Here is a 72,089-nt window from a genome sequence, read left to right as displayed (position 1 = left end):
GATATCCACTACATGCCTCAGCACTCATTGGACTGCACACATCAAAAATGTATTACTTCCAACTAGTTGCTTTCTAGTTCCATTTTACTAAAACTGAGGCTTTTAGTCATCTTGCCCATGTGGTATGATTTGCATGTCTCAAGTGATTCAAAATCAAGTGAGTCAAACGGTCCATTTGCATGGAGTTTCTTCATGCATATCTACCAACAAACGGTTCGCATGTCTCAATCCTTTCAAAAATGAGTGAGCCCAAAGATCTATCAACATGGAGCTTCTTCATGCGTTTTATACCGATATGACTTAAGTGACAGTGCCACAAGTAGGTGGTACTATCATTACTATCTTTTGGCATGAACATGTGTATCACTACGATCGAGATTCAACAAACAATTCATTTTAGGTGTAAGACCATTGAAGGTATTATTCAAATAAACAGAGTAACCATTATTCTCCTTAAATGAATAACCGTATTGCGATAGACATAATTCAATCATGTCTATGCTCAACGCAAATACCAATCTCGATGGTAGAGGGAGCGTACGATATTTGATCATATCCACATTGGAAACATTTCCAACACATATCGTCACCTCACCTTTAGCTAGTCTCCGTTTATTCCGTAGGTTTTATTTCGAGTTACTAACACTTAGCAACCGAACCGGTATCTAATACCCTGGTGCTACTAGGAGTACTAGTAAAGTACACATTAACATAATGTATATCCAATATACTTCTATCGACCTTGCCAGCCTTCTAATCTACCAAGTATCTAGGGTAATTCTGCTCCAGTGGCTGTTCCCCTTATTACAGAAGCACTTAGTCTCGGGTTTGGGTTCAACCTTGGGTTTCTTCACTAGAGCAGCAGCTGAATTGCCGTTTCATGAAGTATCCCTTCTTGCCCTTGCCCTTCTTGAAACTAGTGGTTTCACCAACCATCAACAATTGATGCTCCTTCTTGATTTCTACTTTCGCGGTGTCAAACATCGCGAATATCTCAAGGATCATCATATATGTCCCTGATATATTATAGTTCATCACGAAGCTCTAGCAGCTTGGTGGTAATGACTTCGGAGAACCATCACTATTTCATCTGGAAGATCAACCCCCACTCGATTCAAGCGATTGTTGTACTCTGACAATCTGAGCACAAGTTCAAAAATTGAGCTTTTCTCCCTTAGTTTGCAGGCTAAGAAAATCGTCAGAGGTCTTATACCTCTTGACGTGGGCACGAGCCTGAAATCCCAATTTCAGCCCTCGAAACATCTCATATGTTTCGCGACGTTTCAAAACGTCTTTGGTGCCTCAACTCTAAACCGTTTAACTGAACTATCACGTAGTTATCAAAATGTGTATGTCAGATGTTCGCAACATCCACAGACAACGTTCGAGGTTCAGCACACTGAGCGGTGCATTAAGGACATAAGCCTTCTATGAAGCAATGAGGACAATCCTCAGTTTACGGACCTAGTCCGCATAATTGCTACTATCAACTTTCAACTAATTTTTCTCTAGGAACATAACTAAACAGTAGAACTGAAGCGTGAGCTACGACATAATTTGCAAAGATCTTTTGACTATGTTCAGGATAATTAAGTTCATCTTATGAACTCCCACTCAGATAGACATCCCTCTAGTCATCTAAGTGATTACATGATCCGAGTCAACTAGGCCGTGTCCGATCATCACGTGAGACGGACTAGTCAACGTCGGTGAACATCTTCATGTTGATCGTATCTACTATACGACTCATGCTCGACCTTTCGGTCTTCTGTGTTCCGAGGCCATGTCTGTACATGCTAGGCTCGTCAAGTTAACCCTAAGTGTTTTTGCATGTGTAAAACTGTCTTACACCCGTTGTATGTGAACGTAAGGATCCATCACACCCGATCATCACGGCGTGCTTAGAAACGACTAACTGTAGCAATGGTGCACAGTTAGGGGAGAACACTTCTTGAAATTTTAATGAGGGATCATCTTATTTACTACCGTCGTTCTAAGAAAATAAGATATATAAATATGATAAACATCATATGCAATCAAATAATAGTGACATGATATGGCCAATATCACATAGCTCCTTTGATCTCCATCTTGGGGCTCCATGATCATCTTGTCACCGGTATGACACCATGATCTCCATCATCATGATCTCCATCATCGTGTCTTCTTGAAGTTGTCTCGTCATCGACATGCAAGTCGTGATTCCCTTTACAAGAACATGATCAATCTCATACATCACATATATCATTCATCACATCCTTTTGGCCATATCACATCACATAGCATACCCTGCAAAAACAAGTTAGACGTCCTCTAATTGTTGTTTGCATGTTTTACGTGGCTTCTATGGGTTTCTAGCAAGAACGTTTCTTACCTACGCAAAACCACAACGTGATATGCCAATTGCTATTTACCCTTCATAAGGACCCTGTTCATCGAATCCGATCCGACTAAAGTGGGAGAGACAGACACCCGCCAGCCACCTTATGCAACTAGTGCATATTTGTCGGTGGAACCAGTCTCACGTAAGCATACGTGTAAGGTTGGTCCGGGCCGCTTCATCCCACAATACCGCCGAATCAAGATAAGACTAGTAACGGCAAACATATTGAAGAAAATCAATGCCCACAACTACTTTGTGTTCTACTCGTGCATAGAATCTACGCAATAGACCTAGCTCATGATGCCACTGTTGGGGAACGTAGCAGAAATTCAAAATTTTCCTACGTGTCACCAAGATCTATCTATGGAGAAACCAGCAACGAGGGAAGGAGAGTGCATCTACATACCCTTGTAGATCGGTAAGCGGAAGCGTTCAAGTGAACGGGGTTGATGGAGTCGTACTCGTCGTGATTCAAATCACCGATGATCCTAGTGCCGAAAGGACAGCACCTCCGCGTTCAACACACGTACAGCCCGGTGACGTCTCCCATGCCTTGATCCAGCAAGGAGAGAGGGAGAGGTTGAGGAAGACTCCATCCAGCAGCAGCACAACGGCATGGTGGTGGTGGAGGAGCGTGGCAATCCTGCAGGGCTTCGCCAAGCACCGCAGAAGAGGAGAAGAACTTGGGAGAGAGGGAGGGGCTGCACCAAAACCAAAAGGTGTGTTTGAGAGGCCCTCCTACCCTCACTATATATAGGGATCCCAAGGGGGGGTGCGCCAGCCCCTAGGAGATCCAATCTCCAAGGGGGCGGCGGCCAGGGGAGGAGTCCTCCCCCCCCCAAGGCACCTAGGAGGTGCCTTCCCTCCTTGGGATTCTTCCTTAGGGTCCCCCCTTCACCCTAGGCGCATGGGCCATAAGGGAAGTGGCGCCCCAGCCCACTTTGGGCTGGATCCCTTCCCACTTCAGCCCATGGGACCCTCCGGTGGTCCCGGTACAATACCGATGACCCCGAAACTTGTCCCGATAGCCGAAATAGGACTTCCTATATATAATTCTTTACCTCCGGACCATTCTGGAACTCCTCACGACGTCCGGGATCTCATCCGGGACTCTGAACAACATTCGGTAACCACATACAAGCTTCCTTTATAACCCTAGCATCATCGAACCTTAAGTGTGTAGACCCTACGGGTTCGGGAGACATGCAGACATGACCGAGACGTTCTCCGGTCAATAACCAACAGCGGGATCTGGATACCCATGATGGCTCCCACATGTTCCACGATGATCTCATCGGATGAACCACGATGTCAAGGACTTAATCAATCCCGTATACAATTCCCTTTGTCGAGCGGTATTGTACTTGCCCGAGATTCGATCGTCGGAATCCAATACCTAGTTCAATCTCGTTACCGGCAAGTCTCTTTACTCGTTCCGTAACACATCATCCCGTGATCAACTCTTTGGTCACATTGCGCATATGATGATGTCCTACCGAGTGGGCCTAGAGATACCTCTCCGCTTACACGGAGTGACAAATCCCAGTCTCGATTCGTGCTAACCCAACAAACACTTTCGGAGATACCTGTAGTGCACCTTTATAGTCACCCAGTTACGTTATGACGTTTGGTACACCCAAAGCATTCCTACGGTATCCGGGAGTTGCATAATCTCATGGTCTAAGGAAATGATACTTGACATTAGAAAAGCTTTAGCATACGAACTACACGATCTTTGTGCTAGGCTTAGGATTGGGTCTTGTCCATCACATCATTCTCCTAATGATGTGATCCCGTTATCAATGACATCCAATGTCCATGGTCAGGAAACCGTAGCCATCTATTGATCAACGAGCTAGTCAACTAGAGGCTTACGAGGGACATGGTGTTGTCTATGTATCCACACATGTATCTGAGTTTCCTATCAATAAAATTATAGCATGGATAATAAACAATTATCATGAACAAGGAAATATAATAATAACTAATTTATTATTGCCTCTAGGGCATATTTCCAACACAGCGGTCTCGGTTACGGTCATGAAGGGGCTGCTCAAGGCAGCAGGAGAAGATGGCCGGGGCGGGTGCTCGTCAGCAGGCAGCGAAACAAACTGCTGCTGCTCGAAGAAGGAGGCGGTGCGCTTGTGGCTGAACGGAGGGAGGAAGAGGCGCGGGCGCAAAGCAACGAAGCAGCAGCTGCAAGGGCAGAGCGAGGTCGGCGTTGCAGCGCAGTTCAACGGCGGCAAGGCGGCAGGGGGAACCGGGCAGGAGGAAGGAGAGGCTGGCGGTTGCAGTACAAGAAGCAACCGAGGCGCGGCTTCGGGCCATGACGACAACGAGGCGGAGGCGAACTTGGAGGCGGGGCGGCGTCGGGCGCGCAGGTGGCTGTGGCCGTACGGCATCGCCATGGGAACGGAGGAGGCGCGAGCGAGGAGACAAGGACGGCGCTCCTACTCGGGGTCCTGGGCGTGCGAGGCTGTAGCAGAGGATGGAGGAAGAGCGAGGGAGAGATGGAGGATCGAGGGCGCAGCCCTATGCGTGTGGAACTCTCCCTCCTTCTCTAATTGCAGGGCGGCGCAGGAGGAGGACGAAGGCTCCTGCGTGGAGGGGAAGGGTTGATGGGGAGAGATGGGATCGGGCTCGGTCCTCCCTGGCGACGCAAGGGGAAAGCGAGGGGGAGAGACCAGGGAGATGGGATCGAAGGAAACGGGCAAGAGGGAGATGGCGGCGCGAGGGGAAGGTATCAAGGGAGAAGGGAGTCAGGCTCCCTGGGTCTAGGGTTGCGGCACTAGTGAGCTGCATGCAAGGGTTAGGTGGGCCTAAAGGGCCGGCCTAGCATAGGTTGTAGCTGGGCTGGGCTCTCTCTCTCTCACTCTAAAGAATAAAAAAAACAGAGAAGAAAAACAAGCAAGAAAGAAACAAAAGAGAGAAAAGAAGATGGTAGGAGAAAGAATATATTCTCAAACTCATAAAAATGAGTCTAATCCAAGAAAATAGGTGTGGGCATGGATGCAAGGTTTAGATTCAAACACATTTGAATTAAATTCAAATGGGTGAATAGGAAGTGGAGGTTTGGAAGGTCCAAAATGTTCGGGTTTTAGAGGAACCTCGATAAAAGAGATACAGAATTGTGGACAAGATTTGAAGGTCAAACTCGAAGTGGAAATAGGCATGAGGATTATTTTTGCAGGTGTGTTATGGTGAATATCAAATTAAAGAAATATTGAATATAGCTCCCTACTATCGGGAGGATAGGTTATAAAGAGAAACCACCATGTGAGTTCCCTCGGTTTAAATGGATCAAAGATCCATGCCATTTATTTAGTTGAGTTAAGAAAAAGAAATGACATGATGGCATGATGACATGATGCAATGCACACGATGCAAAGATGAATGCAACAGATGAAACAAAACACACAACAAAACCCGAAAACCCTGAAAGGCATCTGAAGCTCCGGTCTTGGGGCGTTACAGTAGCGAAGGTGCAGTCGGCGCTGCCGATGAAACGGGCGAATGCTCCAGAACCTGGTGCAGCCATAGGACTGAGGTGAGGCAGAGCTTCACCGAGTCCGTATCGTTGGTGTACATCACATTCAACTTGGTGCAGCCATAGGACTGAACGGCGAACTCAAAGGGGAACTCCTTGCTGAAGTCCATATCCAGCAGGCTCACCCCTCGGATTGCCATTGGAGTCTCTTCGAGTGAACGAGTCTGTAGGCGGCGGCAGCAGCTCGTTTTTCAGCTCTTGGGGAACTGGATTCAACAGTAAGCTGAGTGTGTACAGGCGACAACAGTTACTACCCCTCCCTCGTCCGCTGCACGCCTGGCAGAAGATGCACCCTCGGCCACACGTCGGTTCATGAGCGGGTCTGTATTGGTACTGTAATAACAAGAGTTAGTGGTCACTTTACTTAAATTTAATTAGCTTTAATAGAAATTTGTACTTAAAACAAGCAATGCATTCGCTCGTTCTATCAGTGCCACTGGATCAACATGCACAACAATTAGAATTATTATTCTCAGGACGCACACGATCATCACATTTGTCGCACTTTCACAAAAGATAATACTACCGAGTTTGAACTGTTTGTTATGGTTGTTGTCCTCTGCATCATCATGTCGTGTTTCCCAGCTTGCAAGATTCAGAACCAACAAATAAGATCCAAATAATAAGTACAACAAAGATTCCTACACATCTCATTGATTCCCAGCTTGCAAGATTCAGAACCAACAAATAAGATCCAAATAATAAGTACAACAAAGATGCCTACACATCTCACTGATTCCCAGCTTGCAAGATTCAGAACCAACCCATTAGAGCCTTTTGATAAAGTGAATATCGGGATTAAATCCATCTTGGCTAGCCATGTCATACAATCAAAGAACTTGGCGAATGCTCTTGACCGTCACAACATCTGTAGTTGAGTATTCCTGTTTGCACAGCATGTTTGCACAACACAAACAAGGAGACATGAGAGCATGATTTCTCTTTAATAGTGGCCTCCTTGTACTCAACCTCCAGCTCTACTTGGATGAGGTCTGCCTGGAGCTCCATGATTCAATTCATGCGCCTTTTTCTGTAGTTCACCTGAAATGAAGCAAAGATTGCATCATTCAGCTAGCAAGAAGTACTTGCTATTGTGAGCTAGCAGGTTCTTCTTTAGTAGTTGCACTACAATTGAGGAACATTAAGGTTGGCTATCCGGCTCATGTAAGGTGCAACTATAATTTTCTTATCCTTTTGTCCAGTTCCACTAAAATAAAGTGCCATTGTGGTGACAGTGACGGCTCCATCTTGCAAAGGCTAATAAAATGTTGCACGAGATTACCAGCAGAACTTGACGGAGATTTTGGAAACTCCAATCACCATTTTGTGCAGTTCCACCAAAATTGAGAGATGTTGCCCACGTGACATTTTAGTTTAACTGCACAAGACACTCATTCCAAAAAAAAGTGTTTTCTGTAGTTCACCAAAAGGTCACAATAGCAACAAGGTGAAATGGATATCCCTATCTGCAAAAAAGGATAGAAAGTAAACAGTTGCTAGTCAATAAGAATATACGAAACATATACAAAATGAAAAGAAGCAGCTTAATTATGTTCATGGCAATCACGCAAGGACAATAGAAATTTTAAAACGTCAGCGATGCTTCATGTTACCAGAAGCATTACGATCAACAATGAGATTCCTCAAATATGGGATTACTTTAATGGTGGCATTGCTTGTTTACTAGACACAGTAAATCAACAGCAGCTAACGAGTTGGTTTAAGGGCATGGGACCGTGGGGACACCAGGACACTCAGCAGCGTAAAGGAGCAACTTACTTATCATACCGGGGAAAATAGCAGGAGTGCCATTGTACTATGTGAGGGCAGCAAATCTAATCCTGGAGAGCTTTTACTATGTGAGGGCAGCAAATCTAATCCTGGAGACCTTTTACTATGTGAAGGAAGCAAATCTAATCCTGAGACCTTTTACTATGTGAGGACAGCTAATCTAATCCTGGAGACCTTTTACTATGTGATGGCAGCAAATCTAATCCTGGACATACTCTGTTGACTTGTCCACCAGCCGCCACTTTCTATGATTTTTTCAACCAATAATAGATCTGTTCCTTATCCAGTTTGTACTGCGTTTTCCCATTATTTCCCTTTTCAACCAAGAGACCGGTTGGGTATCCGGTCTCTACTACTTTCACCATATTATTTCCTCTTTGAATCAAGTCCTAGATTCATGCTACAACTTTCCCCCTTACTTCATTGTTTGAACAAAGCCCTAGATTCGAATGCATGAAGTAGTTTTACCTCTAATAATACTAAAAATTTAGGTGGCTTTGGAAGAGCTGATGGGAGTAGAAAAAGATGCACATGCAGACACGTGGGGAGCTGGGGCAGTAGAGCAAGGCCGCTTTCGAAGAACTTATACATGAGGGTTGCCGGGATGTCGGCGGCGGCAGGTCGAATCTGCGGACAATACGACAGGTTGGAAGAAGGGTCGGAGGACCTCCCGAGCCGCCCATGTGTCGGAGAGAACGGCACGGGCAGAGGATCGGGCCCCTCCGGCAGCTATGGGTTTCCTCCCTCGGCGGCGATGACCGCGTGAACGATGCACCTTTTAGTCCTCTACACACACCGCCCGAAGGGATCCGACCGGATCTGTGACCAGCGGTGAGCAAAGAGAAAATGTTGCTACCGCTGTCTTGTTTATATCTGGAGAGGATGAGAGAATGAAGAGATCAACCCTAGTAAAGCAAGCGCTCAGGCCCATGCGTCCATATATAGTGGAGTGATTATCTTTTTTCTCTCCACAACAAGCGTTTCAATTTGTGTACGTGGCATTAAAGAAAAGAAACTCTCTATTTAAGGTGACTACTGTACGACTCCTACTTACTACTAGTAGTACTACAGTATTGTTCACTTGAGCTCCCCGCCCCTCCATTCATTGAACAACCCCACAGGTGAATAAACATACAGTAAGTACTGTATTTATATAGAACAAACAAGCTCGAACTGTTTTCGCGTAGTTAAAAGTTGAGGGCGGGGCTTTTCCCGGGCAGTACGCGCGGCACTTTTCGGGTAGGGCCAGAAGACTATTTTAATTTTTTTTTAAAACTTCGAGACGGCCACATAGCATGGAGCCGACCCCAACGATTTCAAGCTTACAGGCACGGTACACACTATCCTAGACTACTATACACATGAAACTGCCACACGAGCGTCCGGGCTGCGCTTGGCTCTGCGCCTCTTCGGGTAGTCGAACAATGATGGAATGCTACTGCACTGGAGGAGTACTACAGTACGCTTCTGGCCATCTGACACCGATTGAACTGCTGCATGTCCACCGCATGCGGGAGGGAGAGCGTGTAGCAAAAGCTTCTCCTAGTCTTGCCAGCCACAACGCTCATGGGCGAGGGAGGGACGCTCCTACCTTTGCGTGTATGACAGGTGGGCCCTACAGGTGTGTGGCCAACCTGTCATACAGCCAAAGGCATGTGTAGTTAAGTCCGCGAGGGAGATGATAATCAAACTTCTCGTTGATGTACGAGTTGACGCGACACATCAAAGCACTACACTCAATATGTTTCAATAATTTGCGTGTGTGACTCCCAGATGCAGAGGCCGAGGGTCATCATCCTCCTTTTCGAGAAAAAATAGACGCGTGTGTGACAGGATGAGTGCGTGCGTGCACCTCTTCTCTTCCTGTATAACGTACTACTAAACTCAGAGTACAAGTTTTTGTGGGTGGCACGATGGTGCGTGCGAGAAGTCCCGAGAGATAGGTTTAATGCATTAATTGCAATGCATGCATAAAGTACATGCATTGGTCAATTTTCTCTTAATACTTGCATGTAATGATTTAATGCACCTTGGAATCTGAACATGTGTTGGGGACAACCAAATTAAGCCTTATAAAATGGAAAAACTAAAATTTTGAGATAAGCCCTATAAAACCGGAAAGGAGGGAGTAGAAAAAGAAGTACTCCATCCGGGAATAGTGCCGCACTTCGAAACTAGAATCGTCAATAAATTTTTAGCTTGCGTCTCGTCACATTCCAAATTACTCCATGCTATATTGAATTGCAAACCTGTTCACACCGATCACAACCTAAACGGTTTCCCACTTAGGAGCGTATTAGTACCCGGTTATAAATACTAGTATGCCAAGATGACTGCACATTCCTCCTCAACTCCTCATCCACAAAAACAAACAAGTCATTCAGCATCCTTCCCTTGCGTCTGCCATGGCCAGCGTGAGTTCTGGGTCGAGAGATTGCCACCAGGGAGAGGCGAGCATGGAAGCGGAAGCACGAGAGATGTCCCGCCTTGCTGTGAGAGCAGCCGACATGTCCCGCCGCGCGGAAGTAGTAGCACAGAGGTCCCGCCGTGCCGCTGAAGCAGCACGGAGGTCCCGCCGCGTCGTCCATGCAGCAGACTGGTCCGGCTACGCCGCGGAAGCAGCAGAGATGTCCCGCCGCGCCGCGGCGGCCTGCGAAAATTTCTCGCGGGCATGCGACGACTGTTACAGGCACATGCATGCGATCGTCCATAGCCAGACGGATCAGATCTCCCGCTCGGCGAGGTTGCAGGACGACATGGTAGCCTCGTTTGAACAGGCTACCGGCGTCATTCGGCAACTAAGGGAGGGCAATGAGAGGCTCCGGGCCGAGCACGACTTGCCGAGGGAGAAGATCGTCCAAAGTGCAGACCCACAGGAGGAGACTAGTGCCTTGTTGAAGAAACTTATGGACGAGAATGACATGCTCCGCAACGAGCGCCAAAGGATGGTGGAGGAATTCGTGGATGTTCTCAAGTAGCGTCTTGAGGACACGAAAGAGCTCATTGCCGCTCGCGGCGGAGACTAGTTTCCTGGTTTCTTTTGATGTAATAATCGGTTTAGGATGTGGATTGTGTCGTCAGTTGTCAAATGTTGGGTTCTAGCGCGGATGTTTGGCCTTTGTTGGCCTCTTGGGATGTTGCGATTTCAATCTGGTAGCTTTTAGTCCTTCGTGTTAGGCTGGAGTTGTGCTGAATTTCTTGTGAATTGTGGTGGTTTTCAGTAATGAAAATCGGAAGGGGCAAGCCCTTCTTTGATCAAAAAAATTTAATTGTCCTTATATATTCATCAGTCTTGCTATAAGTCGCAGTAGATGCTATATAGGTCCGTCGGATCTTACATCAAGATCCGTGCTTTCAGATTTTCTTTTCTCTCTCTTAAATCTCAGTCGAGTGAGACATAGCCATGCCATTAAACAGAGGCTCGGGCGCCATTAATGGAGACCTTGGGAGAGAGGTGGACGGCAGATGGAGGTCAAAGGGCTCTCCTCCCGATAAGCACGCGCAGGGGTCTGATCGCATGCCTCTCGTACTCAAATAGCTACCCTGCACGTCTCCTCCTAGCTAATAAAAAAGGTGACGCGTGGCGGCACGTAAATGGTACTAGTAAGTAGAACGCCCACGGTTTCAATAATACTTGTGTTTCCGATTGTAACATGACAGCACTTCTTCCAAAATGACTTTGTTGATTGCTAATGTGTGCGCCTTCGCAAATCGGACTACAAATTTACCACAGCATGTTGGTGCCATGTCATGGCACCAAGCCAAGTTTCATTATTTTCATGCATGTTTTGGATTTATAGGAATTCAAAAACTAAGTTTCTCAATGTTTCCAACCCAGCCACGACGCCCAGAATTTTGAATTTCATTCCCATTTCTTGCATGGAACCTAGAAATTTACAAGAGGACACACATGTGATTTTTCAACCAACTTTGGTGCACTGGAACATGTGCTTGTATTTCAAATTTGAATTATGCACACAAAGGTGACACGTTCCCTCCCAGAACCACGAGCCTTCTTGAGAGAAGCTTCGATTTGCAAGAAGCTTATACAAAAATTTGTTCCTATTCGGCCAATTTTTTTACCACGGCATGGTACTACCATGACATGACACCATGCCAAGTTTCATGATTTTAAAACCAAGTTTCTCAATGTTATTTGACCGAGCCACGATGCCTAGATGTTTGAATTTTATTCTCATTTTTTGCATGGGACCTACTCCCTCCTTCCATCTATATAGGGCCTAATGTGTTTTTCAAGACAGCCTATGACTATTGACAAGATTAATAGCACATGAGATGTATACTATGCAAATTATATTATTGGAAGCTCCTTTGACATACAAAATTGAAGGTATGCTTTGTGTAAGTTGCATGTCATATATTATTGCTCTAACGTTTGGTCAAAGTTAGCCTTGAAAAATGCATTAGGACCTATATGCATGAGAGGAGTCGACTTCGAGAGAACGTGTTTGTTCGAGAGACACCGAGGAAGACTACTATATATCGATGGTGCATGTAGGCGGGAATTAAACTAAGGGATGGTCTTGTTGGTTTCGGGGATATAGGGGAAGAGTGAGAGGGGGGGGGGGGGGGTAGCTAGAAGGAGATTGTTAAGTGTGAGTGTGTGTTTTACCCATCCAGGCGGAAGTTATGTGCACAAAAGAGGAGAACGATTCGATGTGGTGTTAGGATTAAGGGTAATTAACTACGTATGGAGACATAGAGACCTTGAACGTGCATGTGTGAGAGGTATACATGTATACATGGGATGTGTGTGTGTGTGTGCGCGCGCGCATGATCGAGATAAAAGAAAGAAGACATAAGTCATAAGATCAAAGACATGGGAGAGACAGATCGGTATGACAATACGAATGCATGTGAGAATGCATGGAAGAAGTCCCGACAATTGAGCATGTGTTTTTGTCTTTAAGACATAGTGGTGTGGGCTGGAGCATGCATCTATGGCGAGCAGAGGGAGTGAGGCGCAACGATTGTGCAAAAGAGACCAACCTATAAATGCATATGTATGGAGAGACATATATAGTGTGGGTGATAGGAAGCAAGACTCCGTGCGAGAAAGAAATGTTGACGGAGAAACTACAGATAGATACAGAGATGGAGATGCTAGCTAGAGGGACGTCCGCTAGTTTGGGTGTTGGAGATGACCGTCGGGTGGTTCAAAGGGTGAAGTTATATATGTGTGTGAGAGGGCACTTGACTACATGTAGAGAGAAACATATGTAGTGTGCGTGATAGGAATCAAGAGTGAGGGCGAGAAAGAAGGTTGATGGAGAAATAGATAAATAGAAAGATAAAGATGCTAGCTAGTGTGCGTTAGAGATAGGAGTCGAGTGGATCAGAAGGCTGGGTTATGTGTGTGGGTGTGAGAGAGATAGAGAGATGGTGCGGATGAGTCACATACAAACAGATATCAGAGAGAAATGAGATCCAGAGAGACGGAGTTTTGTGTCTGCGAGAGAGAAAGATATTTGACAACGAGAGTGATAGCTAGAGAGACATACGAGGGAATGCAAGATATCTCTAGGGAGAGAGGGCGTGTGTGAGCGACATACAAGAGAACAATGGAGAAATATGAGACCCTGGGAGACAGAGTTTGTGTTTGTGTGTGAGAAAGAGATATTGAAGAGGAAGAGTCATAGGTTCTCATATCTAAGGAGCGAAAGACATCTCTGTATGAGGGGTGTGCGAGTGGCACACATGGGAATAGTAGAGAGAAATGAGACCCCGGGAGACAAAGTTTTGTGTTTGTGTGAGAGAAAGAGATTCCACATGGAGAATCATAGTTAGAGACACATAGCAGGGAGCGAGATATACTTAGAGAGAGATAGAGTGATGAAGGTCGAGGGAGAGAGTACCGTCAGTGTGTTATGAAGATAAAAGATCATTGTCGACATACAGGTAGCACGAGAGATACCTGAGAGACGATGAACGCGTATAGGTCCAGAGAGATAGTCCTATATAAGCATGAGTGATAGCTATATGAGACGAATATCTAGATTAAAGGGGATTCAAATATTTAAACTGGAGATCACGACATCGATAATATCATAATGCAAATTGGTGTATCAAACATGCATATTCAATTGAATTTGGGCACACATGTAATGTTATATAGTTTATCAATATTGGTGATCCATAGATTCTTCAATTACAAACAATGCATGGTTTATATGCAATTAATGCCTAAACGAGATTACACTATATGTTGCGTGTGTGAAACACATTATACATGTTTGAGAAGTAAAAAAACCAGCATGAAACACACATTAATTGGAGATAGTTAGCGAGGAATGCATACATTGGATTTCAACATAAAGTGGTTTCAAATATTTGAAAATCCAAATTAATGGATACAACCTTATGAATCTGAGATCATGCCATTTGTAAACCATATTTATGTATAAATGGTGTTGTGCTTTTGAAAGTATATATAAAAAATGATGTATATCGAATGTAATTCCAATTGAAAATGGATCCCGCCCGAAAAAAATAGAATACAAACGGGATTCGAATTGAGTTGGCACGGTAAACGTGCACTCTGCAAAATTTGAACGAAGCGGGGAAAGTCGCAGTAACCATCCGAAACCAAAATCTGCGAGATGGAAATCACTGCTGCTTATCCCTGCCACGCAAAGCCTATATGCTGGATTTCTATAGGTTTCGATAGGGGTAGGTTTGTAATTTCACCCAAACGTGACGTAACAGCCTCTCACCCGGATTCATACATGGTGGGCGCCAAAACACAGTGTGTCCTCGGCCGAAATCGACTCCCTCCCCGATTCATATTCATACACGGTGGGCGCCGAAAACAAACTCTCGTCGGAAAATATTCGGTGTATGTGAGATTACCGTCCTATCCCCAACCGACTAGTGTTGCTGTGATGTAGTAGAAATTTGAAACGGGGGCTAAGTTTGTAAATCTCCTCGCATTTGAGATAAGCGCGCCCAGAATACATGGTTCCCCCCTTCCTCTCTACCTCCCTTTTCCCCATTCGTACTCCGTGGGCGCCAAAACACCCTCTCCACCCCACCCTCCTCCGTCTGCCGCCGTCCGCCACCCCATCCACCGCCGTCCTCCTCCACCACGCCGGAGCTGATACCCCGACGCCGCCGTCCATTACAAGAGATCGACCTCTCTCATCCACGGCTTCGGACCGGGATCCTTACATCCCGTCCTCTCGCTTCATCCCCGCCGTCGTCCACCTTGCCGGCGCCGCTCCTACGACCGTCTCGTCCACCGCGCCCCGCTGCCACCGTCTACCCTCCTAGATCTTTTTCCACGCTGCCGACATCCATCGCTATCGCAGCACCGTCAAATTCTCAGTAGATGCGTACACGGCGCCACACCAGAGGCGGTACTCTTTCGTATCTGCTCAACTTATTTATCGTAGCAAGAAAATAGATCGCCACTGCTTTACTCTGATTTCTTGTCTTGGTTGTGAAGTTGCCTTTGTCTGGTTTGCACCTTCAGATCCGCCATGGCATGCTCAACACCATACTCACAATGCTTATGGTTTTCCCCATTTATATTCCACACTAGTTAAATCACAGTAGACTAAATTTCAAAATTGGGTCAGTCGGTTTTTCAGAGCTCGCCGGAGTTCGCCGGTGCGATCGAAGGGGCTCGGGTGCTTGTGGGGCCTTGCCGAACGAAGAAAACTCGATGCGGATGGGGATTGGGGTGGGGGGTGGGGGTGGAGGAGGAACATAGGCGGTGGGGGCCGGTGGTCCGGCCGGCGGCCCGTGCGGTGTTCTGTATGGGAAGAATCAGAGACGGGGAAGAAGAAGGGTTAGGAGACATAGGATCTTCATCCAACCATCTGAAATGGTCGAGAGACAGCTAGGAGTTGCATTCTTAATGCGCTCTGGTTCATCATGTGTGGGCACCGCGCAACCAACATTTTATTATCCAAAATCTGCTTGCTCTTCTTTACCATGTTCCTCTTCCGTTCTTCTTTAATATGTACTCTCTCCGTTCCTAAATACAAGTCTTCGTATAGATTCCACCATGGACTACATATGGAGCAAAATGAGTGAATCTACACTCTAAAATGTACCTGGATACATCTGTATGTGATCCATAGTGGAAATCTCTACCAAGACTTATATTTTGGAACGGAGGGAGTATGATAGTAGTACAGTATGTTCCTTGTACTGAAGATGAGCAGGGACATTTGTAGTGTAGAAGTCTATACGGTCGGTTGTGATGGACACTTTGAGCCTCTTTGATTCGTAGGATCTTGTAAACATAGGAATAGGATTTATAGTGACCTGCCCACTTGAATCCTATAAGAATAGCAAGGAAATGCGGGGAGCTGTGTCGCCTTTGAGAGTTACATTGATATTAACAGTACTGCACCTTCACTTGAAGAGAGCTGGTATCCGAAGCCTTTCTAGCCGTACTGGCAATACTAGCACACATATTCCAGCAAGTTCCACTTTGCTGATTTTACTATGATGCTTAAGGTTTTCCCGTTATATCTACACTATGATCTGTGTAGCTGCTTTGTGTCGCACTAGCAGCAGTCCACTCTTGAAGCTAAACACTTCAATGACTTACAAAATTGGCACCAAGGCATTGAGTGCCATTCTGGATGCAATGAAACTCATACGCTCCCCACCTATTGATTCTTGTTCAGAATATGATCCTAATGACTATTCTAACCTCGAGGAGTCAAAGGAAGATGGCCTGTCCTATTCACCCATCAAGGTGCATGTTCTAATTTGGCAATGTTTTATTGATTGCGGGTATCTTGCATATGTTGTCTTGCATTTCTTCTACTTTGTTGCACCACCATCTGCTTAGTTTACTCATCATATATGTCGAGATGCCATGCCCATCCATTATCAATACATATTCCATCTGTCATCATACCATGTTTTTTCACTCAAATGCTGTTCTTGTGCATCGGACATCAAAAAGGAAGAGGGTGATTGCCGAACCTGAAGGAGCACCAGCAAAGTCCTTGAAAAACGTGGTGGTGCCAGAGAAATCAGACAACACCCCACTTATATTGGCTGTACAACCAATGACACAAAATGTAGGACCGACTCCAACAGACTGTACCCATACTTCACTGGCCACACCACTTGCCCCACCACACAGGACCTGCACTCCAGAAAAAGTTATACCGATTTCATTTGCCATAGCACTAACTGTACCATAGAAAAATCCCACTCCAGCAAAAAGTACAACAAGTCCACTGGTCGAAGACCTATCCCAACTGCAGAGATGGCCAATTCCTACAGATTGGAACCCCATTCCATTTATTCCCAGTTTAAAAGACAATGCTTTCAATGTTGTTAGGGACTACGTGCATATATTCCCATCATGGGAAGATTATTGTGAAGACAAACACCATTTTCACATCTTCCTGTCCAACTTACGTGTAAGTGCTATTATTCATGGTTATTATTTTCCTGTTTTCTACTGATTGAACACATGAATGATTTACATTACATTGTTGTAACTAGGCGAGGGTCAATCTGGATAGTCATGACGAGCAAAGCTTGCTTGTGCTTTTCAAGGAAGCATTGCAGCAGTATCGGTGTTACCTGAGGAAATCACACTTTGATGGCAAGTCTATAAACAAATTTCCGGTGAAGTCTCCTGTGCTAAATTTAGAAGACATTGAATGGAAAAACCTTTTTATGCACTGGTCTCATTCCTAGGATGAGGTACTGTCTATGAAATCACAGGACAATTTGAACTTCTACTTTTACGCATGTGGCTTACGGATCTTTTTTGCAGGAAATCTGCTCGAAGAAGAATTCCGGTTTGACAAGAATGACAGGATATCGCAAATATGCTGCCCGCTGCTTTGCTCTTGTTAGTACCTGTTGTCCTGTATCACTGTACTTGCATACATACCTGGTTCATTATGTGACAGCAGTATGTATGATAGCTTGCTTATCAATTGTTCGCTCCAAATTATCTGATCTGTATGAATGGTTACATTAGTGTAGAATATATCCAATGCCAATGTTTTTTAGCTCTGCATTGTTCTTGTAAGTACATGCTGTCCTTTATCAGTGTACTTATAATGACAGGTAGTTGTTCATGTACCATCACTCCGCAACTTATTTTCCTTTGCCCTCCATTTTCTACACATCATATCTATATTTACTCTTACCATAAGGTTGGTACTGAAGAAGTTTAGCTGTGCATTGCTCTTGGCTGTACCTTTTGCCCGTATCGCTGCACTTACATTTATAGCTACTTGGTTATGTAGCAACACTCTTCATCTTATCTTAAATATTCTTCATTTTTTCGTATATTATCACATCTATATTTACTCTTAACAAAATGTAGAATAAAGGAAATGCTTATGAAGAAGATTATGTGGTAAACTTCTTGAATTACCCCCCCCCCATCAGCATGGACAAGGCCTTTATAGAGCATGTCTTCACCAATAATGTAAGTATGTCCATCTCAAGCCTTCAAACTTTGTTGTATATATTTGGTTAGGCATGACTGCAATAGCTATTTATTTTTGGTGTTTGCATCAAATTGCTTGTTTAAAGTTTATTATGTAGTTCATAAACAAAAGTTTGTCCTTTCTCAATTTAAGTTTTCAGTTGTACAACCAACTTCCTTCTTCATACCATGTAAATTAAACTATATAGAGCAAGTGATCTTCTTTTGCACTGCATGTATGCTTTTGTTCTTCATCCGTAATCCAGTGGTGTGGTGAACCTACCCACTATAGCACAATGTCATATTCTGCAATGTCTTAACTATGAACAATGTCATATCATTCTACTATTATTTAAACCGTCTCTTTATTTGCCAATCTGAAATGGTATAAGTTGACAGCACACTAACCGTTGATACTTATGAGTTCTTGATCTGTAATCTAGTCGTCTCGTGAAGCTGCCAACTCCTTCACAATGTCATTTCCTGCCATATCTTGACCTGAACAATACCATATTGTGTTAATGCAAATTTAAACTGTGTCACTTTATTCGTCAGCCAGAAATGTGATGAATTGTCAACATTGATACTTTTATGTGCAAAACCTGTCATCTGTCTGCTTGTTTATCTTTCAGATTGAAGACGATATAAGTGTTGAGCAAGCGCAGTCTCATCATCTTGCTCAGCTACTTGCGTTGCAGCTCCCCAGCAGGGCTAACCTTTATTGAACTCTATTGAAGTGCTATTGGTTTTGTATATTATTTTGTCGGCGTGTTTATTTGCACTGGTGGCGATCTTTGATGCCTAGTGTATGTAATCTGCTGTCTGCATGTGCTTTATTATCATAGTGGCGAACTTTGATGCCCAGTGGATGTAATATGCCGTAATTTCTTTATTTTATAGTATAGGTTTTTTCTTATTCACGATGCTGCAGTTATTTTACTGTATATATATCCTGTCTTCGCAGTAAATCGGCCAAACCGTAAAATTACGGTACATAATCGGGCCGTCATGCAATCACGATGTAGGTTGGGCCTGAAACGTGTCGATCAGCTCACGGGCAGGCAGCAGCCCGAAATGAACCCCAACCCATGATTGTGCGAATCAAATCATGGGCTTTTAACAGGCCGAAAAATTGTCTCGGTCCTTGTTTGGCCCAATCAGATATCGGCTTCGAGCAGGCCGGATGCAAACCGGGTCGTAGTTAGGCCCAACTATATGACGGGCTTTTAACAAGCTGAAATTAATACAGGGCCGAAATGTTAAACGGGCCCTTAATAGGCCAAAACTAATATCAGGCCGAATTACTAAGTGGGCCTTTAGAAAGTGGGCCCAAAAGCATAGTGTCCAGTTGACGGGCCGAATCTGATATGGGCCATAATTAGGCCCAAAACCTCTTAAAGGGCCGGACCTGATCTGGGCCGTAATTTGGCCCAGAACGTGGTAGGCTTTTTATGGGGCGGATCTCAGATGGGCCACTATTAGGCCCGGAGCGTGGCAGGCCATTAATACACCTGATCGAATATTGGCCGGCATTTGGCCCAAAACATGGCAGCCAGTTAATGGGCTGGCCTACTAGGGTCCTCAAAATCTTGTGGGCCTATAGCTGGGCCGGCCCATTAATGTCGGCGAAATCTCGTGGGCCTTTAGCTGGGCCGGCCCATTATGATTTGCAAGAATTTTGTGGGCCTTTACCTGGGCCGGCCTATTATGGCACACGAAAATCTTGTGGGCCTTTATCTGGGCCAGCCCATTATGGCCCGCGAAATCTTGTGGGCCTTTAGCTGGGCCAGCCCATTATGGTCCGCAAAATCTCGTGGGCCTTTAGCTGGGCCGGCCCATTATGGTCTGCAAAATCGTGTGGGCCTTTAGTTGGACCGGCCCATTTAAACTTGTTAGGCCGTGCCACGTGTCGACATATCATAGGCGCATTCTGTCCAATGAGTGGTTGACATCTGTCCCGATGATGAGCCGACACGTGTTTCCTCTAGCCAATGATGATTTTACAGGTGGAAAATCCCCATTGGTCGGGGCTGTTAACGGGTTATCGGATCCAAAACTCGACCCGATAGCTTAACAGCGTTCTGTTACGGTGGATGCCACGTGTCGGTCACCCTTGACGAAAGCACTTCTGTGACATGCGATTTATCGTGATGGAAGTGGACACTTCCGTGATGATAATTTTGGTAATGTCATGGAACACTTCTACGACAGCACATGTATGACTATCTTGATTCTGTCATAAATTTTTCATGGATGTACATGCATGAAAAAAAGCGATCTACTGTGACAAACACGTATCATCACGGAAGTGCATTTTTTTGTAGTGGATGGTTAAGTTTCCTGACCATAGACATGTGTTGTCATTTGATGAATGGGATCACATCATTAGAGAATGATGTGATGGACAAGACCCATCCGTTAGCTTAGCATAAATGATCGTTTAATTTTATTTCTATTGCTTTCATCATGACTTATACATGTTCCTCTGACTATGAGATTATGCAACTCCCGAATACCAGAGGAACACCTTGTGTGCTATCAAACGTCACAACATAACTGGGTGATTATAAAGATGCTCTATAGGTGTCTCCAATGGTGTTTGTTGAGTTGGCATAGATCGAGATTAGGATCTGTCACTCCCATTGTCGGAGAGGTATCTCTGGGCCCTCTCGGTAATGCACATCACTATAAGACTTGCAAGCATTGTGACTAATGAGTTAGTTGCGGGATGATGCATTACGGAACGAGTAAAGAGACTTGCCGGTAACGAGACTGAACTAGGTATTGAGATACCGACGATCGAATTTCGGGCAAGTAACATACCGATGACAAAGGGAACAACTTATGTTGTTATGCGATTTGACCGATAAAGATCTTTGTAGAATATATAGGAACCAATATGAGCTTCTAGGTTCTGCTATTGGTTATTGACTGGAGATGAGTCTCGGTCATGTCTACATAGTTCTCGAACCCGTAGGGTTCGCACGCTTTACGTTTTGTGACGATTTGTATTATGAGTTATGTGATTGGTGACCAAAGTTTGTTCCGAGTCCCGGATGAGATCGGGGACATGACGAGGAGTCTTGAAATGGTCAAGACGTAAAGATCGATATATTGGAAGACTATATTCGGACATCGAAAAGGTTCCGAGTGATTCGGGTATTTTTCAGAGTACCGGAGAGTTGGGAATTCGTATTGGGCCTTAATGGGCCATACGGGAAAGGAGAGAAAGGCCTCAAGGGTGGCTGCGCCCCTTCCCCATGGACTGGTCTGAATTGGACTAGGGAAAGGGGGCGCCCCCTTCCTTCCTTCTCCTTCTCCCTTCCCTTTTTCCTATTCCATGTGGGAGGTGGAATCCTACTAGGACTAGGGAGTCCTAGTAGGACTCCACACTTTGGGCGCGCCCTATGAGGGCCGGCCTCCTCCCTCCATTCTTTATATACGTGGCCAGAGGGCACCCCATAGACACATAAGTTGATCATTGATCCCTTAGCCTTGTGCGGTGCGCCCCTCCACCATAATCCACCTCGTTCATATCATCGTAGTGCTTAGGCGAAACCCTACGATGGTAGCATCATCATCACCGTCATCACGCCGTCGTGCTGACGAAGCTCTCCCTCGACACTCTGCTGGACCATGAGTTCGTGGGACATCACCGAGACGAACGTGTGCAGATCGTGGAGATGCCGTACTTTCGGTACTAGGATCGGTCGATCGTGAAGACGTACGACTACATCAACCGCGTTGTCATAACGCTTCCTCTTACAGTCTACGAGGGTACATGGACAACACTCTTCCCCTCTCGTTGCTATGCATCACCATGATCTTGCGTGTGCGTAGGAATTTTTCTGAAATTACCGCGTTCCCCAACAGTCCAAACACCATGGAACTTTTTGTGGATTTTTAATGGACCAGAAGGAACCCAATGGCGCGCCCAGGTGGGTTGTGCCCACCTCGGTTGCCTCACGCACCCTTCTTTGCACTATAAATTCCCAAATATTCCGAAAGCCTTCGGGGTTAACCTAGATCAGAAGTTCCGCCGCCGCAGAGCTCCATAGCCACCGAAAACCAATCTATTCCCGTTCCGGCACCTTGTCGGTGGGGGGAATCATCTCCGGTGGCCATCTTCATCATCCCGGCGACCACCACGATGAGGAGGGAGTAGTCCACCCTCGGGGCTGAGGGTTTGTACCAATAGCTATGTGATTATTCTCTCTCTCTCTCTCGTGATCTATATCATGGGCTTTGTTAATATAGTCGGATCATATGATGTTTCTCCCCTCTATACTCTTGTTGTGATGAATTGAATCTTCACCCTTTGAAGTTTTCTCATGTCAGATTGAATGTTCAGATTTGAGAACAAATGATGTATGTCTTGTGGTATGAATACTTGAGGTGACAATGGGCTATCTTATTGATTCACTTGATATATGTTATGGCACTCAACTTGCGGATTCCCGCGGTGATATTGGGGTAATCTTTGCATAGGGGTTGATGCATGTTTTTATTCTCTTTTCTCCGATAGAAACTTTGGGGTCCCTTGTAGTTCTTTGTGTGGATTGAGTATTATGAATATGAATTTGTTTTGGTGTTATTCTAGTATGAACTCTAGGATAGATCGAATGAAAACAATAGCTTTGTGTTATTTTAGTACGAACTCTTGAATAGATTGAACGGAAAGAATAGCTTTAAGGTGGCTTCGTACCCTACAAAAAATTTCTATCTCTTGTTCTCCGCTAATAGGAACTCGGGAGTGATTCTTTATTACACTTTGAGGGATAATCACATGATCCAACTAGGTTCACTACAAAAAAGACACTTCCGTGATGATACGTGCTTGTCATAGTAGGTCACATTTTCTGTCATGCATGTAAATCCATGACGATTTTATGACAGAATCAAGATAGTCATACCTGTGCTATCGTAGAAGTGTTCCATGACATTACCAAAATTATCATCACGGAAGTGTCCACTTCCATGACGATAAATCGCGCGTCATAGAAGTGCTTTTGTCAAGGGTGACCGACACGTGGCATCCACCGTAACGGGTCACCGTTAAGCTACCAGGTCCGGTTTTGGATCCAATAACCCGTTAACAGCCCGGATCAATGAGGATTTTCAACATGTAAAATTGTCATTGGTCGGAGGAAACACGTGTTGGCTCACTGTTGGGACAGATGTCATCCATTCATTGGACAGGAGCCGCCTATGATACGTCGACACGTGGCACGGCCCAACAAAGGCCCATATAGGTTAAAAAGGCTGGCCCAGTCAAAGGCCCGTAGTACTTACTTAGGTACTAGTGGGCTAGCCCAATAAAGGCCTGTTTAATAAGGCCCATTTATGGCCCGAAGCCAGATCTGGCCCATTAATTGTTCGCCGAACATTTGGGCCCAATTACGGCCCAGTGACTTTTGGCCTGTTAGAGGCCCGATGTGTCTTTCGGCCTGGGAATGGCCCGTGACAAAGGTGGCAACAGTTCAACCCAACGTGACTTTGGGCCTATTAAAGGCTTGTCGTATAATTCGGGCCATTGATGCCTGTGCTAAGCTTTCGGCCTCTTAAAGGCCCATGATATCAGTGGGCCAACTAAGGCCCGAAATATGTTTCAGCCTGGTAACGGCCCGTCATATAACGGGGCCAAAAAAGGCTCGGTCTACCTTTCAGCCTGCTGAAGGCCCGTCGACGACTAGTGAAAATTGAGGCCCAACATGAATTTCAGCCTGCTAAAGGCCCATGGTTTCTTCTGGGCCGCAATAGGCCACCAAAATATTCAGCCCGTTAATGGCCCAATGCTACATGGGCCAAACTAAGCGCTGGGTCCACAAAAGGCCCAACTAAAATTTGGGCCGATTATTGGTCAGAGTAAGTTGTGGGCCCGGCGCAAAATGTGAAGGCCCCAATGGCCATTCGGGCCCAAGAAAGATGCAGACCGGCCCAATTGTGGCTCGCTAAAAACTAGGCCCGTTAGAGGCGAATGTTTTGGCCCGGTCGACTACATCAGATTTTTTTCTTCAGATAGCGAATGATGGAAGTAACTAGTAGGAATTAAGAACAAACCTACTCTATACAATAAAGAAATTACGGCATAGTAACTTAGAATAAACCTACACTATACGATAAAGGATTTATGGTATATTACATCCACTGGGCATCAAAGTTCGCCACCAGTGATCATAAAGCGCAACGAAGAAGCACATTACAAAAACTGGGCACCATTGCAGCGTAACAAAATAATACTGAACCTAGACCACTTCCAAGACAGTTCAAGAAAGGTTAGCCTTGCGTGGGAACTGCTGCGCAAGCTACTGAGCAAGGCTGTGAGACCGGCCTAGCATGTTGGTCATAGCTTCCAGGTGTAGCTGTTTAGCAATGAGGTTCTCATTGGTGTTCTCCGCAATCATTCTTAGAGATAGGACTTCAAGTTGAAGTTGAGTTGCAGAATGCCTTTCTGCTAGAACTTGGGACTGAAGAAGTCGAACTGATTCAGACAGCGAATTCTATGAGCTTGTCTGACTGCTAGTCTCAAGTAACTTGAACACTGCATCAAGACAAGACTTTGGGGTTGTCTCGTGATGTCGCTTGAAGCTACGTCGGTATTTACCCAAAGAGGAAGGGATGATGCAGCACAACGGAGGTAGGTATTTCCCTCAGATATGAAACCAAGGTTATCGAACTAGTAGGAGAACCAAGCAACACAACGTAAATAGCCCATGCACACAAATAACAACCACTCGCAACCCGGCGTGTTAAAGGGGTTGTCAATCCCTTTCGGGTAACGGCGCCTCAAACGGTGCATAGACGGGAGAAAGTTGTAAATATTGATAGATTGGATGCCAAATAATATAAATTGCAGCAAGGTACTTTTGGATTTTTAGATTAATAGATCTGAAAATAAAAGCTAATAAAAATATATCACAAAGGCAAATATATGAGAAAGAAGACCCGGGGGCCCGTAGGTTTCACTAGTGACTTCTCTCGAGAAAAATAGCAGACGGTGGGTAAACAAATTATTGTTGGGCAACTGATAGAACCTCAAATAATTATGACGATATCCAGGCAATGATCATTACATAGGCATCACATCCAAGATTAGTAGACTGACTCCTGCCTGCATCTACTACTATTAATCCACAAATCAACCGCTATCCAGCATGCATCTAGTGTATTAAGCTCACGGAAAAAGGATTAATGCAATAAGAACGATGACATGATGTAGACGAGATCCGTTTATCTATGGCAGTAGATATAGATCACATTTTTTATCCTTAGTAGCAATGATACATACGTGTCGGTTCCCTTTCTGTCACTGGGATCAAGCACCGTAAGATCGAACCCACTACTGGGCACCACTTCCCATTGCAAGATAAATAGATCAAGTTGGCCAAAAAACCCAAATATCAGAGAAGAAATATGAGGCTAAAAGATATCATTCATAAAAGAGATCAAAGAAACTCAAATACTTTCATGGATATAAAAAGATAGATCTGATCATAAACTCAAAGTTCATCGACCCCACCAAACACACCACAAAAGAGTTACATCATATGGATCTCCAAGAGACCATTGTATTGAGAATCAAGAGAGAGAGATGAAGCCATCTAGCTACTAACTACGGACCCGAAGGTCTAAAAAGAACTACACACGCATCATTGGAGAGGCACCAATGGAAGTGGTGAACCCCTTCGTGATGGTGTCTAGATTGGATCTAGCGCTTCTGGACTCTGCGGCGGCTAGATTAATATTCCATCGATTCCCCTAGGGTTCTGTGATATTTGGGAGTATTTATAGAGCAAAGAGGCGGTTCGGGGGGCACCCGAGGTGGGCACAACCCACCAGGGCGCGCCTGGGCCTCCTGGTGCGCCCTGGTGGGTTGTCACGTCCTCGGGACTCCCCCTAGGTGCAACCAGGGCCCAACATCTTCCTTCTGGTCCATAAAAAATCTCCATAAACTTTCGTGGCATTTGGACTCCGTTTGATATTGATTTTCGGTGATCTAAAAAACATGGAAAAAACAGCAACTGGCACTTGGCACTATGTCAATAGGTTAGTACCAAAAAATGATATAAAATGACTATAAAATGATTATAAAACATCCAAGATTGATAATAAAACAGCATAGAACAATCAAAAATTATAGATACGTTGGAGACGTATCAGCATCCCCAAGCTTAACTCCTACTCGTCCTCGAGTAGGTAAGTGATAAAAATAGAATTTTTGATGTGGAGTGTTGTTCATCATGTCATATCATAATCTTTTATTTATAGCATGGACATTTGGACTTTTATGTGATTCAAAGCAATAGTCTAGTTTTGATATAATAATTTAGATACTCACGCATATCAACAAGAAACCATGTCTTTCAAAATATCAACGCTAAAATAAGCTATCCCTAGCCCATCATGCTCAAACATTGATCCATTCATGAAACACACTCGAATATTAACTACACCCAATACTTAAGTACGATCATATTGCCTCCTAGTTGGTGCTTTTATAAGAGAAAATGGAGACTCAAAATAAAAACTGCATAAAGTAAAAGATAGGCCCTTCGCAGAGGGAAGTAGGGATTTGTAGAGGTGCCAGAGCTCAAAGCGATTTTTTGAGATAAAAACATTTTGGGAGGTGTATCGATCCCACCAACGAAAATGACTTAGAGCTCCCAATAATTTCCATGCATAGTTATGTCATAGGCGGTTCCCAAACAGAAAATAAAGCTCATTCCTTTTTCCACCATAACTTTCACTTTCCATGGCTAGCCATATCCACGGTTGCCCTCCATACCAACACTTTCCTAGGAATTTATTATTTGACAACATAAAGTAAATTCATTTGTTTTTGCATTTCAGGACTGGGCATCCCTAATACCCTTGCCCTACTCTCGTGCAATGACAAGTGAATAAACACTCATCTTGAGAATAACACATCTAGCATGGAAAATATTAGCCACCCCTCACCACTCCGCGAGCGAAACAAACACACAAAAGAGAAGTTTATTTTGAAAATTATAGATGGCACATGAAAATTTGCTCAGAACAGCAAAAGAACACCGCATATAGGTAGATATAGTGGACTCATGTGGCAAAACTGGTTTAAAGGATGTTGGATGCATAAGTAGTGATCATACTTAGTGCAAAATGAAGGCTAGCAAAAGATTGGGAAGTGGCCAACCAAGAAACGAATAATCTCATAAGCAAGCATTAAGTATAATTAACACCGAATAATGCACCACAAGTAGGATATAATTTCATTGCATGATTATTGAATTTCGTGCATGCATAGGGAATCACAAACCTTAACACCAATATTCTTCCTAAAGCATAATTACTCATCAAGATGACTCACATATCACATCATCATATCTCAAAACTATTACAAACAATCAACTTTATTTTGTCCAATGATCTTCATGAAATTTTTCTTTTTCCTTTTTTTCTTTATCCTTCTTGGATATCTATCACTTTGGGACTAATTTTCATGTGTTGCTTTTCATAAGCTTAAACAAATATAAGTGAAGATCATGAGCATAACAAATTTTCTTTCTCTCAAAATAATTTAAGTAAAGCCAGAGAGAATTTCTTCAAATTTTTACTAACTCTCAAATAAATCTAAGTTAAGCAAGAGAGAATTTCTTCAAAAATAACAAAGCACATCGTGCTCAAAAAGATATAAATGAAGCACTCGAGCAAGTCCATTGCTCATAAAAAATTTAAGTGAAGCATAGAGAGCAATTCTAACAAGTCAAGATATAATTTTGGCTCCCTCAAATAGGTGTGTCTAGCAAGGATTGATGACTTAAAATAAAAAAATAAAACAAGCAAAGACACATATCATACAAGACGCTCCAAGAAAAAACACATATCATGTGACGAATAAAAACATAGTCTCGAGTAAAATACCGATAGTTGTTGGAAGAAAGCGGGGATGCCACTCGGGGGCATCCCCAAGCTTAGTTGGTTGCTCATTCTTGGATAATAGCTTGGGATGCCGGGGCATCCCCAAGCTTAGGCTCTTACATCCTTCCTTCATCCATCATAAGATAACCCAAAACTTGAAAACTTCAATCACACAAAACTCAACAAAGCCTTCGTGAGATCCGTTAGTATAAGAATAATTACCCACTACTATAAGTGCTGTATAAAACCAATTCATATTTTGTTCTTGTATTATATATACTGCATTCCAACTTTTCTATAGCAAAAAATCATCTAAGAAAACCATAGAGCCATCAAAATAAGCACACAACACAAAGAAAACAGAATCTGTCAAAACAGAACAGTCTGTAGCAATCTTACTATTTCGAATACTTATGTAACTCAAAAAACTCTGAAAAATTAGGATGGCCTGAGAAATTTGTATATTGATCTACCGCAAGTGGAATGGGTATTTTATCGCTCTCTGGTAAAAACTGAAAATTAATTTTGTGAGCATAAAAGTTTATGTTTTTTCAGCAAGATCAAACAACTATCACCCAAGAAGATCCTAAAGGCTTTACTTGGCATAAACACTAATTAAAACATGAAAAACAATCATAAAAGTAGAATAATTGTGTTAACAATCAAGTACAGGAAGCAAAAAGCAAAAATAATTTTTATTCATTGGGTTGCCTCCCAACAAGCGCTATAGTTTTACGCCCTTAGCTAGGCATAAGGCAAGGATGTAAGTTTTGTCATCTTTGGTTCGAGATCCATAAGATGCCCTCATAATTGATTCATAAGGTGGCATAATTCTTGTTGTAGAAAAGTGTTCCATACCCTTCCTCAAAGGAAATTGGAACTTAATGTTGCCTTCTTTCATATCAATCGCGGCACCGATAGTGCGTAAAAACGGTCTACCAAGAATAATTGGACAAGACGGATTGCAATCAATATCAAGAAAAATAAAATCTATGGGAACATAATTCCTATTTGCAAGAATAATAACATCATTAATTCTTCCCATAGGCTTTTTAATAATAGAATCCACCAAGTGCAAATTCAAAGAACATGATTCAAGATCGGTAAGACCAAGCACATCACACAAAGATTTTGGAATTTTAGAAACACTAGCACCTAAGTCACACAAAGCAAAACACTCATAATTTTTAATCTTGACTTTTATAGTAGGTTCCCATTCATCATGCAATTTTCTAGGAATTGATACTTCCAATTCCAATTTTTCTTCCAAAGCTTCGATCATAGCATCAACAATATGTTTAGTAAAAGATTTATTTCGTTCATAAGAATTGGGTGAATTTATCATGGATTGCAACAAAGAAATACAATCAATCAAAGAGGAACTATCATAATTAAAGTCTTTGTAATCCAAAAGAGTGGGTACATCACTAGCTAAAGTTTTGACTTCTTTAAACCCACTTTCATCAATTTTTTCAACAAGATTTTCACCCTCCGAAATATTGCTACACCTTCTACCTAAAGTTGACTCTTCTCCAGTCCCTTTTTGATCAATATTAACTTTACTAAACAAGGAATCATTAGAAGAAACACCAATCATTTTAAGATCTTCATCACTTTTGTCTTCTAATGATATTGGTTTGGCGGCCATTTGATTTACTAAAGTAGCTTGTGCATCAGATATTTTTCCTAGCAAACTTTCAGCAAAAGAATACTTAGGTTGGAGATTCCAAACTTCTCTACTAATATCATCAAGTTGTTTTGTGCTAGCATCGAGCACAACAGAGTGTTCCTTAAGTTCTTTGGTGAAATACTTATTATGCTCAAATGGTGTAGTCATATATTCCTTAGTACTTTTCTTAATTTCAAGAAAAATATTTGGGTAAGAAACATCATAATATTTTCTTTGAGGCATCATGACTATGAAAACAAGATTGCACTCAAAAATAGATCTAGCAAGAAAACGGCGAACAAGAAAGAGAGGCGAATAAAACGGCAATTTTTTGTGAAGTGGGGGAGAGGAAAACGAGAGGCAAATGGCAAATAATGTAAATTGCGAGGAGATGATATTTGTGATTAGGAACCTGGTAATGACGAATATCCTCCCTGGCAACGGCGCCAAAAATTCCTTTTGATGTGGCTTGAAGCTACGTCGGTATTTCCCCAAAGATGAAGGGATGATGCAGCACAACGGCGGTAGGTATTTCCCTCAGATATGAAACCAAGGTTATCAAACCAGTAGGAGAACCAAGCAACACAACATAAACAACCCCTACACACAAATAACAACCACTCACAACCTGATGTGTTAAAGGGGTTGTCAATCCCTTTCGGGTAACGGCGCCTCAAACGGTGCATGGACGGGAGAAAGTTGTAAATATTGATAGATCGAACGCCAAATAAAATAAATTGCAGCAAGGTATTTTTGGGTTTTTATATTAATAGATCTGAAAATAAAAGAAAATAAAAATAGATCGCAAAGGCAAATATATCAGAAAGAAGACCCGAGGGCCGTAGGTTTCACTAGTGGCTTCTCTCGAGAAAAATAGCAAACGGTGGGTAAAAAAATTACTGTTGGGCAATTGGTAGAATCTCAAATAATTATGATGATATCCTGGCAATGATCATTGCATAGGCATCACGTCCAAGATTAGTAGACCAACTCCTGCCTGCATCTACTACTATTACTCCACACATCGACCGCTATCCAGCATGCAACTAGTGTATTAAGTTCATGGGAAAACGGAGTAATGCAATAAGAACAATGACATGATGTAGACGAGGTCCGTTTATCTATGGTGGTAGATATAGATCCCATCTTTTTATCCTTGGTAGCAATGATACATACCTGTCGGTTCCCTTTCTGTCACTGGGATCAAGCACTATAAGATCGAACCCACTACCGGGCACCTCTTCCCATTGTAAGATAAATAGATAAAGTTAGCCAGAAAAAACCCAAATATTGGAGAAGAAATATGAGGCTATAAGAGATCATGCATAAAAGAGATCAAAGAAACTCAAATACTTTCACGGATATAAAAAGATAGATCTGATCATAAACTCAAAGTTCATCGACCCCACCAAACACACCACAAAAGAGTTACATCATATGGATCTCCAAGAGACCATTGTATTGAGAATCAAGAGAGAGAGAGATGAAGCCATCTAGATACTAACTACGGACCCGAAGGTCTACAAAGAACTACACACGCATCATTGGAGAGGCACCAATGGAAGTGGTGAACCCCTTCGTGATGGTGTCTAGATTGGATATAGCGGTTCTGGACTCTGCGGCGGCTAGATGAATATTCCATCGATTCCCCTAGGGTTCTGGGATATTTGGGGGTATTTATAGAGCAAAGAGGCGGTCCGGGGGGCACCCAAGGTGGGCACAACCCACCAGGGCGCGCCTGGGCCTCCTGGTGCGCCCTGGTGGGTTGTCACGTCCTCGGGACTCCCCCTAGGTGCAACCAGGGCCCAATATCTTCCTTCTGGTCCATAAAAAATCTCCGTAAACTTTCGTGGCATTTGGACTCCGTTTGATATTGATTTTCGGTGATCTAAAAAACATGGAAAAAACAGCAACTGGCACTTGGCACTATGTGGATAGGTTAGTACCAAAAAATGATATAAAATGATTATAAAACATGCAAGATTGATAATAAGTAAACATGGAACAATAAAAAATTATAGATATGTTGGAGACGTATCATCTCGCTATCTTCAAGATGTTTTGCCTTCTTTGTTACAATATATGTTGGGTATGTGTCACAGCCTTCAACAGACTTGTGCATGCCATCAGGCATATCACCCTGAAACAAGTAGAGAGATGACAATTTTTGCACGTGTATAAACAAAGATGATAACTGTGCTGTCAATTCCATTCAATTTCAAATTAGAAAATAAAGAGTAAGTTCAAAATATCGATAGCATAATTTGGCATTCTTCATAATGCGGGGAGCTTCACCACACTACTGGATTACCATGTCAACATAACAAGCATAGATGAAGGGCAAAGACAATCATTGTATCTATTTTGGTTAATGTGCATGGCATGTTGTTCATATCATCAGCCACATCAGTAAGATAAAACAGGAGATGACAAGGTGCAAACGTGGGCTGCTTCACCACACACTGGATTATAGATCCACAAAAAAGCATACATATAGGGAGTACTGAGTAATGTGCATGGTATGAATAAGGAATTAAGGTTTTACAAGTAAAACATGGAACTTACGGTTGTTGCGAACATGCATTTTGATAGAAACAGCAAACTAAACAGTAGTAAACGATAGGGAGTATGAGCAAATTAAACAGCAGTTGAGGATAAAGGCTTTAGAAGGACTGACTTACATTAACAGTTAGTACTGGCTTTATAATGCCCTTCTCCATGTCAAGGGAAGGATAACTTAAGAAATTCAGCACATAATCTTCTTCATAAGCATTGCATGTACTCTACATTTTGTAGAGAGTAATTATAGATATGATAATACTAGAAGGGATAGAGGATAATGAAGATAAGATGCAGATTGACGCTGCATAATCAACTACCAATCCCAGGAAGTACAAGCGTTACAGGACAAAATGTACTGACAAGAGCAATGGGCTACACTTCTGCACTAGCATTGTCTGTGTATTCAACTTTTTGGTAAGATTAAATATAGATCTGATATTTTTTAGTAAATGGTGGGCGAGGGACATAAGATGTAGAATGCTACACAATGAACCAATCCCTCTTCCCATAATACAAGAGTGTTTTGAACATAGGTGTACTGTACAAAACATTCTTATATTATGGGACGGAGGGAGTAGCGTTAATGTAAGTACAGTGATAGACGACGTTTAGTCCTTACAAGAGGAATGCAGAGCTAAATCTCTTCAAAAGCATTGGGTTGATTCTAAATTTATGTAAGAGTCCATACAAATTTTATAATATCCACCAAATGGACGATACCAAGGCTAACATGTGTAGTGATGCTACATAATCAAACAGCTATGAAAGTAAGTATGGTCATACAGGGCAAGAGGTACTCACCAGAGCAATGCAGTGTGCAGTATAGTTGCAAGATTCCATGGTCCCTTGAGAATGAATGTTCTTCTGCTAACAGTTTTCATACAAGTGAGACGTTAAGGCAAATGCAGAAATGTAGTTCAAATTGTGATGTGATATCATAGTCAGTACCTTATGCTGCACACGGGACCAATGTGTAACAAGATTATTCCAGTCACTGTTTGATAAATGTAGCACCAGAGACTTTACAGAAATTTCGTTTAGAGGCTTGCCATCGAAGTGTGCTTGCCTCAGGTAGGAACGATACTTCATAAATGAGTGCTTGAAAAGCGCAACCAACCCTTGCTCGTCGTGACAATCCAGTTTGACCCTTGCCTATTTAAAAGAATGAAATCTTGTGTCTTCTGTCAGTAGAAACATATGAAGTAATTACCATGAATAACATTAGTACATTACTTACGTGTAAGTTGCGGAGGAAGACTGGAAATTGTTCTATGTCTGCGGTATAATCTTTCCATGAAGGAAATATGCGCACAAAGTTCCAGACAACAATATAAGCTTCATCTTCTAAACTGGGAACAAATGGAACAGAGGTCCTATTTTCTGCAGTTGGGGCTCTCTCTGGTTCGAAAAGGGATTTGGCAACTAGATTTCATGTACTCTTTGCTGGAATGGGGGGTTTTGCATCGTAGAGCTGGTGCTATGTCAACTGGCATCATCATACTGTTTGCTGCAGTTGGGGTCTGCTCAGTTGGGGCATCATAAATGACCAGTGCAGTAGGGCTAGAGTGTGCTAGAGTTGGGGTGTTTTGTGGGTCAGGTGATATTGCAACTACACCTAATGGGCTATTTGATTTATCAGGTGTCACTACCTTTTCGAAATACTTTGCTCATGCTCATCGGCTCCTTCACGATCAGCAATCGCCCTATTCCTTTTGAACGTCTGATACACAAGAACAACATTTGAATGGATAAATATGGTATGATGACAGATGGAATATGTACTGAAAATGGATAGGCAGGGTGTATTCACATACACGATGTGTAAACTAAGCTAATGGCAGTGCAACAAAGTAGAAGCAATGCAAAGCATTCGTTGTAAGATATGTGCGACCAATATAACCATGGAAAGTTAGAGCAAGCACCTTGATGGGTGAATAAGATAGGGCATTTGCCTCTGACTCCTCCACTATGGAGCTACATTGACTTAGGTCTCCCTCTAGCTCAGAATCACTGTTAGGATCATATTCTGAGCATGAATCTGTTGGTGGAGAGCATTTGCATTGCATTGCATCTAGACTTGATTTCAGTCCCTTAATGCCAAGTTTGACAACCATGGCATTGTTCTGCTTTATTCTTTTCATGCGTGCAAGCTCATAATCATTATGATGCTGTTCAGAATCTGAGATTCATGAAAACATAAAAAGTAGTCAGATTATCTATGGAATGCATTGCGGATTCAACTCGAAGAGTGTCTCCCTATAAACCCCTGCATATGGAAAGTTCACCCCCAACCATGCTGACCAGACCACACACAGAAATACAAAGCTCTTATGTCTCTATAACAGGAAGACACACATTTCAAAATTAAAGTAGGAACATTAGAATCATATGAAATTCGTATTTGAACAAATAAACTAAGGAATTATCAGTGGCATAATGTTTAGCTTGAAGGGTGGAGTGCTAGTAGTGCGACACAAAGCAAGTAGGCATATTGTATTTGTCGGATTACGGTTTCCGGCAAACCCTTGAGGTTCAAACTCTGGGGTGCACACGAAGATCTCTCTCTCCCTAGCTCGCCCTCGCAACGATCTCAAGGTCTAACTCGCCGAACCCAAGGAACAAGTGACATGAGAGTTTATACTGGTTCGGGCCACCATTGTGGTGTAATACCCTACCCCAGTGTGGTGTGGTGGATTGCCTCGTGGGCTATGGATGAACTAGTACAATGGATGAATAGCCTCCTGAGGAGAGGTGTTCTTGAGCTCGATGAGCTGGTGTGTCTGAGGATGGTCTGAATGATCCGTCCCCTTGCTACGGTGGTGGCTAGTCCTATTTATAGAGGCCCTGGTCCTCTTCCCAAATGTTTAGGCGGGAAGGGATCCCACAATGGCCAGTTTTGGAGGGGGACAACTAGTACATGTTATCCCGACAAAAAGTGGTCTTCGCCTGCCAAAGGTTCTGGTGGTGACACCACCGTGGAATCCGTGGTGACTTCCGTCCTGCCGTCCTACTGGTCTTGGTCTTGTTGCACCGATATGGAAACCTTTGCTTGACGCCTCGGGACTCCTCGCCTGCACCTGCTTCCTTAGCACCAAAGTGGAAACTGGCACTCTGCGCCCACTGGCGCCTGCCTGGCTTCGGTCGTCATGGCTCACATCATGCGGACCTCGCGAGGTACCCCTTACATAGATATATCCGCTCCTCTGGAGTCAGCCTAGCGAGGCCGACCCTGGGGAGGTCTTGGTGTCATCCACCTCGCGAGGCATGGCCCCTCGCGAGGGTCTTGAGTGGTTGTTGATGAAGATGGGTTGTACCAGGCCGTTGGTGGAGCCATGCCCTGGGCCGCAGGCAGGCAGGTCTGGGTACCCCTGTTCCCAGGACTCCAACAATAACCCCTAGCCCAAGGCGTGCTCAGACTTGGCCTCGAGGCAAAGCCAAAGGGCAAGTGCGGAGCACTGGAGGCCCCAACCGCCTGCGGCCTTGATTGACGCGTGGTGATTGATAGGTCGTGGGCATCTCTGCTTCCCCACGCTGCCTCGGCAACTGTCCTCGGCTGACAAAAGGTTGGCGCGCGCCGCAGGGCTTTCATTGCCTTCCTTTGCCTCGTTCCAGATCCCCTTTCTCTTTCTCGCCCCGAGAGACTCCAGATCCATGTGAACCCCTCTTCGAGCCTGCAGTCAATGGCGTCTGACAAGGCGAAGGCCGTGACCTCGCCTTCCTGGTATGAGCCGGCCTTGAGCGCGTCTAGCGTCTCAGAGAAGAACCTCGTCACCACGCTCCTGATGATGGCGGAAAACATCAATTAGGGGGGAAAGACCATGCTTCGGGCTAGCTCCGATGAGGCGGAGCCCTTGGGCAGTACCTTCTACACCTTCTTCATGAATAGCGTCATCGCGGGACTGGTCCCCCCTTTCTTCGACTTCTTCTACGCCGTCCACAGCAACTACAAGCTGCACGCCCTTCATCTCCATCTCAACTCCGTTCTCCTTCTATCGATTTTCTCCTTTTATTGTGAGGCATTTGTCGGGGTGATGCCATCTGTTGCATTGCTTCGCCACTTCTTCTACCCCAGTCTCAAGGAGGGCCATTGCTTAGGGTGCGCCAACTTCGTTGCGGCCAACGGGACCAACGCAATCTCAAAGGCTGGGAAGAAGGCTGAGGGATTCAGGAGCAAGTGGGTAATGATGGACGCCATGTGCGTCCACCCGCGGTTGGTGCTGTCGATGGAGATGCCCTCACCTCACGACAGTTGGCTCCGCGCAACGCTCACCGACCCTCGAGCGAAGCAGGTGCTGGAGAAGATGACCGCCGACCTGAAGCCTGACGACCCGAGGGCAGAGAAGCTGATGGGGGCCATGCTCGTGAAGGAGTTCCTAGCGTAGCGCATTGCCCCGCTCCAGGCGCGCTTACGCCCCGTGTGGAAGCTTGGGGATGAGGGGGACGACCTCCGTCTGCGCTCGGATGTCTTGTCTGAAGAGGAGCTGGGAGCGGCCATCCGTCTCTTTGTCGGGGATGATCTGGGCTGCCTACTAGACTCCCATATTCTTCTGTACCGTCGCCCAGATGTGGCGAAGGTAGCTACCGCCATGACTATCTTTGATGGGCGCGGGCTCGTGCCGCCAGTGCCTTCTAAGGCCACGGAGGAGGCGACCCCAGTACTGGTGTCTTCTGATGATTCCGGCGAGGAGGAGAGGCCTGACTCAGAGGAGACTCTGGAGGGGGAAGGGGAGACTTCTCCCCTTGCGTCGGACCTCCTCCGCGCCCTCCCCGACTATGACGAGGCCAGCGACCATCCGGTGAGGGAGTCCCGGGCCCCCGCTGGAGTCACTACGAGGTCCAGGGGGATCCCCCGAAAGAAGCCGTCGGCTGGGGTCCCGACGAAGAGCAGGTCAACGCTGGTCTCCCGAGGTGGCACCCCTGTCCTGATGCCGATCGGTGCTGCCGCAAGGCCGGCTGCCGCGACCTCGTCCGCTCCTAGGACTCGCCGGTCGGTGCCCCAGGCCGCGAGGTCTCCGGGCTCCATGCTTTTGAAGAGGCCGCGGGACTACGCCGTCGTGGACCAGTAAGCACCACGTCCTGATCTTGTCCTTGCCCCTGCTCCTGTTGCTACTTCCTGATGTTCTCCTCTTGCACCGCTAGGCCGACGCTGGCGGCAAAGAAGAAGAGGGAGGGAGCGGCCGCTCCTTTGAGGACCCAACAGCCTGGTCTGGCCGCGCCTCCTTCGGCGCGGAAGGGCGGAAACGGCCCCCGCGCTTCTCCGGCCCGGTCATCCTCGCGAGGCCCAGAGGACCAGCCCCAGGAGAAGGCGAGCTCCATAGCCAAGCCAGCTGCGGAGGCTCCCGCTTTCAACTTGCTGGCTGAGGTCCCACATGCCCATGGGTTCCTGGCCTCTTCTTCTGGTGCCATCAACTCGCAGATCTTGGTGACGATGCTGTCTCCTCATCCTGCCGCACCGCCGGCTCACGATTCTTCTGCTTCGCACGACGCCCTAGAGGGGGCTCTTTCTGCGTTGACACGACTCCGGGATGACCTTCAGGGCGCTGAATGTCGCCTAGTGGCGGGGCGCCTGGAGCTGATGTCAGGTTGGCTTCGCTCTGACGAGTCTGTCAGGGAGGCACTGGGCCAGGTCGTGGCAGCTTCCGAGGAGGACAAGAGGGCCGCAAACCAGGCCACGGCCGCCCGCGAGGTGGCGCTGAAGGATGCCGAGGCCGCCAAGGAGCGCTACTCGGCAGCGGAGGTTGAGCTGGAGAACCTGCGCAAGGAACGAGTTGCCGCGGCTCACCAGCTCGAGACGCGAGAGGAGAAGTTGAAGGCTCAAGAAGAAGCGACGGCCGATCATGACACTGAGCTAGAGCAGCTGGCACAGGCGCAAGCCGCGAAACGCGAATGCCGGAAGAAGCTGGAGAAGGAGGTGGAAGTGGAGAGGGCCCAACTGGAAATTAAGGCAAAGGTTCTTGCCGAGGATCGCGAGGCCTTCAAGTCTCTTGAGGAGAGGTCCCGCAAGGCGCTGCAGGGGCTCTACGAGAAGGGTTTGGAGAAGCCTTTGGTGACTGATGACGACGGCCCCGCCCAACTGCTTCCTCAGCTCGTCACAAGGCTCAAGGATGTTGTTGACGGAATCGGCCCCATGGTGGAGGGGGAAGCGTGCGCGCTTTCCTCATCGGCCCTGACGCGCGTCCTCAGCCACCTTCTCCTTCACGACCCCAACACCGACCTTGGTGTCCTGCTCGAGCCTGTGGATGAGGGGCGCTGCGAAGCCGTTGCAAAGGCCATCAAGGGCCAGGTGGAGGACTTGCTGAACAAGTTCCTTGCCATCGACCCCGCACCTCCATCTGATGGTGCCGCCGATCCCTCGATCAAGGCCGACGACCCATGTGATGTCCTCGCTGCCGACGAGCGGGCGCTTCCGGACGACGGCTCCCATGGTTGAAGAGGAGGCTCGCTGGTGCTCCTTCCTACTTTTACTTTCCTGCGAACTTTCCTGCAACATGCGACGTGCCTCGTGGAGGCGTTCAAACTCTTGTTCAGTGTTTAAGGAACAACATGTTTAGTAATATCTTGTTAAGATTCCGCGACCTCCTTCCCGTTTGCTTATGTTCTACGTCGGCAGGGCCAGACCCCGCGCATAGCTCAGCCGTCGTTGGACCGTTCGGATCACTAGGACGGGACCAAGGGGTGAGGGTCTACGTGACCAGTTAGGCTCTCGAGTCGCGATACTCAGGAGTCCCCATTGACGCACAAACAGCCTGCGAGTAGGAGATGTGAAAGTAGGTCTTAGTGTTCTACATCGGCAGAGCCCGACCCCGCGCATACCTCAGCCGCTGTTGGACTGTATGGATCACTAGGACGGGACCAAGGGGTGAGGGGCTACGTGGCCAGTTAGGCTCCTGAGTCACGATTCCCAGGAGTCCCCCTTGACGCGCAAACAACCCTTCATACCTGTACTCGCCGAGGTCCCGCTCGGGAGGGGCGCGCGACGACCAGGTCCGAGGGACCTTGCAGGGCAGTGTACGCTAGGCGTGACCAGAGCGTAGCCCCCGTGCCCAGCCCCCTCGTGTGACCCTCCCGAGGGGAAAGCGTTGCGGTGAGGCTGGACACTGAGCCGGCTGGCTCCCTAAGGTTGATGTGTCCACGGGGCCGCCCTCAGTTGTTTATCACCAGCGCGGAGCATAGCGCTTCCGCACTTGCATGGGCATAGCCGCTCCTTGACCATGGCGACTGCCAGCACAGAGCATGGTGCTTCCACTGCTGCGTGGGTGAGGGCTCCCTCTGAGTGGAGCCCCCTGGGTGTGTATAGCCCCACCCTGACACGTGGCTTGCATGGCAGGGTTGGACGAGGTGTGTTTGGGCACTCGTGAGCCAGCGCGGGACTCACGAGGCCCTACCTCAAGGCGGGTTGCACTTGGTCTTGATTCTTGATGGCTGCGGTGGCCCTGCGAGATGGTTAGGCAACCTGCGCCGGACGAATCTCCTAAGGCGGTCACATGAGAAGGCCAAACACCAACGACCCTAGGAGGCGACGTGAACGGGGCCGGCCCGCCAGACAGAGGTCAGTCGTTGGGTTTATCGACGCTGCAGGGACGGACCCGAGCACAAACGCCATGCCTAATCTTCTCATTCGAAAATCCTAAATAAAGACGGCCGGCGCACGACTCCCGTGGTGGCGAGGCACCGGGTCGCGGGGCCTGGCTTGTCCGTCCACGATTAGCCCATGCGAGAACAAGGCACCAAGGGCCATGGGAGGTGACGTACACGGGAGTGGGCCCGTGAGCCAGAGCTCATCCTGTTGGGTTTGGCGACGCTGCAGGGACGGACCCGAGCACAGATGCCATGCCAGTCCTAAATCATGGAGCGGTCGTGGGCGGGCTTGCAAGGGCGTGCAACCTTCATCGTATCGAGGTACCGAACATGCAGGTGATAATCATAAGGCAATTCATGCAAGAGGGTAAGCTGGTTCAGATAGATGCCAGAACGATACATGCCACTGGGACGGACCCGAGCGGCTTGGGGATGATGCAGCCCATGAGGCGCTCCCAACAAAGTAAGCTAAATATGCAAAAGGGATACATGTCGTAGGGACAAGCCCATGCAACTTGGGGCTAATGCTGCCCAAAGGGCGCCCCTAACTGAATGAACTGGAAAGAGTCACCTGATACCGTAGCTCGAGTGGTGTCGGGGTAGCTGAAGAATGCGCGCCGGAGAAGTTGCTCCTCACGAGCCGCCAGGGTCCTGAGCCTCTGGAGGCTCCGCAGGACCAGGTGGCTCCTAAAGAACTGTTGCGATCTCTGCCAGGACAACATGATGCCTGGCCTCCTGAGTCGCCAGAATGCTCCGCAGGTGGCGTTGGAAGGTGACAGCCACGTTCGGAAGGCCGAGAGGCATGCGAACGTAGCTGTGAGGGGGACCCTCGCATTGTCCAATGCGCGAAGCCCAGAAACGTCCCTGAGATGCGGCCCTGTTGAGCCCTGGAATGTCGACACAGATGCATTGCCTGCTGTCCTTGCCAGGACGGGGAGCTGCTCCAAGTGGTGGGCGGCGGTCGCCGCGCATGGTCCTTGCCTCTTGAAGCTCCTGGATCGCCTTGATGATGAACTCCTGAGCACTAGGCGCTCCATGCCTCATGCCCTCCTGAGGGAAACATGCGGCGAACCACGCTTCCACATGGTTCCCAAGCGCCTCCCTCGTGACAATGGCTAGGTCTGAGGCCCTCCAGAAGAGAACCCCCGAGCCCAGCCTGAGGAGGGCGTCGGGCGCGCCTTCCTATGCGAGGGAAGGAGGCGCCCCATCTGCGGGGCGCAGGTCCTGAGGTGGTGCCACTGGAGACGCCGCCCTCCCAAGGTCCTTGGCGGAGTACCTGCTTCTTCTTCTTGGGGTTGGCCTTAGGAGGGTATGGGTTGCCTTCATTGTCGGCGTCCTCGGTCGCTGCAGCTTGGTAAGCGTGCTCGAGGGAGCACACCGCATCTCTTTCTTCAAAGGGGACTGTGATGGTGCTGCCGCTCCCTGGCATCTTGAGGACGTTGTAGCCGTGGTGGGTCACTGCGATAAACTTGGCTAATGCTGGATACCCAAGGATGGCATTGTACGGCAGGCAGATATGGGCGACGTCGAAGTCGATGAGCTCGGTGCGGTAGTTGTCGCGCTGGCCGAAGGTGATAGGGAGGTGGAACTGCCCTATCGGGGTGGTGGAGCCATCGGTCACTCCTAAGAAAGGCTTGGTAGGCTGCAACTGATCGTATGGCACCTGGCAGCTGTCGAATGTCTTGACGGATAGGACGTTGAGTCCTGCGCCGCCGTCGATGAGGGTCTTGGTGACTTGAACGTTGCTGATGACAGGTGAGCAGAGCATCAGGAGGGCGCCGATGGTCGCCCCACACTTGAGCTGGTCTGACGAGCTGAAGGTGATGGCGCACTTGGACCACCTGAGCGGCCGCGTGGCCTTGAGCCTGGGACGGGCCACGTTCACCTCGTGAGCAAACTACTTGAACACACGCTGAGAGGCTGGGGCTTGAGAACCACCCAAGATACATGCGATGGCGCGTGGCTCTTGGAAGCCCCTAGCCCCATCATCTTGATGGTGGTCGTCGTTCCTACTTGATGGGGCGACAATGTAGTGAGGCCGGCGTTGCCCTGAGGGCGGTCCTCACGAGGCTGGTCCCTTCAGGCACCCTCGCGAGGCTGGTCCCTTCAGGCGCCCTCGCGAGGCTGGTCCTGCCAGCGGTCCTCACGAGGCCGGTCACGCCACTCTTGGCGGGGGACGCGGTCATCCCAGCGTCCTCCACTTCGTCCTCCTCCTCTGCCATAGCCTCGGTAGCTGCGTTTGGGGCGTCGACTGAAGCGCCCATCTCGGATGGCCCTGAGCTCCTGACACTCGTTGGTGTTGTGGCTGTGAACATTGTGGAAGGCGCAGAATGGACGGTTGGCCTTGGATGATTGGGGGTGGTCATGGCCGCACTTCACCTCTGGCTCCGCCACGAGCACAGCAGCCCCCTTGCGCTTCACGTCCTTGATCTTTGCCTTCTTGTCCTCCTGGTCCGCAGCTAGGAGCTTGAGGAGGGAAAGGCGCCCTTCCTCTACCCTTGCGCACTTGGTCGCCATATTGAACATCTCCAGGGCCGTGCATAGCTCCTCGTTGATGGCGAGCTCCTCCTTCATGTTGACATCACGGATGCCATCGGAGAACGCGGAGATGATGGCCTCGTCCGTCACCTTGGGGATCTTGAGGCGAACACTGTTGAAGCGCTGGATGTACTTCTATAGGGTTTCCCCTGGTTGCTTCTTGATGCACCGCAGGTCGCCTGCGGGCGGTCGCGAGTGCCATGGAATTTGGCGACGAAGCGCTCGCACATCTCGCCCTAGGAGGAGATCGATCCCCCGAGCAAGTTTAGGAGCCACGAGTGCGTGCCATCCTTGAGGGCCATGGGAAACCAGTTCGCCATGACTTCTCGTCTCCGTTGGCTGCCTTGATGCTCAGCTCGTAGAGCTGCAAGAACTCTAAGGGGTCGGGAGTGCCATCGTAGTGCGGAGGCATGTCTTGCTTGAACTTTCCTGGCCAGACGACGCTGCGCAGCTCAGGAGTGAAGGCGCAGCAGCCTGCTGTGGTCACCGGAGCCCGTCGCGGAGGCGGATCCTGATCATGATATCCATGCGCCACCATCGCAAACGGCACACGGTCTCGACGCAGTGGTGCTGGGAGCACAGGAGCGTTTGCTTGCAACCTCGGGACTTCTTGGCAGCTTCTCTCTTCGTGTGTGGCAGCTCGGCGTGGCGGGTCACGCCGCGGGACCACGGATCTTGGTGCGAGGGCGCTGTCTTGATGCGGGGGCGGCGGAGGCGCTCCGTGAGCTACGTCGCCCGCAGCTGGCGGTGGGCAAGGCAACGAGAGGGACAGTGCGGGAGAGCCCCCGGCAGCGTTGATGAGCTCGGCGATGCGGTCCAGCCAGTCGTTGTAGAGGTCATCGACCGGGTGGTAACGCCGGAGCTCGCGCGCCATGAGCAGCGCGGCCTGCGCGTCCGTGGTTGCGTGACAAGTGTGGGACAACGAGCCGGCCGGAGTCAGCGACGAGGGTGGCGGTACGTCTGTCGCGCCGCACGGAGGGGTGCAGCGATGAAGCTTGCTGCTTGTTTGCTGCCGGGCCGGTAGCGGCGTTGGTAGCGGGTGATGGAGAACGGCGCGAAGGTCCACCAACGAGCATCGTCTGAGTGATGCGGGCGGTGAGGGTGGCCGACACTCAGCACGGGCTCGGCGAGCGTCATCCAAGGATGCGGTGGAGCAGTGGGGCATGGATCAACGGAAGAAAGGCTTCAGCGCACCCCTGCCTGGTGTCCCAAATGTCGGATTACGGGATGCGGCAAAGACTTGAGGTTCGAACTCTAGGGTGCGCACGAAGATCTCTCTCTCCCTAGCTCGCCCTCGCAACGATATCAAGGCCTAGCTTGTCGAACCCAAGGAACAAGTGACACGAGAGTTTATACTAGTTTGGGCCACCGTTGTGGTGTAATACCCTACTCCAGTGTGGTGTGGTGGATTGCCTCGTGGGCTACAGATGAACTAGTACAATGGATGAATAGCCTCCTGAGGAGAGGTGTTCTTGAGGTCGATGAGATGGTGTGTCTGAGGATGGTCTGAGTGATCCGTCCCCTTGCTACGGTGGTGGCTAGTCCTATTTATAGATGCCCTGGTCCTCTTCCCAAATGTTTAGGAAGGAAGGGATCCCACAATGGCCAGTTTTAAAGGGGGACAACTAGTACAAGTTATCCTAACAAACGGTGGTCTTCGCCTACCAAAGGTTCTGATGGTGACGCCGCCGTGAGCTGCATGGTGAGCTCCGCTCTGCCGTCCTACTGGTCTTGGTCTTGTTACACCGATATGGAAACATTTGCTTGACACCTCGGGAGTCCTCGCCTGCGCCTGCATCCTTAGCACCAAAGAGGAAACGGGCACTCTGTGTCTGCTGGCGCCTGCCTGGCTTAGGTCGTCATGGCTCACGTCATGCGGACCTCGCGAGGTGCCCCTTGCATAGATATCTCCACTCCTCAGGAGACAGCCTAGCGATGCCGCCCCTGGGGAGGTCTTAGTGTTGTCCGCCTCACGAGGCATGGCCCCTCGCAAGGGTCTTGAGTGGTTGCTGATGAAGATGGGCCGTACCAGGCCGTTGGTGGAGCCACGCCCTGGGCTGCAGGCAGGCAGGTCTGGGTACCCCCGTTCCCAGGATGCTGGCAGTATTCCACGTAAAAGATCGTAGTCTATGTAAAACATAGAAATGACACTTTCTTTCTATACAATGCAGTGATCGTTTCCCACACATGATGGAAGAGATCACATAGAGAAATACTATTCACTCATGTCTACGGTTCCAGTATTTCGAAACAGGGTGGTCCACCCTAAAAGAATATCGAGAACAAATATGACAAGGCAAGCATAGATGTAGTGAATCAATGATTTACTTGTGAACTTACTAGGACAGGTAGGCAGAATTGTAACTGCAGTAAGAGACCGTCTAAAATCTGAATCAAGAAGTTTGTCTAGCACTTATTGTTTGCCACTAATTGACGTGAATAATTGGATATCATATCGAATGAGTAAGAAAGACAAGTAAAATAGTCAACAAACCTGGCCTGCAGTAGTAATCTGGGTCAATGTCACTCTGACCAACAATCCAAAATGACCAGTGTCTGTTCCTAGGGCTGGAATTTTGAAACCATGTGAACTTTACATGTACTAAAGATTATTGAAATACATCTAAACAATTAAGTGTGGGTAGCACTCATCACAGAACAAACCATAATGACAGTCCTGCCTAATGATTAATGAATCAATTAGAAAATGGTTGATCAGGAGTGGCTGCTGAGTGTTGAGGACGTATCTCTGGATAAATCGGGTTGGCTTAGTGGGTGCTGCACGCCTGAGCCCTGAACGGACTAGGAAGGTAGGCATGGCGGCGTGCCCGGGGAGCGGTGACGCTATTGGGCGAGCAGCTCCTGACCTCCTGTTAGTCCAGCGTCTCCTCCGAGAGTCATGCCGTCCGGGGACAACAAGTCGTCGGCGAGGCAGGCGGCCGGGGGCGAGTAGAGATCGGAAGCGCGCAGCGGAATAGAGGGGAATCGTGGCCTGAGCCGACCCAATATCCCAAGGTGGGCCGCGGCCCACCATGGGCACCCTGTAGAGATGCACACCCGAGCGGCGAACATGCATTTTCGAAACTAAATTAGGAACATTTAGCTGACCAATTAAACAACTCTGTTTTAATAATATCATATTCGTATTTGAACAACTAAGCTTGTTTAGCTTGATGGGTGGAGCAGTGCTATTATGACACGAAGCACATATGCTGATCATATAGTGATCATAAAGGGGGAAACCCTAAGCATTTTTTTTTGAGAAAAAGAGGGTTTCCCCTCCGATTTCTATTAAAGAAACCACCATGGAACCAACATGATCAATTAAACCCTAAGCATGATCAATTAAACCCTATTATGACTATGCCATGGCAGATTTAAAGCTGCAAACCGGGGAAATACTATTTAGCACCCATTATTTGCTTCTAACTAAGAACTAAATTCTAAGAGCTGAAAAGAAAGTACAGTAACCAAGTTACGATCTATTTTCTGGTTGAGATCAAAAAGTTGTGGAGATATGAAGTACCACCTCTCTTGCGGAGCCGTGTAGGCATCGGGGGTGCGATGGCTGTCGATGGTGTTGAAGCAGATCTGCGACGGTAGACGCATCGGGGGATAAGTCGCGTTGCAGTGGAAGAGAAGGTCGTGAGAGCGGCCCCGGCAAACAGGACGATGGTGCCGATGAAGCGAGAGGACGCGATGCAAGGTTCTTGGTCCGTCGCAGTGGATGAGAAACGTCCATCTCTAGTAGTGGACGACGCGGTCTTGGTAGGCGCTCCGGCATGGTAGAGGACGGTGGCGATGGATGGGGTGGACGACAGCAGCGATGGATGGGGTGGAGGACACCGACGATGGATGGGGTGGCAGACGGAGGAGGATGGTGTGGGGATGGAGTTCTAGAACGGACGGTGTATGAATGGGAAAATGGAGGGAGAGGTACGGGGAACCATGTTTTTGGGATGCGGCTGTCTGAAATATGGGAAAGTTATGAACTTAGCCCCCGTTTAAAATTTGGACGTCTCGTCGGTTGGGGATAGGACGATAATCTCGCATCTCAAAAATATTTTCCCAGAGCGATTTCGGGCGAGGAGAGGGTGTTTTGGCCCCCATGGTTGGCGCCCATGGTGTATGAGCGGGGCTGACAGGTAGGGCGGTTGTGTCACGTCTGAGTGAAGTTACAAACCTGCCCCTATTGAAAATATTTGCCTACATCGATTTCGCCCGAGTCGAGTTTGTCTTGCCGCCCACCGTGTATGAATGGGGAAATGGAGGGAGAAACAGAGGTCTTTCGGACGAGCTTGAATAAAATGTGTTTTGCCGCCCATGTTTGGCGCCCACCGTGTCGGAATGGGCTCAGAGGCAGTTGTGTCATGCCTAATTGAAGTTACTAACCTACCCCTATTGAGAGCAGTGGAAATCGGGCCGATCGATTATCTTTGTAAGGGGTAGATAGTAATTTCCATCTCCCAAACACTTCGCTTCTGGCAGCTGACGTGGGAGTGGACATTTTACCGCTTCTTTCGAATTTTGGGACAATAAGCATCCACGTTTACCCTGGCAACTAAATTTGAATCCATTTTGTATTCCTATACGAATCTTTATAAATCATTCTATGTGTTTTTATATATCTTCAAAAGAACGACAAAGATATTCCACTGTCATATATGAATATGATTTACAAATGCCGATACTCGAATTCAGAAGCTAGAATCCAGTTTAAGGTGAATTCAAATATTTGGAACACTTTATGTCCAACTCAAATGTCACACGCAACATAATGTGTACTCCCATTTAGATATGTACACAAGCGATGTATCAAGATTCAAATACCGAGTCAATCAACCAATAATGTACAAAACTAACATACATATAAACACTTATAGAGTATATGGATCAATAATATAAACTAACATACATAACCCATGCCGTTGTACTTTTTTTTTCTAGAAGAGCATCCTTTTTTAGCGAAGCTAGTACAACATGTTGGCCCTTTCCGATGCATGCCACTTATGGTCCATCTATCCTACTATTATTGCTGAATGCACATTCAGCCCGATTGGCATATTTGTAGGTCTGGCACAACAATGAAAATGAAATGTCTCCGAGTCTTATCAATTAATACAGACTTGTGCTCAAATAAAATTACAAACCAAAATACAAAAAACAATTATTACATGATCTCTAAAACAAATGGTTTGATCGATTACATGAACAAACAACACAAAGGTTATTCAACGATGGAAAGAACATTTCACATATGGTTTACCAAGTGGGAATTTAATTTCCTTTTTTCCTTCAGGACCTTAACAATGCGGTCAGTCTCAGCTTGCTTCATTTTGAGATCCACCAAATATTTAATGGTTGTCTTGAGTACTACTTGTGATTGTGCTGTTTGCTTCCTCAACATGTCAACTTCATCTCTAAGTGCAGAAGCAGAATCTCTTTCTACCACTAGTTTAGTCTCTAGAGCATCAGAAGTTGGCAATTCATGATGCATGATTGGGCTGGTGCCACTGCTGTAGGATGATACAACGTCCATGGGGACCTCGCTCTTTGATCTTGGGCTAACTTGTTTTGCCATTAAAGTTCCGATTGGAAAAAAGTTGAAGTTAGCAAAACATCTCAACTGGGAGTTATAACAGCAAACCAGTTAAACAAACAAGGAAATAAAGAGTTTCAATTGGATGTTGAAAAGTAGTTATTAACATCATTGTAACCGGTTGTTGCAGTAGCAAAGCAGTTAAACAAACAAGTTTTGCAAAAGGTACTTGTTGTGGCATTGGAGTTTCTCTTGAATCCTGAAAAGTTGAGTAGCCAGTAACATGATTAGAGCAACCGGCTGAAGTAGCAAAGCAGTTAAACAAACAAGTTTTGCAAAAGGAACCTATTGTGGCATTGGAGTTTCTCTTGGATCCTGAAAAGTTGAGTAGTCAGTAACTTGATTAGAGCAACAAGTTACAACAGCAAACCTGTTACACAAATATATTTTTGAAAATGTACCTGCTATGCAATTGGACTTCCAATTGGATCCTGAAAACTTGAAGTTGGTAAGATGATTACAGCAACAAGTTACAACAGTAAACCAGGTAAACAAGGAAGTTTCTAAAAACATACATGTTGTGCCAATGGAGTTTTAGTTGGATCCTACAAACTTGAATGTTAGCAATCAATAAATAAAGTTCTGCAAGAGGCATAAGAAACTAACATCAAACTAGTAAAACTAACCAGTTTTGGCAATGTATTTAATTACACATGAACTAGTAAAACTAACATGTTCTTGGCAACATATTAAAGTAACAAGTCATTACCGTTTATCAGCAGCACAGACATCTGTAAATTTGTTTGTGGAAGCAAAATGATTCCAACACATAGATAAGTTAAAAAGACGGTGTCCCTCATATAAACCTGACAGTTGTCTATCTATGAACATGCAAACATTACTAGTGCTACAAGTGATAACAAAAAACCATTTAAACAAACATGGTATCAGAACATAAATTACACGTGAATTCTACTACACCTTAGAAGTACATATGACTAGCTATCTACGTGCTTAAGTAGCTATTTAAGTTTAGGCAAACAGGTAATTCTTAATAGTAAGTATCAAACACATAGATAGGCGCAGTCTATAATAGGATTAACAGGCTATGGCATTATGTAATCAGTAGCAAACTAAATTAAGCCAAGCAATGTAATTGAACAATTTTGCAATAAGTGGCTAACTAAAATTCCGAGAAGCAGGTAACTGAACTTACGCTAGCTCTTTGTACAGGCACACTTCAACTTCTTTTTCGCTTACAAGGTTCTACGAAGGAGTCTATGGCATCAATTGCTTGGATACGCAGTCCCAATACTTCTTTCTTTCCACATTGCATTGGTAAGTCGAATGGTTAATCCGGTAAGATGGTGCGTCCTTGATATGTTATATGAGGACGTGTAATCGGACTAGTTATAGCCACACACATCACATTGGCTTTTATTCTATATTTCATGCAATTACATTTGGCATATTGAGATCTAAGCAATCTACAATAGGATGAAAAGACTGTCATCCTTCACATTATTGGCGAACTCAGTTCATAGAAACAAGCAATTCAACCATTCTATGGGTAAATCAAAAGCGCCACTAGAATATTTTTCACTACCCCAATCATACACGCAAAAGGGGCGACGCCACCATAGGGGCTGGTATGGGCGGCCGCCTCGGGTGGCTGGAAACTATGCACCTAGTTTGAGTCTTCTAGGTTGGCCCAGGCTAGTTATGTTCGTCCCAACACACGAGCAGACAATGTAAAAAATGAAGAAAAACATTTCAATTTGGATGGGCCAATAACGTAAGTGAAAGGCAGGCCCTATAGCAGGCTCACGGCCCAAATGAGCGCCTCCCATATCGATCGATAGTAGGAAAAATCCCAATTCGTTCCCTCCAGCCTCCAGTCTGTTTCGCTCCTAACCTTGCCGCCGCTGGACAGACCAACACAGTACTTCCTCGCGCCCTCGTTGGAGGGCGGTCGCCGAGCTTCAAGCGAATGTAAGGACAAGAAGATGAAGATCCAGCCCTGGGTGTAGCCTGTGTGGGAGGCAACGGCGGCAACACGGACATGGCATCGAGCTTGCGCAAACGGGCAGGCGCAGCTTGCAAGAGCAGCATGCACAATGAGCAGGTACATCACATCCCTGATTATATCTAATTCAACTATTCAATTTTTGGCAAATAGTTAAAACTGACGGTGTTGTGAAACTGCTTGTATGTAGGGAATCTATGAGAAAATGAAACCAATTTCTGCTTATTTTATAACTCCCCTAGTCAATACTAAACCGACTAAATCTGATGTATCTAATCAAGTTTCCGGTGCAAACATGCAAGCTCATGTTGTTCTTGAGCTTGAAGTGTCTAATGAACAGACTGCTAATGAAGGATTTGATGCAAACATTTTACATGCTCCTGATGATGAACATATAGTGTCTAACGAGGGATCTAATGCAAGCATTTTTCAAGCTCCCATTGAAGGATTTAGTGTCTAATGATGATCTACTATGTTGAGAGAGACATAGAGATTTGCAGGCATTGATGACAAGCAAATTATAGTACATTTTCATGGCTTCAGGAAACGTCAAGGTCATCTACCAGAAAGTCCCCGTATCATGACAACATAGCGTAAATACTTTTCTAATATGTTGTTTGAAACTATTGACATACTTGTGCAGGATAGATATATTGATATGCAGTTTGCGCACTGGTTATAGGTGCAATTACACTTTGATATTTTCAGCCAGAGAACGAACAATTCAAGCAGGTACAGACCATGTTAGTAGTCCTTGTACACCATGTTGCATTTTTGTGTTTTTTGGTGCTTGCATCATTTAGTGTTTTATATCTGAACTACTTTGGATCATTAGCTAGTTTTCAAAGTGCATGTAGCTTCACATTTCTCAAGTTATGTTGATTTCCGGAGTGCAAGTGCCTTCGTATTTTTTAAGTTAAATGTTCGCCCTTGGTAACTTGAATTCGTGGATCCGCCACTGCACAAAAATTATACATGCAGGCCAGTACGAATTAAATGAAATGGAGGGACTTACGCTAGCTCATTGTACATGCTCACTGCAGCTCTGCTTGCGCTTGGGATGTTCCATGTACAAGTCCATGTTACCACTTGCTTGGATGTGCAGGCCTTGTGCTCCTTGCACCCCCCTCTACATTTTTGACTAGGCGAATGGTTGATCAAATAAGAGGAATCGACCTTGCTATTGTACCAGAGGACAAATACTTACAAGGTTATACAGGTGTGAAGGATGTGTACCAGATCCCGTAGCACCGTCATGCTTAGCTAAAAAATGGTTTTGCTTGTTTCAGATGATATCTCTATAAGAAACAAGAGTTAAAGACATAGTTGCATAGGTGTGTAAGCTAAGAGAGCAGTGAAAGGATATCCAAACATCGTCCGGACAATGCACAAGGGAGTGATGTGTGGATACCTAGTTCAGGCCGGCGTTTGGGCATGCTCGCCTAGCTAGAGTGCGGGTCACTTCAGAGCCATTGAGGGTGATGCGCTGGCTGGCCACGCACGGATGCAGATCTTGAGTGGCAACGGAGCACTACGATGCAGTGGATGAGACCGTTGGTGAAGCCCCAACGGCCTTGGGGGACGGAGGTGCGACGATGTGCTCGATGAAGTAGCCTCGGTGAGGTGGGAGATGGCGTCGGTGAAGCGCACCTGATGTGGTGGAAGTTGGTGTTAGTGGGTTGCGGCGGCCGACGTTGTCGGTGGACCACCCAGTGTGGTGGACGAGGGCATAGATGAGGTAGCTCCGGTGCGGTGGTGAAGCGCGACCGTCGTCTTCGTCATCATCGTCCGACACAGAGGTGGGGAAAGAGACGAGGCGAGGGGCGATTTGAACTTTGCTTGGGTTGGCGGCGAATTAGGGATTTGAGCAATCAGGGCGCGGAAGGGGACGGTGGAGAAGGGAGATTTTGCATGGCTGGAATTGGGGCCACCAGATATTTCAATTCGAAACATGGAAGTGCGAACTTATTTTGTCGTCGTTCTTTTGGGGGAGTGGGGAGGGGGGGGGGGGGGGGGGGGGTTGGTGGCTGGGTGCTAAGCGTCTGTACGACACACGCGACCACCACGACATGACCCTGGTCTGCCTGGTGCGCCTACATTTGAGAATGCAAACAAATCTTCTTTCATTTGTAAAGAATCTGTATGTATTACCATGCCTGTGTTTTCCTTTCAAATAATTAGTCATTCGAAACAAGATACTATAAGTTAATTAATGAGGAGTTATTTGAAAAAAATTCGAAACGGTATCCACGGTATCCATGCTAACGTGGATTAGAGTGTGTGTCACATACTTAGTTATTTGAATTAGAGTGTGTGTCACATAGCAATCTCCAATTCTAACATGGATTTCGCATGTCACGATATCCATGCTACTTTTTAAATACAAATTCATATGTATATGATGAGCACCATGGTAGTGAGAAAACTTTGGATGGATTCAAACATATGACCTACAAAATAACACAACAATAGAGTCAATGTCAAGTTTTCAAAACCTAATATTGAATGAATTCGAAATAATTACTCATATGCATGGTCCTCAGTTCAAATCTTACAATGTACACAGGATTGAAACATCGATATTTAGTCTCCTACTATCTACATTCAAATGTTGTTTTTAGCCCCCCTCGGCACACACGCTACATACTTCCTGTATCGGTCAATCTTCCTCTGCAAACCACCTTAGGAAGCTATCGGTTTTTGACACACGTTCATTCTTTCTCTCCAAGTTTCGATCTCTAACTCTCTCAACTACGCAACACCCTTTTTTCCACTCTGTTACCAAATGTATTTACCTCACACACCCGCCATTGCACACCATGCCGAGCTCTCCCTCTCTATCTCTCCCTCCCACCCTCTCTCGCTAGATACATGCATTGCCTATCTAGCCCCCCAACCTCTCGTGCGCACACACACATGTTGTCTATCTAGGTCACTACCTCGAGACTGTCTCACTCTTTCTTCCGCACGGCGGGCCACACTCGCTCAATCTCACTCTCTTTATCCGAGTCTCGATTAACCTCGTTTTCTTTCACACACAAATGATATGTTTCCCTGTTCAGGCCTCGATTGACACACTCTATACTCTCTCATGTAGATTGTCTATCTACGTCAGTCCATCCAAGCCACCCCACTCTTTCGACCTCATGGCAGGCTACGCTCACTCAATCTCTATCTCTCTCTCTGTTTGTCTCTCTCTCTCTCTCTTTGTATGTCTCGATTGACCCGGCTCTTTCTCGGACACAAACGATATATCTCCATGTTTGAGCCCAAATCGACATATTCATATTGTATAGTCTCTCATGCACATTGTCTATCTAGGTCACTCTCTCCAATCCGTCTCATTCTTTCGATCGCACGAGGACCCACACTCGCTCAATCTCTCTCCCTTTATATATGTAATCGATTGACCTTGCTTCCTCCAACGCACAAAATATATCTACATGTCTGTGGTTGGATCATCTCTCAAGCTCTATTTTACAACCCTCATCCTTCGCAAAAGCTCAATCCGACAATATCTCTCCAGAGCATATATATCTTTTCAATGAATGCCGGAGCACACTCACTTTGTCTGTCTATCTATATGTCTCTCGGTTGACCTCTCTTTCTCACGCCGTATCTTCCACATATTGAAGCTACCTCTTGATCCCTCGCAAAGCCGGAGCTACTTACATTGCGAGGGGACTCCAACCTTGGATTAATTTGTGTAAGCATTTATTCCGGTGGGTTTAGATTATATTTTCGTAGCATTCTGCCCACAACTACTCCGAACACCGTTGCAAACCCCGCACCTCCCCCAATTGATTTCCCTCTGGCTCGGTCATCACTCTCTCGCACGTCCTTTCTTTCCTTCAACGTCGCACCATGGTATTATTGCAAAAAAACTATGTTGTTCACTTTAATTATTACAAATAAGCTACAAAACTACACACCGATAGTCCACCTGGAATGGAACAAATTTCGACCCACAAATTAAAGTGCTACAAACTACAAACCGAGGGGCCCACCTGTCATGAAACAAATTTGGACCCATATACAAATTAAAAAATAAAGGACGAGGATCGAACATGCGACCAGGGCCATCAAGCCGCACGTCAATAGGCAACATACGTAGAACAACAATGTTTGTTGTACCCCCCTTTGTTCCTATAATGTTTTTGTATTAACACATCCCATTTAATTGATACCATGTAATATTATTTTTAGTACATTGGTGGGACCGGCTCGTTAGCACGTAGTAGTATTTGCCTTCACTTACTGGTGGGTTCCATCTGTGCTCTCTCTCTCCTCCCCTTTTGCGTTTAGACGCACGGGTAAACACAAAGAACTAGCGGGCGATGTTGCCGTTAACCATATCTGGACGCGTTCACAAGTTACGACACCAGTTTCATGTACTAGTAGTACTAGTCAATGTGTATGTGCAATGCACGTTAATTTGGAAGTATATTATGTGCATGCGAATATTAAGTAGGATATTATTTGCGTGTTATTATGTGATTAGCACTATTTTTGGCATGAAATTAACTACATGCTAAACGTGTTGAGCGCTCGACATTGAAGTAGTCTAGGTCGTTGGATGAGAAGGAATACATGTGGCTTGATGACGTTTTACATTTAATTTCATACGGCTCTAGAAGAACGTTCATTCGATCTAAACATAGATTTCATTTAGGCTGACTCTGACTTTACATTCATACGACGATCGATCTAAAATAAACGGAAATGATAAACGTTCGGATTTTAAGCATGGCAATCCGAATGTTTTTCAAGGCAAATTTAGATTACGCGGCGGCGGTGGCGTCTTGCGGTGGGAAGCGGCTCCTCTGCCGTGCTCTGTGTGTCGTCGGGCCACTGACCGATGGTGACAGCGGAGTCTTGCGCCGTTGTTGGCATACTCCTGCACGTTGGCCGTAGCATCAAGGAAGGCCACAATGTTCTGGACTTCGGTCTCCAGGAGCGAGTCAACTGGCGGGAGGAGGCGACTGGTGTTGGTGCAAGGAAGCAGTCGACGGCGGCCTTCCATGCCGCTGAGGGGGGCACTGGTACCCACGTGGGGACATGCTTTGGCAATGGCGCGGTGGAGACATTCGTGTGCACGGGCACTGACACGGGCGCGCACGTCAGTGCACACGCATGCACTGGCAGGTGCACGGGCGTGTGAAAGTCGGCGGGGACCTCGTGGAACGCCGTGGCATCAAGCTCGGCGACAATGTGCGGCTCCCAGCCCATCAATGCCACGGGGATGGGCGCTGGTGCAGTTGAGGCAACGGGAGCCGGAACGGGAGCGGGGACAGACACGATGTCTTCCCGCAAGGCCAGTTCAAGCTCATCCCAAAGCGCCTTATGTTCTTGAGACTCCGGCTAGGTATCTTCCTTAGTAAACTGGAAGACTAAGGGGTAGACCATCGTGATGCGACATGGCGTACGGTTAGGTCAGGATGGTTGGAGGTAGATGATAGGAGAATTGGAGAGGAAGAGAGAAGATTGTAGCAATGCCATGCAGTGCGGGGTTGATTTTAAACTGCGGCGCTGGCAACATTAAAAGTGGGAGCAGTTGGGACGAAGGTGGGTGGCAGAGCCTGGTCAAAGGGCTTGCCTCCTGGTGAGCCTGAGCAACAGTCTGCTCGCACGCCTCCTGTCAGCCGGCGCAGTAGTCTGCTCGCACGCCTCCCGTCGACTCACACGCTTGCTCGTATGACACCTGCCGATGAGAAGCGGGACTCATGGTGGCACGTAAACGCCCATGGATTCAATAGTGAAAGCGTTGGCCTTAACGTGACAGGTCTTTGTTCCAAAATACCTTGGCTCTTCATTTGTTCAACTTCACATAAGAAGCCTGCCTCAAATTGAAGAAAAAAAATTATGTAAGAATATTTGTGCCATATCACGTGGCCATGCTCAATTTCATGAATTTATGGTCACTTTTGGATTTTCTGAAATTTAAAATCCAGGATTCGAAACAATATCATAACCTGCATCATGCAATAAATTTTCAAGCGATACATCTTTCTTGTTGTATTTCTCAAGAAAGGATTTGGTCAAACATTTTGCTTAGTTAGACTTCAGACAAGTTATATATGGAGAGTAAAAGGATAATCCCTCCGTAACGGTGCATTGCCTGATATATTAAGTCAAGTACTAGGCACGAACAAACGGGCTAAATTCTGTACTCATCCTAGTGTAGTACTCCTATTAGTACTAGGCAATGCAGTTGATGAGTGACCTTGGGTACCGGCGACCGAGGGAATTGGACCATGCTCTGCACGGTACGTAACGTTGTCTAGTTACTAAAGCATCCCTCCATTGTTCATCGGTAGTCACAATGGACTGGGGACATGAGGGGAATTTCCTAGGGTGGAATTCTGGCCACCAAATATTTCGACTCGAAACGCGGAGGCTCGAATGGTTGGGGTTGGCTAATGTGCGTACCACGCACGCCACCAGAAGGACACGAGCCCGGTTTTTTGAGGATCAACACGAGCCCGTTTTTTTTAGGATCAACACGAGCCAAGGTCTGGCTGGTACGCCGTTGGGTCCTACCATTCGAGTATACGAAATGAATCTTTTAAATTGTCGAACGAATCTATGTGTATTACAACGCCCGTATTTTCCTTGCAAATAGTAATCTCAATGTGGTAATTGATTTATGACGAGTTCTTGAATTAGAGTGAGTTTGTGATATAGTGATCTCAACGTGGATTTGACATTTCATGGTATCTCTAGTAAGTTTTTCATTGCAAATTCAAATTTAAAAGATGAATGGTATGGTGGTGAGAAAACTTTGTATGTATCAAGCATATGACCACACATGCACACACACACACACACGAGCACAACAACAATCCAATAAGTATAATGCATCTATTTTTCCAAACCATGCATGTATGACACGAATTCAAAAGTACTTCTTCTGTTCCTAAATACTAGTCTTTTAGAGATTTCAACAAGTGACTACATACGGAGCAAAATGAGTGAATCTACACTCTAAAATATGTCTATATACATCCGTATGTGGTAGTCCATTTGAAATCTCTAAAAAGACTAATATTTAGGAATGAAGGGAGTAAAATGTACGACATGCATGGTCCTCAATTCAATATTAAGTCTAGTGCTACAGTACATGCAAATGTTGTGTTTAGGTGGAGCTATGTTGATTGTCGGGGGTTAACCCCTCGACCTTATATAAAATTGTGAAGCTATGTTTAGGATTGTTTAGATTATATTTGTCCCCACCCTCCGAAACACCGATCGGTTCTGCAGCCCCCTCCTCCCTGGGAGAATATCATGTGCCCCCACACCTTAGATGCTATATATTGATACAAGTTCCTTGGAGCTTGTAGATCTGAGATATAGCAGCTCATAGGATATTTTAATATTTTTACAGGAAACATTGATGAGTTTGAGAATTGCACACAATTTGTACAAAAACTACTCAGATGCCCTTGGATCCCATATCGAACGACCTCGAAGCTCGTATCACCGTAGCATCTAAGATGAAGGAGGACATCATGTTCTCCTGTATGTAAGAATATCATGTGCTACCACACCTTAGATGCTTTGGTGATACAAGCTCTTCAGAGCCATTGGATTTGTGACCCAACAACTCCTCGGTGGTTCGAATGTTTTATTATAGAAAAGCCCCCAAAGAGTTTGGCCACTCTTACAAGCATAAAGACTGTTCAGATGTCATTGGATCTCAGATCAAACGACCTCGAAGCCCGTATCACCGTAGCGTCCAAGATGTGAGAGCACCTGATGTTTTCTCGCACGGGAGAATATGAGGTGCCCCTGCACCATAGATTCTATGGTGGTACGATTTCACGGAGATCTAACAGCTCACAGTAGGGGGTTTGAATGTTTTTGCAATATACGCCCGAGAGAGTTTGGGAATTGCGCAGAAAGTACAAGTCTTATGCATGTGGCATCTGATCACCGATCATACGACCTAGATGCTCGTATCACCGTATCGGCTAATTAAGCTACGGGGAGCACCTAATATGAACAATGGGGAGCCGTTGGATCCAAGATGAAGTGGCACACACAAGGCCTGAATGTTTTATTTGCAAAAAACCCTTGGAGAGTTTGGAAATTGCGCATAATTACAAAGACTACTCCCAAGCCATTGGATCTCAGTTCCAACGATGTAAAAACTTGTATCACCATAGCATCTAAGCTACGGGGTGGATGTGATATTCTATGCCGCTGTCATTTTTGTTAGTAAAGTTGCAAAATACGTGTAACTCGTGCCATTACTTGTTTAACCGCGCAATATGTTTGTTCAAAAAAACCATCCTACACTGAAATATCGGAACAACACACGGGGGTCCCACTTGTCATTGATCAAATTTGGACCTAAAACTAACAAATCTGAAAGACTAGATTCGAACTTGCAACATGGACTACAAAGCATAAGTCGATAGCCTGAAACAACTATGGTCGTTGGCTTTGTCCCATAACTTGATTTTATACAATATTACGTTGAGTAGAGTAGAGTAGAGGCAGTGGCTCGTCAACACGTGCATGACCATTGACTCACTCACTAGTGGGTCCCAAGTCTACGATGTAGCACCCCGGCTCAGAGAAACCGGAATGCCCCGTATTCCAGCCAAGAGATCAAGGAAAAGTCTTTGGAATACAGAACTGCTTGACATAGAACAAATCAGCTCTTGTTACCATAATAGTAATATAAGGGTCTGATGTTACAAAGAAGCACATAAGCACAGCGACACTATGCCTGCGATACTACACTTGCTCTATGCTAGCAGCGGAATACTTCTAGCAGCGGAACAATGACGAAGGTGGTGAACTCCACTCCTCAGGGACTCTGGCTGGGACACAAACTAGCGCGCACGCACAGCAACCTCGACAAGCAAGCAAGCAATCATGGCATCACCTGCAATCTGGCATGACACGCCAGGTCAGTACATTGAATGTACTTGCAATCTCACAACAACCATAAACATCAAGGCAAGACAATAACATAGCATTAACTGGTTAATTAATTAACAACTACCATGATGAAACAACTACTAAGCATGGTATGAAACTAACACAATACTAATAAATCACCACCTCAGATCTCCATAACCATATCTCCCTTGGCTAACCGGGCAAGCAATATACCATCTCGATCACCTCGTGATCAAAACCAAACGGCGATCTTTTCGGCGATCACAACCATGACCAACACTTGGTCCCAGACGGTGATCTTTCCGGCGATCACTACCATGACCATCACTTGGTCTCAAACAGTGATCTTTCCGGCGATCACTACCATGACCAACACTTGGTCTCCAACATCATCATCAACATCCTGCCAATCTGTACAGCTCAAAATATCAACATATAAATCACCTATAAGTCATTCCGTCATGTGAGTGTTGATCGAACGGTGTGACCTAGTACGAACCCATGCCCATGACCGAGGACGCGGCTATCGATAGTTTAAACAAACACACTCTGCAGAGGTAGCGCACTTTACCCACACCACGGAACCCATGGCCTCGCACTCCCATTCGGGTGGACTAACGGCGTTCCGACAAAACCGATCTACTGCCATGACACTCTCCCGGCCACTCCGACTCACTCCCCACTGGGCTAGTCCTGGGTGGCCCCGTGTCTACCAAAGACACCAACGGCCCTGTAACATCCCAAATTTTCAATTTGGAATGTTATACATTAGATCATCATTGCATATAATATTTTATTGCATTTTGGTTTGATCCTAGAAATTCTACGTGACTCAAGGACCCACGGAGAGAGTTGGGGATTTCGTTATTTTCATATTTGAGTTTTCTCAAATTTTGAAAAGAGGATCATTTGACTTTAATTATTTTCTCTTCGAATATTTCTTTTATGAAAATAAAAGAGAGGGTATAAAATGCCTTCCCCAAAATAAAGAAATATTGGAGATTTAATATTAAAATCAAATAAGACTTTATTCGGAGTTTTTATCGCTATTTTATTTGAATTAGGAAAGAAAATGCATTTCTCAAAATTGCATTAGAGGCCCAAATAAATGTTCACCCTGTCCGTTAAATTTTTAGAGGACGGGGAAAAATTATTTCAGGATTTTTCGAGTCCGTTTAGTATTTCTTTTCTTTGTTTTTCTGCACGGAATTATTTAAAAATAATGTCAACTGACTTACCGGGCCGTGTCCGACCTGGACACGGCGCCCGGGCGGCCCTTATAAGCCGAGGCCCCGCCAGCCCACCCCGTCCCAAACCCTAGCCCCAATCCTGCCGTCGCCGCCACGCGCCGCCGCGCCGCCGCCGGAGCCGCTCGCCGCCGCCCCGCAGGAGCCACCGTGTCGCCCGACCTCGCCGCCGGAGCCGCTCGTTGCCGCCACCAACCTCGCGGCCAACGAGGTAGCCGCCGCCGGTTTTCTTCAGAAATCCGATCGGTTTTTTCGAAACCCTGGATCTAGATCGGTTCGGTTTTTTTTCTGGTTTAGTTATTTAGCGAACGCCCGTTCGTACGTTCGTTTTAAACAAACGATTTTCACCCGTTAGCGGCAGACAACGAACGCTCATTCGTTAGCCTGTTCGTTAGTTTTTCTTTTTCCAGGGTTTTTCCGTGATTATTTTCGATCGTGATTCCTGCCCTAATCTTCGTTCTAGTATAACTTTTCGCTCGTTTATCGGAATCAGGAGATTCAAGCACCTAGATCTTTGTTTCGAAGCCCTCTTTCTGTTTAACCAACTTGAACAAGATTTTGCTACTGTAAAATTTGTGATGCCATTAACGCGGTCACCGCATGCACTGCCATGTATCGGGGGAGATGGGCTGGAAATTGTTGTCTATGGGGAAGTTCTTCCAGGGTAGGTCTCAACTACGGTGGTAGTTCGGTGAAAACTGCTATGGTCAAATGGTAATCACCCTCTGAAGTTTACTGTAGTAAACTTGGGTGAGCACTGGTGATCAACAGGAAGATGATTGGGAGCAATGGAGTTGTCTGTGAGGTTTAGGTAAAGAAGGACTTTCACCCTGGTAACTTTGAGAAGATTTGGACCAAGATGCACCATAGTTGCTTCACAAGTGCATATTTAGTCTAGAATCAAGACCAGGAAGGTGCACTCACATGGAGTGTCAAAGTGAGCTAAAATTTTGCAAGGCTTAGTGATTTGGTCACAGTAAGAAGCTGTAGAAATCACATACCAATTGGATTCACCAAAATGGTACTTCCTTCACAGCTATCTTCACTGACCAGAATCTTGCAATAATTCTAGAGAAATATTGGCTAGTGAACTAGTGCCAAATTTGGTGGAGAGAAGTTATTTGGGTAGGAGAACAGTCTGGTAATTTATCAGGATTTTTTAAACATATAAAATGCACTTGCTTCACAACCTGAAAATTTTACCAGAAGCAAAGATTTGGTCCTGTGCTCACAAGGTTATTGGATGGGGCTGAAATTTGTAGGAGTGATATAGTATGAGCACAAGAATAGGCATGCAAAATTTCAACTCATTTGGATTCTCCTAGATAGTACTTCCTTCACAGTGGCTTCTGTTTGACAAAAACTTTGAAAAATCACTGAGGAAGATTGGCTAGGCAAATAAAGTTGAGTTTTGGCAAGTGGAAATTATTTGGACATAAAAGAATGCACAACAAGTTTGGGAGCTAACAAGATAAGATAAATGACACTTCCTTCACAAAGTACCACTCTGGACAGAAAGGAAGAATGATTATTGAGGAATTATTCTTGGGATAGGACAGGAAAGTTTGGGCATATTTGAGCAATATATGACCCAAAGAAATTATGAAAATTATTTGGGGATTTTTGATGGACAGAAATATAGGTTGCTTCACAACCTAGGGCACTTGAGGTTATTCCTTTTATATAAAAAGGAATATTCCCGAGAAAAAGAAATTAGGGTTTGGTTAAGCATTGGAGTGACATTATCTTGGCAAGGTTTTGAGAATGATGAGCCACTTGGGAGGGGGAATGAGGATGATTTCCTAGGTGACAAGGCCACATAACCACTTCAAAAAGAAAAACAGAGCACAAACCAATTAAATTAAAAGAAAAAGAAAAGGGCCAAAAACCAGGCTGTTACAAGTCTTACCCCCTTAAAGAAATATCGTCCTTGAGATTTAGTTGCTCAGGGAACAAGTATGACTTGAGGACACCGTTTCCAACTCAGGTATCCTTTTTCCTTTAGTTATTGTTCCCCAATAATTTTATATGATTTGATTTTATTACCTTTGCTCGGGGTGGTTAGCTTTACCTTTTCCCCAAATTCTGATGGGTTTTTGCTCACACACCAAATCCTTTTTGCTGACTTTGATTCTTTCATACCTGCGGTGATATCCAATGGATCTGAGCATAAATTTCCTTTTTTCATGAAAACCTTAATACTTCTGTCATGGGGTTGCTTCAAATAAATGCAGCCTTCTGGTTTCAATAAATGCTGAGAATTGATCATGGCCATCTTCTGACAGGATCTGATAGCTCATAGGTGGTACTGATTTTGATTTATTTCTTTGGCTCGAGTGTGAAATATGTACCAAGATCCGACTGCCTTTTGTCAGGGGCAATATAACAATGTAGGGAGTTATAGCCGTGGCATACCTCACATATTTACATGTTGAGACTGGCTTGATAGGGGCTGATGAACAATTGCTTTTTCCTGACAGACTAACCGTGTACCTGATTCCGTCGGTGAGTATACCGGCTCTGAGCTGATTGTTCGGCTTTTGACTTTCTCATTTTGTCGGTATACCTATTTGGATTTTCTATATTAACCATTCCCAGCGGGTCAGCGGGATATGAGATCCTTGTAAAACAGAGGAGGCCGCTGAGAGTATGCCTTTGTGGATCCATATGGAATTATGGCCTCCAACTGATTTGGGTATCCGGACACTGATGGTCGTGCAAAAATCATCATACCTTTGTTGTCAGTCTCACCCTTTAATGGTCATGATTTTCTTTGTTAGGATACCTTACTAAAATAACCTGGCCATAACTGTCCTTGATTCTTCATATGACCATGCTTGTGATTAGTGCAATATTTTTGACATTATTTCTTGTGCCTGTTTTCTGACTTGGGTTCGCACACATATGACACATTACCAGGGTTCGTAGATGTACGGAGCTCATTGCTGAGACCAATCATACAAGAAGGTGACAAGGTTTTAGGACATCTCCTTGTCAGTTGCGGGAATAATGACCTTGATGACCATTGTCAAGGTTGTTGATTCTGTGATGTCATCTCCAGATCTTGTCGATCCTTGTATTATATGAAATTTATCTCTGTTTATCTTCATTTGCGTGATTCATGAGGCTGTGGGATCCATACTTTCCTTTAGGTATATCTGTTGGATCCTTGTTGTACCTCGTATGAGTGACTAATATGGTTGGGGATGCATGTCCACCATATATATAAGAAGAATATGCCACCGAACACCTGATCCTTGCGGTAGGCATATGTTTTGACTGCATTGTACCTCTGGAAAAATTATTGCAAATCTGATCATTGAACTGCAGAGAAAATCCATTCGTGTAGCCTGCCGAGGAAGGCTCGTTAGCTTCTGCTCGAAGCTTTTGTCTGGGTAGCGTGGAGAAGAAGCCTCGATAGCTTACACACGAAGCTTGAGATGAGTATTGTGCAGGAGAAGCCAGTTTTCCATACTTGAGAAGCTTCTCCTCAGGTTGCTTGTCGAGAAGGATTCATTTTCCGTCTGTCAGAAGCTTTTACTGAGGTGTCTTGCTGTGTAAGACCGGGTATCTTGGACCGGATTTTTTTACAAATCATGCTGAGGAAAATTGAGGAGCCTTGCATCTTAAATTTCTTCCGATAACGTGTGGAAGAAGACTGAGTTTCTTACATCCAGATCTTCATACTAGTATGCAGACTGAAATCTACACACACGCCCATAATATTCTATGGCTAATTATTTGCATGAGAAAATTTGTTTGACTATCTTCCTTTAGCATATCACATTCTGACTTCATTTCGGATGATAACATATTCCAAGCATCATGCATTGCTGAGCCAAAACTTTATATCTGACCAATACCTTTGACTGAAAATATACCGTTGATCTTGTACCTGACTTACCTTGATGCGGACTTGATTATTACTGCTGTGATGGTTTTGTACTGATGTAGACTTGAGTTATCAGTGCTGTTGTGTAGAGTGCACACTAATGCAAAATTGATTATCAGCCTCAAAATCAGATATTCCCATTTCACTGCAGTCGGCTGAGAATTTCATTCTGCTTAGCTGAGTTTCCAAATATTTGAACTCCTTGCTGATTCTTCGGATTCTTTGTCGGTTGTTGAGCAACTCTTTATAGGGGAATAATGTAACACTGGGGCCCAAAAAGAAAGAATCAAAAGAAAACTCAAGCACACAATCAATGTCACATATTACTGCTAGTCACACAATATGCATGCCTACTTAAGCACACAAGTCTCGCAGGATCTCCGGTTCTACGATCTAGCATGCTGTGACGATGTGCACGAGGACGAAAAAATGTGTGGAAGAATTAGTGTAAACCGTGCTACACCAAGTGCTAGCTTAGCCAGGTAGCAACCTGGACTAGCTCGGAGGTGAGGATGTACTTGGTAACCATGTAGCAGGACACAAATGTTGTTGCCACAATATTATCAAGCAGATGGAAAATATCCGTACTCGTCCAAGAAATAGGATAGCAGGAAAAAAACTGAGGCTGCTGACATTGCCCTTTTTATGATGACTGAGACCATTAAGGGTTGCCAACACGACAAGATAAAAAGGACGATCCGGGATAGAAGCATGTCTATCACCGAAACAAAATGGGGCTGAAGGAAGGAATTCGGTGCGATGCCTGAGCACCATTTTTGCAAATAGTGTCGGGATCACTTGGCATCACTCTGCTGGGATAGAAATGACGCCATACACCGAAGAACGAGCAAGAAAAGAAAACTCGAGAAGTGCAAAGGCTGAGCTGTAGTGGATCCGAACTGATGCCATCTACACTCACCAAATTAAACCGTTAGTTGCAAAATAATAAGGCTATATGCATGATATGCAACAAACCAATGCAACAACCAAATGCAATAAGCAAGCCAAACTCTATATTACCAATTACTACCAGTTTCTACCGCTCGCACTGACTAGGGCGTCCTACAGCCAGACCTGCTCTGATACCAAGCGCTGTGGCACCCCGGCTCAGAGAAACCGGAACGCCCCATATTCTAGCCCAGAGATCGGGGAAAAGTCTATGGAATACAGAACTGCTTTACATAAAACAAATCAGCTCTTGTTACAAGAATAATAACACAAGGGTCTGATGTTACAAAGAAGCACATCAGCACGACGACACTACGCCTGCGATACTATGCTTGCTATGCTAGCAGCGGAACAACTCGAAGCAGCGGAATACTTCTAACAGTGGAACAACGACAAAGGTGGTGAACTCCACTCCGTAGTCTGGCATGACAACCTCGACAAGCACGCAAGGCAACCTCGACAAGCAAGCAAGCAAACAAGCAATCATGGCATCACCTGCAATCTGGCATAACACGCCAGGTCAGTACATTGAATGTACTTGCAAGCTCACAACAACCATAAACATCAAGGGAAGACAATAAAATAGCATTAATAGGTTAATTAATTAACAACTATCATGATGAAACAACTACTAAGCATGGTATGAAACTGACACAATACTAATAAATCACCATCTCGGATCTCCATAACCATATGTCCCTTAGCTAACCGGCCAAGCAATATACCATCTTGATCACCTCGTGATCAAAACCAAACGGTGATCTTTCCGGCGATCACAACCATGACCAACACTTGGTCCCAAACGGTGATCTTTCCGGCGATGACTACCATGACCATCACTTGGTCTCAAACGATGATCTTTCCGGCGATCACTACCATGACCAACACTTGGTCTCCAATGTCATCATCAACATCCTGCCAATCTACACTGCTCAAAATATCAACATATAAATGACCTATAAGTCATCCTGTCATGTGAGTGTTGATCGAACGGTGTGACCTAGTACGAACCCATGCCCATGACCGAGGACGCGACTATCGATAGTTTAAACAAACACACTCTTCAGAGGTTCTAACATCCCAAAATTCTAAATTTTGGAATGTTATAATAAATAGATAGATTTGACTGATTGTTTGATTGATTGTCTGAAAGTGAGTGAATTTGAAACCTTTGAAAGTTAAATGAGAGGGAATAAAAGGACTTTCCCAAACTTTCATATTTGCTTTCTGATCTCCATGAATTCAAATTCTTTTCTAACACAAAATCCTAGAGAGAAGATGACATGACTTCTTCCATTTAAAAATGAAAAGGGTGTTTGAAAAATAATTGAATTTCATTTGGAAATATTCCAATTCTGAAACTTTATGCGACTCAATGATTTTCACGAGAGAAGATAAAATAACTTCTTCAAATTATATGAAATATGAGTTGGGAGTTTCAAAGAATTAAATTCAAAGTTCTTTTGAATTTATTTTCAATTTGGAATATTATACATTAGATCATCATGCATATCTTATTTTCTTGCATTTTGGTCGATCCTAGAAATTTCACGCAACTCTAGGACCTTCGGAGAGAGTTGGAGATTTCGTTATTTTCATATTTGAGAGTTTTCTCGAATTTGAAAAAAGAGGATCATTTGATTTATTTATTTCATCTTCAATAATTTTTCCGTTATCAAAAATATAAGAGAGGGAATAATATGACTTTCCCAAATTTAGGAAAAATGAAGATTTAATAAATAGATCAAGTTTTGGTTTTGCCGGAGTTTTATTTGCATTTTATTTGGATAGGGAAAAATGCGCGTTTTCAAAAATTTTATATTAGGTCCGGAGAAAAGTTCATTTTGTTCGGCTCATTTTTAGGAGTCGGGGAAAATTTACTTTTAGGATTTTGGAGTCCGTTTAGTTTAGTTTTCTTTTGTTTTTCTGCGCGCGAAATCAGTTAAAAAAAACAACTGGACCAAGGCCCAGCCGGGCCAAAGCCCAGGCCAGGCTGCTGTGCCCCAGCCTCGCGCGCGCCAGGAGCCAGCGTAGGGAGCCGGCCGCTGCCCCACACTCCTGTACCAAATCCTAAAAGGATTCTAGGGCGCCCCTTGCCCCTTTTTCCTTATTTCGTTATTCCTATTCCTAGTCTAATTCTTGTCCCCTACCCCAAGTAAACCCCCCCTCCCCAATATAAATACCCAAGCACCCCCCCTCTAAACACATCAAATCAAAACCCCTCTCTCTACCACCCAAGCCGCGCCGCGCCCTGCGTCACCCGCGCCGCGGCCGCACCTTGCCCGCCGCCGCCGCACCTTGCTCACGCCGCCGTCGCCGGAGCCCTCGCCGGAGACCTCGCCGGAGGTTGCCCCGCGTCTCTTTTCGTTGGATCGTTTTCTTCTAAACATTCCGATTCTTTTCTTCTTTTCCGATTCGTTTTCTTTCCGGTTCTTCTCTAAACCGTTCCGGTTTTCTAGATCGGTTTTTCGTTTCGGTTTCTTCTCCGAAACCCTAGATCGGATTTGTTTTCTTTTCCAATTTAGTTGCCTTTGGACCGTTCGCCGGACCGTTCGTCCTAACGAACGTGATCACCGGATTCTTCTAGGTTAATGACGCCCGTTCGTTTAACCGTTCGTCTTTTTCTTCTCGTCGGATTTATTCCGCGTCTTTTCCGCGCTCGCGATCTCAGATCTGATCTTCATTCTAGTTTATCTTCTCGCTCGTTTATCGGAATTAGGTGATTCAAGCGCCTGGAGTTTCATCTCGAAACCGCCGTTCCGTATAATCAACTTAAACACGTTTTTGCTAATGTAAAATTTTGACCTAGTTTCAACTTGCTAGAACCGAGTTGTTTCTTCCGCCGTTTGTTTTCGGTTTCTTTGTTCGGTTCGTTCTTTCTTTGCAACCGGAGTTCTTAAGTTGAACCTTCTGGTTCGTTCTCTCATTCGAGTTTTACTTGTGCATTAGATGAGTACTTATTGTGTGGTTATTATTGTTTGCTTACGATAGATTGACCGGAGTGTGACGAGTAGATCTATCAAGAGTTTTAAGTGTGAATCATCTTCATCTACATTGCAGGCAAGTTCACACTTTGATCATACCTTTTCTACAACCCATGTTTTATTGCATTAGATCAATCCTTTCACACTGCATGATTAGGATCTAATTAAACTGTGGGATGGGAAGTAGATGAGGTAGTACCTATTACCTGTTTATTATGAAACCTTTGGGAGTTACTTCTACGTTTGCTTATTATGCCATGCTATGCTAGTAGACGTGGATTGGGTGAGTGATATCCATGACAGATGTGAGTTGACAATTTTAATGGTTTATCTAAGGTGGCAACCTAACACACATCTGGGTGGATTGAGGCACCTGATGTCTATCAGGACTTGCCTGTTTTTTTTGGACCGCCACCCCGGCTCAAAGGGATCATAAGATAATTCATGCTAGAAACTTCCGTGTGCAGCCACATGCTACTATGGGCTCTGGCATAGTTGACTAAGTCGTGCGAACTCTTACGGGGTGGACTAGTAGATGTAGGGGTTGTAGGTGGTACGGTCTACCCCACATGTAAGGTGCTAGCGCTTCTGAAAGACTATGTCTCGGTCATCCGTTTCTCAAACACCTTGTAGTGCGAGAAAACAAACGGAGGCGATCGAGTCATGTGGGGAAAAGTGCGCAAACCTCTGCAGAGTGTACAAACTAATCATGATTAGCCGTGTCCCCGGTTATGGACAAATTGAGTATCTAGTACTTGAATATCATGTGAATCTCAACATGTTACTTCAAATTAATGTTGTTGGGTTTTAATTATTTTTAATTGGGATTGAGAATGCTGTCAACCATTCTCGATGTTTCACAACCACCATGATAGTTAAATAAATTTATTCCTTTGCAGTAGGGAAAATTGGCCTTTACGCAAAAACCTTATAACCATAGAGCTTTTCCACCAGCCAAATATGCATGTAGTGATAGCCATTGTTCATCATTCTCTATGGTGTGAATTTGCCAGTACATTCAATGTACTGACCCGTTTCGGGCTGCAACGTCTCATGTTGCAGGTTTCTTACGACGAGTAAGTGATACGTTAGGGTTACGATTTCTACACTCAACTTTGCCGTTGGTGTTGATGGGAATCCCCAACCTTGTTGCTTCCGCTATTTGGATTGAGGTAATAGTATTTACGTTACTTTATACATGTGATTTACCTCTGTTATAAATCCTTCGAGTACTGTGTGTGTCAGCATACCGATCCAAGGATGACACGTAAGCACAGAGACTTGGCCCATTCGGGTCGGGTCGCTACAAGATGGTATCGGGGGAGGGCTGAGAGAGTGAGGCGAGGCTGCTGGTGTGCTTGAATGGCTCGGGGGAGGCCTATAAATAGGCGGGTGAGAGGGATGGGCTGAGGTGTCGCCGAGCACATTCGGCCGAGGCTCTGGCGACGGACAGCGAGCACGGGAACACGACGAGCTATTGATTCAGAGCTCACGAAGGGGTAGGCGACGCTGGAGAACAGAGGAAGAGGCCGAAACGAGCTCGGAGCCAAATGGAGCATAGTGCACTCGTGGGCGAGCGTCTGTGAGCATCGACGAGGGGTTTTACGAAGAGGGGGAGAGGTCCAGGAGGACGGCGACGACGCGGTAAAACTGTTGGACACACTCATGCACGCGAAGCCGACGAGAGGAGGAGCTGCCGAAGCACAAACGGCAAGTGGACGCGGCCACAACACACAGAGCGTGTGCACAGTGATGCCATTAAGGCGGTCAACATGTGCACTGGCATGTATCGGGGGAGATGGGCTAGAAATTGTTGTCTATGGGTAAGTTCTTCCAGGGTAGGTCCCAACTACGGTGGTAGTTTGGTGAAAACTGCTATGGTTAAATGGTAATCACCCTCTGAAGTTTACTGCAGTAAACTTGGGTGAGCACTGGTGATCAACAGGAAGATGATTGGGAGCAATGGAGTTGTCTGCGAGGTTTAGGTAAAGAAGGACTTTCACCCTCGTAACTTTGCGAAGATTAGGACCAAGATGCACCATAGTTGCTTCACAAGTGCATATTTAGTCCAGAATCAAGATCAGGAAGGTGCACTCACATGGAGTGTCAAATTGAGCTCAAATTTGGCAAGGATTAGTGATTTGGTCACAGTAAGAAGCTGTAAAAATCTCATACCAACTGGATTCACCAAAATGGCACTTCCTTCACACCTATCTTCACTGACCAGAATCTTGCAATAATTCTATAGAAATATTGGCTAGGTGAATAATGTCTACTACACAACCTTCTTCTTGTAGACGTTGTTGGGCCTCCAAGTGCAGAGGTTTGTAGGACAGTAGCAAATTTCCCTCAAGTGGATGACCTAAGGTTTATCAATCCGTAGGAGGCGTAGGATGAAGATGGTCTCTCTCAAGCAAACCTGCAACCAAATAACAAAGAGTCTCTTGTGTCCCCTACACACCCAATACAATGGTAAATTGTATAGGTGCACTAGTTCGGCGAAGAGATGGTGATACAAGTGGTATATGGATAGTAGATAAAGGTTTTTGTAATCTGAACATATAAAAACAGCAAGGTAACTAATGATAAAAGTGAGCATAAACGGTATTGCAATGCGTTGAAATAGGGCCTAGGGTTCATACTTTCGCTAGTGTAAGTTCCCTCAACAATAATATCATAATTGGATCACATAACTATCCCTCAACATGCAACAAAGAGTCACTCCAAAGTCACTAATAGCGGAGAACGAACGAAGAGATTATGGTAGTGTACGAAACCACCTCAAAGTTATTCTTTCCAATCAATCGGTTGGGATATTCCTATAGGTGTCACAAACAGCCCTAGAGTTCGTACTAGAATAACACCTTAATACACAAATCAATCAAAACCCTAATTTCACCTAGATACTCCAATGTCACCTCAAGTATTCATGGGTATGATTATACAATATGCATCACACAATCTCAGATTCATCTATTCAACCAACACATAGGACCTGCAAGTTGACACAATCTTAGATTCATCTATTCATGCCCCAAAGTTTCTACCGTAGAGTCACGACGAAAACGTGTGCCAACCCCTATGCATAGGTTCATGGACGGAACCCGCAAGTTGATCACCGAAACATACATCAAGTGAATCACGTGGTATCCCATTGTCACCACAGATACGCACGGCAAGACATACATCAAGTGTTCTCAAATATTTAAAGACTCAATCTGATAAGATAACTTCAAAGGGGAAACTCAATCCATTAAAAGAGAGTAGAGGGGGGGGGGTAGAAACATCATAGGATCCAAACATAATAGCAAAGCTCATGATACATCAAGATCGTATCACCTCAAGAACACGAGAGAGAAAGATCAAACACATAGCTACTGGTACATACCCTCAGCCACGAGGGAGAACTACTCCCTCCTCATCATGGAAAGCACCGAGATGATGAAGATGGCCACCGGAGAGGGATTTCCCCCACCGGCAGGGTGCCGGAACGGGTCTAGATTGGTTTTTGGTGGCTACGGAGGCTTCTGGCGGCGGAACTCCCGATCTATTGTCTCTTCTGGAAGTTTTAGGGTACGTGAGTATATATGGGTGCAGGAAGTACGTCGGTGGAGCTTCGGGGGCCCCACGAGGCAGGGGGCGCGCCCTAGGGGGGGGGCGCCCCCACCCTCGTGAGCACCTCCCTTGGCTGCTGACATGCGGTCCAAGTCCATCCAGTAGCTTCCCTTCCAAAAATAACTTCTCTAGTTGATTTCGTTCCATTTTGACTCCGTTTGATATTCCTTTTCTTCGAGACACTCAAATAGGCAAAAAACAACAAATCTGGGCTGGGCCTCCGGTTAATAGGTTAGTCCCAAAAATAATAAAAAAGTGGATAATAAATCCCAATATTTCCCAAAACAGTAGATAACATAGCATGGAGCAATCAAAAATTATATATACGTTGGAGACGTATCAAGCATCCCCAAGCTTAATTCCTGCTCATCCTCGAGTAGGTAAATGATAAAAACAGAGTTTTTGATGCGGAGTGCTACTTGGCATAATTTCAATGTGATTCTTCTTAATTGTGGTATGAATATTCAGATCCATAAGATTCAAGACAAAAGTTCATATTGACATAGAAATAATAATACTTCAAGC

The sequence above is a fragment of the Triticum urartu genome, chromosome 4 (assembly GCF_003073215.2).
Source record: "Triticum urartu cultivar G1812 chromosome 4, Tu2.1, whole genome shotgun sequence".
NCBI lineage: Eukaryota > Viridiplantae > Streptophyta > Magnoliopsida > Poales > Poaceae > Triticum > Triticum urartu.
Note: the sequence above shows the minus strand (reverse complement) of the source record.